The following is a 72,089-nucleotide window of genomic DNA, read 5'->3' as shown; positions in this document are numbered from 1 at the left end:
AGAACTATGAGGTCAAGATTATTAATGTAACACTGTTTTTGTGTGGAGACACTGGGCTGAACATGAACATGGCTCTTATTAAACCCACAGTGCACTAGGAATAAACAGCACCAGATTATGTAGTGGTATTTAATATTATGCATGATTTTATATCTAAATATTAATCACACAATTAGTTTAGACTCTAAATTCTGTTTATACATTCAAAGCTATTTTAACATGGCTTTCTCTCTGGAACACACATATACTTTTTTTCCCCCATGCAATTAAAATGAATGACAGCTGGGGATTTCAAGCTTGAATGAATAAGTTTGATTTTTTCATTGAATAATGGCTTAATTTTCAGTGTGTTCCTCAAACAAAAGCTTTTATTGCTTCAAGTCTTTATTTTTTTGACAGTCCCAGTATTCCTTCACTTTCAGTATACTGTAAATAGTAAAAATAGTGGCCAATATATTTTAAAAAAAAAATAATATGTAATATAATAATATTATATTACAATCAACTATGTAATACATTATATAATACATATACATACATTACATAAACTGTGACATATTATACCCAAAAATTCTTCATACGGTGGACTACCAGTAAAATTGATAAAAAAAAAAATTAAACCAAACATTATTATTACACTTTGACCTGACCATGTTTTGCTTAAGTGTTATCTGACATAATTAAGATTATTTTTTTCTGACACAGTTTACCTCTGAGATCTTGTCATATTTTACTACCATTTTTTTAAACTATAGTGAATAAACTGAATTAATGAATGAATTGTTCAAGATGTCTTAATACATTTTGGTTTACTGTGTATATATGTGTGTGTGTGTGTGTGTGTGTGTGTGTGTGTGTGTGTATATATATATATATATATATATATATATATATATACATACATATATACACAGACTCTCTCTCTCTCTCTCTCTCTCTCTCTCTCTCTATATATATATATATATATATAATCCTAAAAACACACTTTACCTTTGGTGAAATCCCTTAGCTCACTGCTAGACATCTTACTAATTATAAGACTTCATCTCATATCATATCATCTTTTAAAGATGATGAGGTGACCATCATTTTGTTGACAGGGATGTTTTTCACATTTCATTAATATGTTTCAGCCAAGGACATTGATAATACCTCGAGAGAGCTATCCGTTAGTCTATTCATTCAAAGAAAGTCTCAAACCCTTCACTAGTGACTATCCTGAGCTGTGACATCAAAGGCAGCAGATAGGGGAAAAAATATAAGCCCCATTTCATGCTTTTAAGAGCCCTTCAAGAATATCAGCACAGGAAAAAACTAAATATAATATAAATATAAGTAACTCTTTACATAGTATATGTTGCATGCAAAATTAAATCTATTAAAATACACAGCTACATATACAAAACAAACATTAGAGAGAGCAAACGGAATGTAATTCTAAAGCTCTGTGGTGACCCCTGTGACTAAAATGTCCACGTCAAACATATTTAACCTGACCCGGTCCCACCCTCCAATACCATCCCACGATTTCCAATGCTCAAATGCATGACTTCATTCTGCTCAGTTCGCAAGGGACCATCTGGTCACATATGACCCTTAAAACCCCGGGCTATGCCTCTAACACACCACAGGCTTATCTCCATTAAAACCCTGATCCCAGGATCAAGGAGAGTCCCTGAAGCAGTGGCCGGCCCTCCACTGAGAAACTTTCTTCATCAGAAAGCTCCATACCAGCATGCTCCTATGTGTTGCTTTGGAGATATTGTGTCTGTAAACAAAATCTGACATTGGATTTGCATTTTTGTCGTTATGTTTGCAGACAGAATCCGTGGGAGGGGAATTGGTCCTAAATCATTGGAAAAATGGAGAGTTTAACCTAGGGACATATTTGTGCTATGAGTCTATTTTCTCTCTCCTTGCCAAAGGCAAGTATGGGGAAGGCAACCAAAGGTGATGCAGAAAGGTGGAATTCATTTCTGACACAGGCAGAGTTATTTGTGATCGGTAATTCCTGTTTTTTATTACACATTATGTTATCTGCTTTTTTTGACTATGCATCAAATAGCTTTAATAAAAGGAGGGAACACTTTTAGTGTGCCAGAGGAGGTATTCTCAGGAGAAGAACAATTAATTTTCTTAAAGGCTTTGTGCATGGAAGTCATGAATAAAGCTCAATTTACAACAAAGGATCTGTATAACCATTCAAACGCACACCGTTTTAATAAACTGTATACCAATGCATTATATTTCCTCTAAGATATGAACTTCTCACCTTTTAAGCTTTTAAGAGGAGCAACAACACATGCTTAACAATATCCAGGGTGTGACTGGGGCTCAATATATAAAACTCTACAGAAACATCAATGCAAAATCTGTTAGAGTCCATGAGACCGTGTACAATCCATGGCAGGAATTTTAAAGCTGAAGAAAGGGTGAATAAAACATGAAGCCAAAAGTGCGGCAGCAAAAAAAACTAGGCCAAAAAACACTGTACCATAAGAAGCCACAGGCCATATGGCATTATAAACAACATATGTAGATCACTATTAAAACTATGAAATAGTCAACTTGTGATATAGAACAACTCTATTTACTTTCTCAGGGCACATTCCTAGTCTCGGTATGCACAAAGCATCAGTACATGTTATTTGAAATAAAAAAAAATGTTTGTCTTTGTAATCTTTAATCAAAAAGTAATATCCTGTTCTGCCTCTGCAACTATATTCCTTTTCACCTGTTATCATGAATCTGTCTTACTTTTGAAACCTCCCCCTTCCTACTGCTCAGCTCCATATATTTTTTACAAGCCAAACAATTCCCAAGGGATGAAATCAAGTCTCAATCTACATTTCTTCTCATATAAATGATATGAGAATAAAATGGGTTGCGGATGACATTCAAAGCATAAAAATGTGCAAAGTAATTGTGAAAGGCACTAAAAGATTTTGAGAAAATTTGACAAACAATGACCTCCTAAGACTTGTTCTCGACTTTAAAGTGATAGTTTAACCAAAAATTTAAATTTTGTCATTACTTACTCACCCTCAGCTTGTTCCAAACCTGTATGAGTTTCTTTCTTCCATTGAACACAATAGAAGATATTTTAAAGAATGTTGGTAACCAGACAGTTAACGGCACCAATTGACTTTCATAGTAAGAAAAAAATACTCTGGAAGTCAATAGGTTGTTTGCACATGAAGTCACAGCAGCAGCGCAAATGAGTCTGGAGGGCAGGGAGTGATTTTTCTATATATGAATCCTATCAAAAACTCGAAATTCATATGTTTTGTGTCATTTATGGTTGCTCAAATCAATAATATCGAGAACCCAGAAGGTGTTTATATCGTTTACATAACTTTTACCGTTTTTTTATCTTTAAAAGTTGTCGCCTTTAATAGCGTTTTGCGTCTGCTGATACTGAAAGGAATATGGATACCTGCTTACCTTATTTGTTTTTGACTTGGTTAAATATCCACATTCTTCATGGTATTGTTTGAGAGAAGCTATTTTATCCCATTGAATGATAATTTGGTGTTTTCGCTTAAGTTTTGTAGATTCCGTTCACAATGTTGATCTGGTTACCATGAGAACAGTGTCACGTGCTGCTGCTTCAGCCATCATATGGTAGAAAATGTCCAAATAACTAAATGTTTAACAAGCTGACAGAAGTCGATTCAACAACAAAGACAACACTTTCAAAAACACTCAGCTATGTGATTATTTTATTGAGTGAGTGGGTTAAATCAGTGACATTATTAGATTTGATATACGGCGTCTTCCCGTCACCTCCTCAATCTGCTTCCCTTAGTGTGTTTTTACGCGTATAAAAGGCAACAAATGTATTACACCGTCCAGTTTTTTTCTTTGAACGATGATGTGAGCTCCTGTTGCAATTCTCGATTCAGCATAAATGACCTACAATGGCGACATTTTTCACAATCACTACAGAAAATCAAAAATATTGCCCTAACTTCACAGTAGAAAGGCAGCGCGATGTAAACAAACCCAGACTAGAACTGAACGCGGCGTGACGGCAGCTTCACATTCTCTATATCTACCTCCTTGATGACAATCAAGTCTTTCAATTCAGTGGAAAAGTAGCTCATCTTCATAACATAAAGATCACGTCCAACATATGTTGTGATTTTCTGTTTATACCTTTCTAAACCAGCACATAAAGGACTTTTCTCCATCTCTGCCATTCAAATTTTCACGGCTTGCCCTCTACCGGTATTTCGCGCGTCCCCAGAACCACCTGATTGCAAACAACCTATAGGAGCTTTTTCACCAAATATTTCTAGGATCTCAGTTATAGGAACTAATTTCTCCCCCGGGCCATGTTCCTGGTTGCATTCACACCGGGAATAGGAACTCTGAATCGGCCGACAGCAGCGTCTTTAAACGCGGCATTTACAAACGCTAAAAACCGGTGGACGGAAGACGCTGTGATCGGAGCTGTGTTTGTTGTGTATCGTGGGTTTCGTGATAATGTAAACACATAATTTACACAACTAAAAGAGCAAAAAGTGGGGTTAAGAGATGAAATCTGCTATACCAACTTTAAGTATTACATATCATTGAGTCAGAGAAAAGAACACAACCCTGCAGACAACAGGTAAATGCCGTTATAGCTGTTTTCCATGTTCGTTTTCCAAGTAAATATGTTTACACAGCTTTTTAAAAATGCCGGTTGCCGGTGTTTGACATGCGTTTGACCAAACAACGTACACTCACGTCACTGATAGTTCCTGTAGTGCTGGTTTAGACCCTACTCTGAAGTAGGAGCTGATTTAGTTCCCCCAAAAAGGAGTTCCTAGAACTAAAATCGTTCCTAGTTCCTGTGGTTCTATAGGAACTATGGAAAGGTTCCTCCAGTGCAAAAACCCCTAATAAACTGTTTGGTTACCAACATTCTTCTTTTGTGTTCAACGGAAGAAAGAAATTCATACAGGTTTGGGACAACTTGAGGGTGAGTAAGTAATGACAAAATTGTAATTTGTGGGAGAACTATTCCTTTAAGGCCAGCCTGCAATGACAACACAACATGACATGCAGAAGGAGCAAAAACAGTCATAAAAGCAGGTTGCACATACGTTTAAAGGATGCAACCCATGTTTTGCCCCGTGACAAGCATGAGAGGCACAGCAGATATGATACGGTTACAAAGAACAAACCGTGAAATGTCCTATGTTATCAAAGACCACATCCTTTTTTTGAAAAGAAGAAAAAAAGATGAAAGTCTGCCCTTAGAAAATGTTGCTATTCTGGGAAAATGCCAAAGATTGCACACAGACAAGTGACGCGACCCAAAAGCACGCTACAAAACCTGCTGAAAGATTCTACCATAAAAATTTTTTTTTTTAAATTAAAGTATGGAATGATTATTCTAAAACTTCACGATTATATAATTGTCATATTTGTGTCAAAGCGTTGGCTGTGTAGTGCAGCAGCGTTCGGGAGGTTCAAAGCAATCATCTTTACCAGAGGGGATTACAGCTTTAAAACCAAAGTGAGTGTCCCATTCAGGAAGGGATAAAGCCCAGTGTACTAATCTGATGGAGCGGAGGTAGCTTGTATGAAGCCATCCATTAAAGCCACCAGCCACAGTCATTTATGTGGACTGCTAACTATCTCTTTGACCCTACAGAGGAGTCTGAACATGTTAGCATTGCACGCCTAAAGCAGAACATGAGCCTGTCATGTGCACAGCCCGTATGCACAGCATGGATGGCATTAGTCATCATGAAAGTCATCAAGGGAAGAGAACATTACAGCAAACAGACAATTTGTATGCTGACTGTTTGACATACGGCGCCTTCCACACTGCCAGTAAAGTCATATGCAGCCTAAGGAACGTGTTATATCATAATCTCTGACTGATGTGATGTATCCGTACAAGTCGCAATGTAACATCAGTGCTCAACCACACAATATAAAGTGACTTAGAGAAATTTCATCTTGAAACATTAGGTAAACTGCAGTTAATTTTGCCTTTCAAGGTTGTATATAACGCTCCAAATCATTTCTAGAGAAATACATCACATCTTTTGAAACACCTTGTGTTAGGAAAGCAGTGCTAGACTTCATGCTGTGTTGTCCCTTGGAAGAGAATGCATACAGGTAGAGTGTGCCATCAAAATTTCACTTGCACCTGCTTCAGTTATTTTCTAAAACTGCATCATACTGTCACTAAACTAAAAATAAAGCAAAAATCTGACACATTTCTTCAAACATCCACACATGAACCCTAAAACAAAGTGTCTTTCTGTTCAATGTCACCAGCCTCTCTGAGGGAACAATTCGGTGCCAACATCCTGTTGGAAGATATAAAGCTGTAAACAGACCTGATGACGAAGAAAACACACCCTGGCCTAGATAAACAGTTATGCAATCCGTACTGGCTACTTCCCCCCCAAAACAGAAGAACAGTGCCAACATTACAAGTCCCAAGGCTCTGCTTGAACAATTGATGTCTGTTGGCTCACTGCACAAGGAGAGGTGTGATAAACTTTTGGCAGTGTTGATTGATATAGAGAACAGCTAAACCTGTAAATCCCCCCCAAAAAGGTGTATTTGGTTACATGTTTATATTTTATTGCATGATTTGCGACTTCAATCATGTTTATCATCTATCAGCAAACTTATAAAATCTTATATTATACCAATAATTGTAGTATTGCTTTATGAAGATACAGCCTCGAAAATAACAGCATGGAGGGTAAGCTTATTTAAAAATGTATATATATAAAAAATTATCTTGAGTGACTGCAACGATGTTACAGGCATTATGGTATGGCAATTTTCTGACTATTTGTCATTAAATCATGTAATGCTGATATATATGAGCCACTAAAATCAGTTTTAACTGTAAAATGCAACTTAATGACTTAAAAGTTAATCAAAACTGGCCTCTCCATCAATTGTGGACAATTATAACAGAGCACAATGTTAACAACACAAAAAATAAGCACCTTCATTAAAATCACAGAATAATGCTATAAATAATAAATGCATAAAACAAATGCAATACAAAACAATACAATTCACATAAACTGAAAAACAAATAAAGTATAAAAAAGAGATTAAATTAAAATTTTAAATAAAATTCATAAAATGTGATGCTTCACACAGGAAATTACCCTTTGCCATAAATTAAATGGTGATTTGTACGTTTTTCTCATTTATTTATTTTTTTGTTTGTTAAACTATATTTAATCAATTAAGAGGTTTTTACTATAGCATGACTTCTGAATTACATTTACTAACATCTTCAAGGCACACTCTAGCATTATTTGGAAAAATCTTTTCTTTTTCCCCCCTTCAGTTGCAAATACAGTTCAGAATAGCCCTACTTGTTGTTTGAGTAAACATTCATTTCATAACGCAAACGGACATTCTCATGATTTCAATCTGCTCAAAAACTAGGACACATCTATGATTAATTCAAAGGAAGACAGTTTCTTTGTACTATGGAGGCTTGACTTCCACAAAGAATTTATTCGGTGTTAAAATAACTAGTTTCGTGCCTGTTCAGCCTATTTTACTGTTTTGGCGCGCGTCTCTTAACGCGCGCTCTCCATGGTTCTGAAATTCTGAAAAACAGGCATGAGCACGACCCGACGCTTTCAACCGCTCAATCACAGCTCTGATATATATAATATCCCCGAAACTTCTTGGAACATAAAAACGAAAATTACACTATAACGAAAATTAACAAAGTAAACCTGTGGGAGTTAAGCGTCTACAGCAAAAGCTCGTGCAAAAAAAAAAAAAAAAAAAAAAAGGAAAACACCTACCTTGCACTCGATGAACCACGTTGGGGATGTTACTATCGCCTTGCCTCCTTCAGCACTGATTTGGGTCACCTAATGCGTGTGCACACAGCTCTGGAGTGAGTGAAAAAACCTCATCCCTCATCAAAGATGGCGTGCCCCCCCGACGTCATAATGACCCTCAACACTAGGGCGTGCCCATACAGCCCCGGAGTAAGTGTAAATAACCCCGCCCTCATCCAGGATGACGAGCCTCTCTATCGTCATAATAACCCTTAGCACTAGGGCGAGGCTGCTAGGGATTTAGCACTCATTGATCCCTGCTGTATGTTCAATTGGAGTGCTTGGGCTTGATTCTTTAGCTCCATATAATTTATTGAGATTGTGAAATTAAGCATTTTCCTTTTCATTTAACATGACCTTGGGGATCACCTAATAGATTGTTGTCCTCAGTGCAGTGGTTATCAACACTTCTGACTCCAAAGTCACCCACTGTTCAAGACAATATTCAAAGGAAACCTGAAACATAAGAGCATCGATAGATTCAAATAAATAATTGTGAGTTATTTCGTCATTCCAGATATTTCAGTAATTGTTTGTTCTTTAATAAAAATGACAATTGTTGAGAAGGCGGATTACAAATGTGTCCATTTTGTTTGAATTTGACAAGTTTGTCAGTTCCCATGGCTTCGCTAACAACTGCATTTTGCATACTATAAGTATGCATACAATCTGAAAAACACAGGCTCCAAAAGGGGTTTTTCATAGCGATGCAACAGAAGAACCATTTTGGGTTCCGTTCAAAGAACATTTCTGTGAATAGTTCTTAAAAGAACCATTTTTTTTCTTAGTATGAAGAACATTTTAACAATTTAAATATCCTTTTACATTATATAGAACCATAATGGGAATGTTGGATTCTCTTGCTAAACATGGCTGAAGTTTCAAAAAACGAGTTGGATGAATGATGGAGTATTTCTGTGCCAAATATACTCCTTCAGATTTCCTACAAGTTTCAGAGAGTTTTTTTCGAGCATGACCCTGTATGACGTCATAAAGGGCGAAATTCCTTGTATGGGCACTTCTCCGAGAAGAACGCACACACACATCAACCAGAGCGAGAGAGCAAGAGCACGCCCATCAACGTGCTTCGTTCGGGTTACGGAAGTCATCGGCATTGCTGCACAGGACTTGATCGAGAAAGATTTGTCATTTTGTTTTTAGACTACGAAATCAACAATGTTACCAAAGTAGTGTGTTTTTGGTTGTGAGGGAAAGATAACCTTGCTTCCCAAAGGACCCAGCATTAAGTGGAGCTGAGAGATGTGTGCTCACGCACTACACTGGTCATTAAAATAACCATAGAAACTGCCTTAAACTAACTTAAAAATAAGGATAAAGTAGTGTCTGAAAGTTGCAATCAATTTTTTATTGGTTAAAATGAATGGAGAATATCTCATTTTCCGTGGCTGCTCAAGCCCTCATGATCGGTGCTTATGGTTTCATAAACAAGGCCCAGGATTTACAGATCATTTGAAACTGAAAGATGGAGCGGTCGCAGCTGTAATGATCCTGGGACCACAGTCGGAACCACAGGTGGTGAGTAAAACTGCTTCAAATGTCTGTTTTGTTGGCAATAGGCGTATATTATGCAAACAACACGAACGTAGTGAATTCATTATTCATCATTATTGTGATTAAAAAGTTATCCAGGGATAATTCGATACATTTGTTTAGCTGACCATCGATAGCTTGCAGACAAAAGCTGCGCATCCTCGTCACTCTTTAGCTCCGCTCACACGGCACGCCTCCACGCGCTTGGCTGTTTTCGGAAAGACTCGTTACAGCGTATCTGTGTCTTTTATAAATATGATAAAACTAAAGACTGTTCGGAGATATGAAGGATGCTTTACTTTTCTAAGGGTACTCAAGATTAACATGAGATTGGCAGAAACTGTGTGTGTTATGTACCCTTTAAAGGATCTCCATGGAACCACTGCAATAACATATGTAGTGGAACAGTACTTTGCCGAAGTCCCTGTATCTTCATGTTACTGTTTGTAAAGGCGAATTACATTTTCAAACAGTGACATCAGTGGGTTTTGAAATTAATGCCTTGTTTGTATTTCCAATATCTTTAAAAGAGAGAGAAAAAAATCGCTTGTTTGTTTCTTGCCCCAAGCATCAAGCCTCCCTGATCTCCTAATAGGAGCAAGATCAGATAAAAGCGCTTTAGCCATATAGAGACTTGGAGATTCAGATAAGGGACAAGGATCAATAGCACTTATTTGATTATTTAATGGCTTTTGACTCATAAAGGATTGTTGCTAACTGTTCTTTCTGTATAGAGGAGAATGTGTTTGACAAGGTTACTGTGTTTGACTTTGGCGAAGGAGGACCTGAAAGACTACACTAGTAGTAGAAAACAATCTGGCAAAGTGCTTCAATACATTAAGAAACATCAAGACATAAAATCTGGATACTTAATTCAGCAGGACAGATGAAGGTCAGGATTCTTCAGAGATAAAATACTGTCCAAACAGCAGTTCAACTAACTTGCTTAAACATGCACTGTACAACAAATCACACACACCCTGTAAGACAGCAGAGGAGAAAAGAACTGCTAGAGGGTGCCGATATTGACTCAGCACATACAAATGAGACAGTAATTCTAGTTAGTGCAACAACCAACAAACAAGAAACCCTGCTAAATGTATTGATTTCCACTTACAAGATTATTATGGCTAAAAAAAATCCATGTCTTTAGCACCCAAGTCTCGTTTATACCATCTGAAGATGCTGCTGTCATCCATAATGAAGTTATTTGCTCATTTTGTTTGGGATAGTGATGTCTTGATGACATTTAAATTCAGATTAGCTTGTGAATTTAATTTTTATTATGAGATGTGAATTACATAGCATTGCAGCTCTTTCTGTTCGCACCAGCAGTGCAAGTGCTGATTAATCCTGCATTTTTTAATACAAGCGCACATTTACAGGACCCACACTGTTACCAATTAAAGCTCATTTATTTGAGCCAGATTCCCTTCAGTCTTTCTCGTCAATTAGCACTGCCAGAACCCACCCCCACAGCACGTCAAAAAGAGCCCTTATCCTATGTGGCTCATGGTAAAAAAGGTGGGAAATCTGTCATTAACCTCATCATTTGCTTACCATCGATGATTGCATGGTGAACTGTGAATAAGCAGCGGAAACAATATCTCCATCTTTGTGTAGGCTTAATCACACTGCTGCAGATGTAGATAATTATATAGGAGAAAATCCATATGAAATAATAAAAAGAGGCACATTTGCAAAGAGCCACCTCCCTAAATATCATGTGTGAATCTTAATAATTCATGTAGATATGACATCCAGCACATTACTGCAGCTTGGAATATCAGAGCTTTTAAAGGATTTAAAGACTCACTATCAAGTCAGGTCAAGTCAAGTCACCTTTAATTATAGTGCTTTTTACAATACAGATTGTTTTAAAGCAGGAAAGTACCTGAAGATGTCAAATAGGATCAGCTCATTTTAATATGCAAATTAAGGTAACAATGGTAAAGCATTGGTTAAGCATTATTTATTTTGTATTTTTGACCAAAATATGGCTAACCAAAAAGGTACAAGAGTAAAAATAAAAGAAGTTGTAAAATACAATAAAAGAAAATCAAATCGTGAGATAGAAAGTTAAACTTTTTGTAAACTGTGAGAAATAGAGTGCAATTATTTTTTGATTTTATTTTTTACTCAGAAATCGGCATCTACTATGGCGTCCAATTGCTATTTTTACTGCTACTAAGTGATTTGATATGCATTATTTCATGATAAATTTGTAACACTTTATTTCGATAGTCACCTTTAGACATTCTGTAGAACTCAATAAGTTCAGAATACGTATTACCTCAAAACATTTAAGTAACTCAATTGTTTTAAGTTTGTAGAACTTAAAATTTTTGGGACAAGTGGGGCGGAGCAAGGCCAGAGTGGTGCACAAGTGTCTCTCATTAACAATCACAAAACCAGCATCCCTTTGCTCCCACAGTTCTCAGCCTCACCCAACTCATCATAATGTTAATTACATACAGTTCATTTACATAAATATCACATTCAGATCAGATCTTGATGTTAGATAGCAAATAACACATGCTATGTAATTATCAAAGAGACTTTCATCATATACATCATATGCATGTATATAATCAAACAGTATACATTATACTGTATATGGTCTTAAACATTTTGCAGCACATCCTCAACCTAACCACAGGCTCTACTCTTCACTACAATGGTAACCCTCAAAACTAACATAACAGAACCCCCTGTAAATCCCAACATAACACAATAATAAACACTAACTTGTCTCCCTATGTTAATCTTGTGCATAAACACACAAAATTTCAGCATTTATTTTCCTTAAACAGTCTGTCAGAAAGCAAGATAGGAATTAGAAATCTGTTGCAACTCAATCATATTAAGTTCAGCTTACTACAATCAAATTTTAGTTCATGCAACTTTTTTCTATTAAGTACAATGAACTTTCATTATTATTTGAGTGAAACAAACTCATTGAGCTTTACAGCATCTGCATGTCAAATACGAGTCATTAGAGTGTTAGTCAGAGGTGTAAAGAGTACCTGAAAACCATACTTGAGTAAAAGTACAGATACCTTACAGTGAAAATTACTCCATTACAAGTCTTAGAGTATCTGATTTTAACAGTACTTAAGTATTTTACTCGTATTGAATGCAGGCTTAAAGATGCACTAGTCCTCAACAGCTAAAGGACATGCTGGTGAAAATAAGAAACAGTTGATTTATAAGATGAGAAATCACATTTATTTTCTGAATTTAATGATACTTGTTTCACCTTCTTTTCTTGATTAACCTTCATCTGCTTCTCTACATATTCATCCCTCATTTGTGGTACACCTTTCTCCAAATCCCCTCCTCTTCTTTTTTCCTTTGGAGCTAAAGATTAGGAGATGAGGTCAGTGTGTTTGTGACTGCCACATCATCAAGGCAATTACCTCTTGTACTGGAGCCGATTATCATTTCCTCATCCTTTTAAGGCATTGTTTTCATCAAGCAGTCCCAGTGTGTGACTGAGTCTATTTCATATGGAAATCAACCTGTTTATTGATTGTCGTGCTTCTGTCTGTAGCTCAGAAGAAGTGATATTTTCAATGTCTTGTCCTTTCTCCAACAGCCACTTGAATTATCATCACATCCGGTTGCATGGTATGGAATGACAGATAGAGTTCCAGCTGACTCCGCTGTGTCTCCTTTCACGTGAATGTGCCGAGTCAGAGCCTGGGAATAACAATGAGCAGGTGTTCTGAAATTCTATTGAGGTTTGCAGAACTTACACTCATGTGAGATGAAGAAACTTTAAAAGTATTTCTTATGCAAAGCATATGACCAACTTGCTATGCAGTTGTCGGTGTGTTTTTTTAAAGAAGTCATGACATTAGAAATCAAAATTGGCCTTGATCTTTTGACATATACGAGGTCTTTGTACCATGAAAACATGCAAGTTTCATAGCTTAAAACATCCTCCTCATTATAAACAAAGCATTTATTTAATCAAGCGCTAAAAATAGCTTGTTTTGATATTGGGTGACCTGTGCTGTCACACGGGCAAAAACATTTGAATATGACTGCATCCAGAACAAGACATCAACAAATAGTTATACATGATCGTCACTACACCATGGATACAGTATACAGATGCACGTTCAGCTTCTGACAATACACACACTTGAGTCTGCTTACAGCAGGACAAATGAAAGAATGAAAGAATGATTTGCTTTGACGTGTCCAGTTTAAACAGCTGGTTTGCATCTCTGTACAAACTTCAGAGGGATCCTATTTTTTACACACACACACATATATAATATTATTTATATATATATATATATACACACACAAAGTTCTGGCATGAAACTCTAATGGGCAGGCTAATAGGTCCTTTAACACAACCTGCTAATTATCACATCATTATCTATAGGTCACAGATGATTGGTTCCTGCTGTATTAGTAGCCAATGAGTTTGCATGCTTAATCTTTAAATAAATGAGTTAGCATTGCTTGGCAGTGCAGCGTGCTTCAGAAACCCTCCACCTTCCCCAGCTCCACCTGTATAGATCTGCTACGGTTATTCATGTACGCTATATTGTACAGCAGCAGCATGTCTTACTTGCTCACAGCAGCATGTCGTGTATGTATTGGCAGTAGCAAGTCCCGTACTTGCTCAGCAGCAGCAGCAATAAAGCAGCAGCAGCGTAGCAGATCTGTTCCGCCAAATATCTACATTGTCATATCCATTACCATGCCAAACACTCTGAGAGTTGTCATGACAGAAATATATACAACCCGAATTCCGGAAATGTTGGGACAATTTTTAAATTTGAATAAATGAAAGTACTAAAAACTAAAAGACTTTCAAATCACATGAGCCAGTATTTTATTCACAATAGAACATAGATAACATAACAAATGTTTAAACTGAGATATTTTACACTTGTATCCACTAAATGAGCTCATTTTAAATTTCATACCTGCTACAGGTCTCAAAAAAGTTGACACAGGGGCAAGATATTTTGAAAAGATTCAGCTGGGAGAACATTTAGCAACTAATTAAGTTAATTGATATCAGGTCTGTAACATGATTAGCTATAAAAAGGATGTCTTAGAGAGGCAGAGTCTCTCAGAAGTAAAGATGGCCAGAGTCTCTCCAATCTGTCAAAAGATTATGGAAAACTTTAAAAACAATGTTCCTCAATGTCAAATTGCAAAGGCTTTGCAAATCTCATCATCTACAGTGCATAACATCATCAAAAGATTCAGAGAAACTGGAGAAATCTCTGTGCGTAAGGGACAAGGCCCAAGACCTTTATTGGATGCCCGTGGTCTTCGGGCCCTCAGACGATACTGCATCACTCATCGGCATGATTGTGTCAATGACATTACTAAATGGGCCCAGGAATACTTCCAGAAACCACTGTCGGTAAACACAATCCGTCGTGCCATCTGCAGATGCCAACTAAAGCTTTATCATGCAAAAAGGAAGCCATATGCGAACATGGTCTAGAAGCGCCGTTGTGTCCTGTGGGACAAGGGTCATTTAAAATGGAGTGTTTCAAAGTGGAAAAGTGTTTAATGGTCAGACGAGTCCAAATTTGACATTCTTTTTGGAAATCACGGATGCCATGTCCTCCGGGCTGGAGAGGAGGGACACCTTCCAGCGTGTCATCAGCGTTCAGTTCAGTGCATAAGTGCATACGGTATGGGCAGCTTACATGTTTTGGAATGCACTATAAATGCTGACACAGGGAAGGCCTTGTGTATTTCAGCAGGACAATGCAAAACCACAAACTGCAGCTATTTCAACAGCATGGCTTTGTCGTAGAAGAGTCCGGGTGCTGAATTGGCCTGCCTGCAGTCCAGATCTTTCAACTATAGAGAAAAATACATCAAAGATGACCACAAACTCTTCAGCAGCTAGAAACCTATATCAGGCAAGAATGGGACCAAATTCCTACACCAAAACTCCAGAAACTCATAACCTCGATGCCCAGACGTCTTCAAACTGATGCTACACCATGGTAAACATGCCCCCGTCCCAACTATTTTGAGACCTGCAGCAGACATCAAATTTTAAATTAGCTAATTTTGTGCATAAAATTGTAAAATTTCTCAGTTTAAACATTTCTTGTTATCTATATTCTATTATGAATAATGTGATTTGAAAGTCTTTTAGTTTTCATTTTATTCAAATTTAAAAAACATTCCAACATTTCTGGAATTTGGGTTGTGTGTATATATATATATATATATATATATATATATATATATATATATATATATATATATATATATACAGAGAGAGAGAGAGAAAGAGAGAGTGTGTCCTGTTTGTTTTCTAGGGTCTTTTGGCAATAGCAAGCAATTCAAGCACAACTAACAGGATCACATCCTCATTACACTAGGCCCAGACAGTCATTTAATTTCTCCATTTACATTTTAGCATGCTTGGCTAAATTCCCACTGAGCACAAAACAAACAATAAATTAATAAATACAAAAAATAAAATAAAATGGATTCTTCCAGTAGTTTGCAGTTTTTTAAAAAAAAATAGTTTTCACAAGCAAGTGGTACATTTTCAGAACTAATCTCAAAACAGATCATCAAAAATTCACTTTTTTCAAACATTTCAACAAGGTTTTAATTCTGTTAGTGCAATACACAAAATCACAAAGTATCCTTATCACAACACAATGTTTTTCATCTATATAAACTTTTCATTCACATAACTGCCTTTCATATCAATATCAAACTTTTGATTTGAAAGAATGACTAGCTGTGTGTGATCAGTTTTTTGTACTAAGAGCTTTGAAAATATACACCTTACTTGTGAAAATAGAACGAAAATGTGTTTTAGTGAGTGATTTTTGTTTTTCGACAAATAGGTTTAGGCCTTTTGTTTCAGAGAATAAGGTTTAGTGTCTTAGCAATTGTGAAAAACGGTATTATATAATTATATTATTGTGTCTGACCACCCCCTACTGGCCAGTTTGATATTTAAAACATGCATGCGTGTATTAAAATTACACAATCACCTACACCGATTAATGTGTTACCTTAAAATGTATGACTGTCATCTCCTTTTCCTGTGTTCAGTGGGGGTTGGTGATTAAAGCCAAAGTCACAGGAGAAGCGTAAAGGAAAATGGCTTATAGAGCAGGTGGTGCTCTCAGTCAGGGGTTTGTATAGCAATAATCCAAATGGCAGCACAGTAAGGTGACCACTGTGCATCTCAATGACTGACTATAAAAGGTTATTTTTATCCAGTGTCAAAAAAAAGGGGGATTTATAGGGTTTTTCTGTGGTCCTTCTGTAGCTATCTTTCATTTTTGCTCAACTGACAAAAGTCAAACAAGTCTGGGAAAGACTAATTTGTCAGAAACAAAAGACAGACAATAGCTCTGAATGGAAATCAGCTATTGCGCTGAGACATTTAGTTTATTCCCTTCTCTTTCGACTGCCCCATCCCTTTCAGGCCTGGGATGCTCTTGTTAAAGTGTAGCTATGAAGTCCTTGAGAGTCATCATTTCCTCAAAGTGTTCCCTTCTCTGTCTCATTGTGCTGTGGACTGTTGGTGATCTGTTTTCCCCAAAGCTATAATGCAGGAAACATCAGAAATGAAAAACCCACATAGAAACTATCTATCTATCTATCTATCTATCTATCTATCTATCTATCTATCTATCTATCTATCTATCTATCTATCTATCTATCTATCTATCTATCTATCTATCTATCTATCTATCTATCTATCTATCTATCTATCTATCTATCTATCTATCTATCTATCTATCTATCTATCTAAGAGTTTTATTGTCTTACAGTTTTGGGGACAAAGCTGATGTCAGTCTTGTTGGTGCCACTTTGTATGGTGAACTTTGGATTCTTAACTATGATATTGTCTCTCAGCTCTATTTTCACAGCTGCTGAAACTGATCGAACATCCTTCTACATAAGACAAAGACAACTCATTAAACATTTCAACTATACCTAAATATAGAAAGAAATGCATTTTTTTTCTTTCACCTTTTCTTGTACTGAAGAAGCTGGTTTTGAAGCTGGTTGTGGTTTCTTTTCATTTCCTTTCCCACTGTCTTTATTTTTTGGAAGAATGTTGGATTTGGCAAGGACCAACGCAATGATTCTAGCATCACCATAATTTATAGCAACGTCCAAGCAATTTTGCCCTGTGAGCACAAAAATAATGCATTGCTCTTCATATAAATGGAAATTTTGTACAAAAAAGTAAATGTACATATACAGTACTGTTCAAAAGTTTGGGGTAAATAACATTTTATTTAAAAAAATTATAATAATATTTTTATTCAGAAAGGATGTATTAAGGTAAGAACAAAGATGTTGATCCTGAAGCGAAGTGATGCATTTGTTGAAAAAAAAATCCATATTTAACAAGTTATGAAGTAAAATATCTAGCTTAACAGTCACGTCAGTTAAACTTTTTCGGTAAGTTGAACAGGGAAAGCGTAGGACGTAGCGTAAGCTTTTTGAAGAAGCATCAGTTACACTTTCTTCTTAAGTTAAATATGGAAGACGTTCTGGTGGAAGCTAGATATTTTACTTCATGACTTGTTAAATATGGATTTTTTTTACACAAACACATCGCTTCGCTTCAGAAGCACTTCATTAACCCCCCGGAGCTGTGTGAAGAATGTTTATGATTGATGGATCTGGATGGAGGCACTTTCTTCAGCTCATACTCGTTGATATTGCTCACTGCCTTTATAAAGCTCGGATACATCAGAATATTTATTAATATATCTCTGATTGTATTCATCAGAAAGAAGCACGTCATATACACATAGGATGGCTTGAGGGTGAGTAAAGCTTGGGGTATTTTTCATTTGAAAGTGACAAAACATTCTTTAAAAAAAATGACCCTAAACTTTTCACTAAACTGTGGTGTAGAGACAGACATATTTTAGTATCAGAACCAGTACCTCTCTTGTTTTCTGCCATGACTTTGGCTCCAGCTTTGATGAGATACTCTACACAGCTGAACCGACAGCTTTCAATAGCTCTCATGAGTGGAGTTGCTCCATTCATTGCCACTGCATCCACCATGGCTCCAGATTGCACCAGCATCTTGATAATGTCTACATGACCTGCATGGCAAGCATGGTGGAGGGGCGTCCAGTTAAACTGGTCAACTGCATTGACATCAGCCCTATAGAGTCACAGAAACAAAATGTTCCTACAATGACAGTCTATCATCTAGTTACATTAAATGTGTAAACAAAAGAAGATATTTCTTTATTTTTTCTTAGTAGCGTTACCTCAGTGAAATGAGGAATTTAGCTACTTGGTAGTTGCCACAGCTGCATGCTGTCATGAGTGGCGTCTTAAAGAACTGATCTTTGATATCAACAGGCACTTGTTGGGTAAATGCCAGGCTAAGAGAATCTATATCTCCAGTTTTCACACAGTAATTGATGTTGGTATAGATCTTTTCAGGATCATCAATATACCAAGCAGAGTCATTCTCAATGGGGTGAACTGGTGGCCGGTCTCGGTTGAAACGTTTGGTGTCAACGAACGGCTGGTAGCTCTCAATCATGTAGTAAGGCAGTCCACTGTCCTCTCTTCTGCAAATCAGCTCAGGTGGCATTGTGCATATGGGCAATGGTGTGGCAGATTTGCCACTCTTTTTTCCCTTGCCACCCTTTTCCTTCTTAGCTGGCTTAGGAGCGTAGGATGAGATGACAAATGCCTTCTGGAGGTACTTGAGGCCTTTGAAAAACTCATTTACATTGATGACACTTTCATGGTTTTTGTCATGTTCCTTGATGATCCTTTGCAGGTTCTCTTTACTAACAGGAGCTCGATGCACCTGCAGTAAAGACACAAATGTCTCCAGAGAAACTTTTTCAACCGGTTTATCTTGTCCTTCAGCGATTTCAAAGGCTCTGCGCAAGGTTGCCTCATGTTCACAGGACCAGTCGTGAAGGGTGACGGCCCAGAGTTCATTGGGGTTTACGGCATCAGGCGCAGAAAGCTTCACATGCATTTTCTCTGCTTTCTTGAGCTCCTTCAGTGCAGCTTTGTGGCCATTGTTTTTGGCGACCTGGCTTGGAAGAAGACCTTCCAGATTCTTCAGTTTGGGATTGCATCCTATTGCAGATAAGAGAGTACTTATATGAATAAGTCAGCAAAAGTATTTTTAGTATTTTGAATAAAGGAGCAGTTTAATTTGAACTGATGTTTAATTTAATATATAATGCAAACTTAATAGTTTTATTAAGTTATTTAATATTTGCCAGTGCTGTAGATTTCAACAACAGATATATAGCAAACTGACAGCACGTTGAGAATAATTAAGAAAAGTGTCCAGTGTGAAATGACACAAACAAACAAAAACATTGTTTAATCACTCAATTCTTTTCTTTTGAAGGCTATGTTAACATGCGATTTCAAATCCTGGCGCTTCAGAAGTTTGGAAAACAAATATTTATATTTTAAACTGGGGAGTTAAATTTCATGACCCCTTTAATGAAGGCAGTACTTGTTCTTGTGAATAATAGAATAGACAATAGACCCAGCTTACCTCTTTGGGCCAGGAATCTACAGCACTCATTGAAGCCGCCAGCAGCAGCAAAGTGCAATGGTGTGTTACCCTTTGTTGTGCTGATACACATGTCAGCAGAGTATGCAGACAGCACCTGTAAAACCTGTATAGAGCCGAGATAGTAAAACCAAGATACAAGATAGCTAAACAATGGCAAATTTTGTGCTATTCAGAATGCCATGGCATCACCTCAAGGAAACCTCCTTCGGCAGCAAAGTGGGCAGCACACCGTCCTTCTTTATCAAGCAAGTTAGGATTCCCTCCTTTTTGTAAAATGGCTCTGACAAGCTTCAGAGCACCAGCCTTAGAGGCCTCCATGAGCGCAGAGCATTGTGTCACCTTTGGGAAGCCAAAACATGACAAATTATACTGATTCCACTCCATCAAAATCCACATTTTCTTGCTGACCTGTTTATCCTATAAAGCATACTGGATACACAAATTTCAAAGGCCTCTAAATGATCAATATGATCAAAAAAGCATTTAAACATCATCTTACTAAGACATTATTGGGAGATATCGAGAGACAACTGATATGCCTTTTATGTAAGTAGTCTGCTATACTGTTATTAAGATCTCATTGATTTACATTAATAGCTTCAGGATGTCATTTTACTTTTGGGCCATATAAATATCAGCAACTGCTCCAAATTGCACATTTTGCTCAGTTTGGGCCTTTGAATATACTGTATCATACACTATATGAGGCATAAATGTCTGATGTATTAATTATTTTGCCTAAAGTTTCAATAAACTGTTCCATTTTAAAAGTGTACGGTGGCCGAGAGAGCTCAACACACTACTATAAAATTTGTAAAAGTGTATAATTTGTAAAAGAGATCTTTGAATCATCTATGTGCATTGCATAAATTAGTAGACAGTATTTTTGGGGGGAGGGGAGTATTCATTTGAACTGTGATCTGAGGACAGATCTGAGACCTGATCTGCTGCATTTGGATCAGCTCCTTTCTCCAATATGTTTATGCATAAGTCTTCACAGTCCTTTGCATTTTCACATGCGAACACAAGCAGTGGCTTCCCTGAGTTAGAAACATTGTTGACATTTGCATTGCTGCTGAGCACCATCTGCAGGCAGAGAGCATGTTCTTTAGATGGAGAGATACAGTAGAACAGCACCCCTACAAATGAAACAACAGAAGTCACTGGAGTTTCTATTAAACATGTTTCTAACTGAATGTAATATTTTAAATATATTGTTTAAATGTAGATTAAACGTATTATGATTATTTTAAATGTATTAGTTGAAGCACATCTTTATGTGCAATTTCAGAATTACTTCTACTGTTTAAAATTGACTTTAATTATACTGAAGTCATGCATTTAAATACATTTGCAATTACGTTTTTGTCATTTTGAATGTGCAATTTAGTACATTTAAAATATTTTACCTGTTTTAATTGTAATGTAAAATAACACACTATAGTTAGTTACTTTTGTTAGTCTTTTTGTTAGTCAGCACATCAAATAAAGTGTACTTTAAAGCATGACAAAAGCTCATTATTAAAACATGATTTAATATGTACTCTAAAGTAAAATGTTTAATTTGGCATGACAAAGTGCACTTTTTACATGTGTTATACATCATTTACATGTAGACTTAAGTGGCCATATTTCATTAATATTATTTTATTTGCAAGTTTAAACATACTTTTAAGATTTGAAGCAAGTGCACATTTAATACAATTAAGTGCATTTCTTTTTACAAGTGATATTTTGGCACTTCAATGGTGCATAAAGATAAAATTAAGTGTAAGATCTGTTAAAATTGTAAAGTAGGCTATATACATTTCTAAAACAATGTTCTTACCTTTTCCCTCTTCATCTGTGAGAGTCACATCTGCATGATGTTTGATCAGAAGGTACAGAATCTTGTAGTAGCCCAGCTGTGCAGCCAGCATCACTGGTGTGCAGCCCTTCTTGTCCTGTATGTCAGGATGGGCTTTCAGGGACAGAAGGAACTGTACGAGGTCTTCATCATGGTCCACAGTCGCCTGATACAAGGCACCCAGTCCCTGTTTGGGCTCAGTCATATTTATCAGGTTGGACACACCCATTTGGACCATCTTTTTTATCTGTGGTTTGTTCTTCTCCAGCACATATTGCAGGAGTTTATAGATCTGGAGGACCTCCACGTTGCCTTTCGCCACCACACTTTTTGAAGTTATCTCCATTCTCTCATCTGTGTCTTAGGAACTTATAAATAACATTAAAAACATGCAATAAGACAACTGAAAGATCATGTGTACATTCAAATATTAAGAAATGTCATGACACTTTCATTCATATTTGAATATAGCCTTATGAGCACTATAATTGTAATAGTCTATAAATGTAATAGTGTTAATAGCCTTTATAATAAAAGAGAGGTATTTTTGGAGTACAATATTGCGCATACAAACACGCGTAGACTATGGGTAACGTTAATAGGCCAAAGAATCAAATTCTCTTTCAAAGAAAAGTATTAAGTATCATGACCATATATATGTATTAAAATAAATATTCATACATTACACAAATAGCTGCACTGAAATATAACTGGAAGAAAGTCAACAGGTAACGTTAGTAAATAAACGAACCTTTCTTGTCACTTAGCAACCGCTCTGAGGTAATGGCCTACTGAGATTATGAGCAGTTTTATCTTACTTTAGGAACAATTAGCTACTAAAATGCACTTATATTCGTATATTTATAAAGATTGAAATGATTATTAACCAAAGAAAATGTCATTTCTGTGTTTTTTTTAAACAGCAAAATGCATTTTAGAACAAAAACATAACGGAAAGCGTTCGGCTGCTCTCGATAAAAGTCGGGAATCGCTCGCTCACATTCGGCCACACTCGGCAAAAGCCGTAAGACTTCGTGTTCATGTTTACCATGTCCCATTCAATTTGAAAGATAAACGCTCTCCCGCTCCTCTTCGGAATATTGTGACGTTATGACCTTTCATCCAAAGTCCATAGTCCAGGATTTCTTTCTGCAGGAACAATATGGGAGACAAAAAGATACTCAGCATTGGTTTGGTGTGTCTGGATATCATAAATGTTGTGGATAAATACCCGGAAGAAGATACTGATACCAGGTAGGAAATTCTGATAACATTCTACAAATTACAACTGTATTGATGCACACGATGCACTTTTGTGTTAGCATTTCAAAAGCATAACCAGCCTGAACATATAGAGTATCCTGCTGCTATACCCTGCAGTTAATGTTACATCACAGGTCATAAAATAAGTCATAAAATAAATGGTTCGTAGGTGTTTGTCTCAGAGATGGCAGAGGGGAGGAAACGCATCAAACACGTGCACTGTTTTGTCTCTACTTGGGGCCCCTTGTGCATTTATGGGATCTTTGGCTCCTGGACCAGTAGCTGAGTAAGTGCTTTCTACCTACTACCTACAATGCAACAACATTTTTAGTTATCTGATACAAATTAGTATATATAAAGAATGACAGTGTGTGTGTAATACATTTATATCAGATATAACATGCCAAGATACACTGATATTTGTACACTGGATGCATTTTCATCTTTTCTTACTCCTGCAAGTTTTTATATAAGCAGACATACACTACCCTATCCCTTACACATCTTCCCAAAGTCACATCTTGTCTTAGTTTACCATAGCGGCACACTTAAGTTCTATATATGCATACTTTTCCTTGCTAATTTGTTTTTCTAGCTTCATCTTGAATGATTTTCAAATGTACAAGATTGACATCTCTCTTCTTCTCGAGCATGCTGAATGCTCTTTTCCAGCCTCTGTAGTAATCAGCAGTGTGACGACAGGAAGCCGTACAATTCTGCATATGAACAGGTTTGTGTGTGAGAGTATATGTGTAAGTATTAAGAAGCTCTTTCCTCACAGGACTGCTGACATATTCCTGACGCAAAACAACAAGTGAAAATACACTACTGCTTTTTCTGTTTTAAGGGGTGTGAGGCTGGCAAGCATTGTGAGCCGGCTAAATGTTTCCTGCTCAAAATAGTCTGTAGTACATATGGGTCACTGCAATACCTCTCTGTTTGCTGTACTAGTTTCATCGTGGGGGATTTTGCACGGCGTGGGGTGGACATATCTGGTGTGGCTTGGCAGCAGTGGGGTGAGACCCCGTGTGCTTGTTGTGTGGTGTGTCCTACCAATGGCTCTCGCACTGTCGTGCTCTCGGACACGTAAGAGTAGCATCCAAAGTCACAGTAATCATAACATAGTCAAAGTTCTTCCTTTTCTCAAACATAATCTGATAAAAGTCTTTCTGCGGTGGCACTGCCGTAATTAACAGTAATTTAGGGGGCGTTTACACAACAGCGCTTTCAACTAAAAACTGAAAACTTTTTATGCGTATTGGCCATTAATTTACCCGATAATGGCATTTTGGGGGCCTGAAAATGCAATTTTTTGAAAACGACACCGATATTGTCTCCATAAAAGCTACAAAAATTGTGAAAACGGTGACGCCATGCGCATGCATAAATTTTTCTTGACAAAGTGACATCGCCAACTATAGGCCTGGCATGAATAATACAGCGTTTTTTGTCTGTTTTGCAGAACTGTGTGAATGGCTATCGAATTGACAATGTTGTCGTTTGCACCTGAAAAACCCAATGGAAAAACTTTTCCGTTTTTAGTACATTGTTGTTGTGTAAACATACCCTTAGTCTTAAAGTAGATTCTATTAACAAATCATGACAATTCGACATTGCATGCATTCATTTGAGTGATTATTTTTTTGGAGATTTGTTATTGTCCTATTAGATGTCTGTTTTGTCCAAGATTATTTTCATCAGTTGTTTTAAACAACACACAACAGCACACAATGTCAAAGCTTACTAGGTAACTAGCTAACTTATTCCACGGCTCTCTGAAATACTTGATTCTGATTGATCAGTTTCCACATTGTATGGCCAAATATTTGTGTATAATGACCTCTAAATGATCTGGCTGATTGACTGATTTTACTACATAGCATAGCATAACATACTATATACTACACAAAATAAAAATAATTTCAGCTCAAATCAATATGTATTTGTATCTATTTATGTATTTTGTACATATCTATTCATGTATTTATGTATTTTGCCAAGTAGCCGTGTAATAAGTAAGATAATGTTCAATCATCTATTCATTATCACAAAATAAACCCCTGCAGAATGATACAAAACCTCTCCACTTCAAGGTCCTGATTGGCCTGCAGAGGTTTATATTTGTGGTTAAGACTGGTTGACTGTACATTATCATTTACTTGTATTTGCTTTGTTTGTAGCAAACTAATATATAAAACAACATTTATTTTCATCTTGGCCTTGAATAATATTTCTTGTCTCTAAAACCTGTTTTGAGAACTTTCAAAACCTTTTCCTTCTATGCTGAGAAACAGACTTTGGTTTATAATCGTAATAATCTTATAATAACAGCCCAAAGCTGACTATTTCTCTGTGCTGATGACTGTTATCAAATGTTTTACTGTATGCAAACTGACAGCCATCTGGTCTAAGGGAATAATTTAGGGTTTTTCCATTATAAAGACCTTCACTGATTAAGTTTGTGACTGTAAACAGTTTTGTATTATATGATTACAGCAGATCATGTCACAATAATTGATAGTAATAGTGACTTGTATCATGTACACAAAGTACAGTCATTACTTATTATTTACTGATCTTTCTTTGAACACTGATTGTTGTAGTCCAGCATACAAGAGAACTTTCTTCAGCAATTTTCTTTTTTTAATCAGAAACTTGCCAGATGTTTCTGTAGAAGACTTTTCAAAGGTGGACCTGAGCCAGTACAAGTGGGTCCACTGGGAGGTGAGAGTGTCTGCCAAAATATCTTTGACTTTCTTCATAGTAACAGTCCAAGTTCAGACCAGACACCCTATTTAGTTCTTTCTGATCTGTGTTATTCCACAAGTAGAGAGCTGATTGTTTTATGAATGCATTGTCAGGGCCGTAATGCTGACGAACAAGTGAAGATGATCGAGAGGGTGAGAGAGTATAACAGCAAACAGGAAGAGAAGAACAGAATAACCATCTCTGTGGAAATCGAGAAGACCAGGGAACCACTCTACCAGCTTTTCCCTCTTGGTGATTTGGTATGATTTCACTACATGTTTTAGACTTCAAACTGGACTAAATAAAATGCATTATTTGAACTTGGATAAACTACAGTCAAGTGCTCATTGTAGAATTGTTTTCAGATAACATAAAATATATATATAAGAACAGAATAACCATCGCTGTATATAATATTTGTACATATACTACCATTTAAATGTTTGGAGTCAGTACAATTATTTTTCAGCAAGGATGCATTAAATTGATCAAAAGTGATCATAAAGACATAATTTTACAAAAAAATTGCTGTTAACGGCAAATAAAAATGCTGTTCTTGTGAACTTTCTATTCAACAAAGTATCCAGAAAATAATGTATCACAGGCTCCAAAAAAATAATAATCAGCACAACTGTTTTCTATATTGTTAATAATCATAAATGTATCTTGAGCATCAAATCAGCATATAAGAATTTCTGAAGGATCATGTGACACTGAAGACTGAAGTATTGATGCTGAAAATTCAGCTTCACTGTCACAGGAATAAATTAAATTATAAAATATATTAAAATAGAAAACTGTTCTTTTAAATTGTAATAACATTTCACAGTATTACTGTTTTTAATGTATTTTTAATCAAATAAAATCTTACCAACACCAATTTTTGAACGTTAGAGTTTATAATGACATTTTAAATTATATATAGGATAAACTATTTAGTGTATTTTAAAATGTAAAAATATATGTCTGAATTTTTTTTTCTCTTGTACAAATAGGTTACTACATATTTTAGGCAGTGATTGTGAAAAATCTTCAGTTAAACAGTATAGTATATATATATATATATATATTAGACAAAATATTTATTTAATGAACATGCAAGGAGCATAAGAGTTAAAGAAGCAGTGCATTTGTGTATCGACTAATTGTAAGCTTTGAGACATGTTTGAATACTACACAACCTGTTTATTTGTGACCGCTTTCCCTCAGGTCTTTGTAAGTAAGGATGTGGCACAGCACTTTGGGTTTGACTCAGCCTCTGCTGCATTAAAGGGTTTCAGCAGTCGTCTGAGGAAGGGGTGAGTAAAACAACCACTAGATGTCACTAGTCCTCCAAAAACTGCTGACTGACCATATATATTCATAACAACTGCCTAAGGGTATGTTCTTTTCAAATATTAGCCATTTCATGTGTTTAGGTGAGTTTGGTTGTGTGTCTAGAGCTACCCTAATTTGTGCATGGGCGGAAAAGGGAGCAGATGCCATGGGTCCCGACGGCGTAGTCATCCATTCAGATGCATTCCCACCTGAGAAGCTTGTGGACACACTTGGAGCAGGGGACACGTTCAATGCTTCTGTGATCTATTCTCTTTCGAACGGTAAGGATGATTTCTAATTGTGAAACAAAAGCTTAATGGGTTATTGTAAGTTGTGTAAATCAGTTCAAGTCGGTTTAATTTTCTTTTCTGCAGGGGGCAGCCTACAGGATGCTCTCACATTTGGCTGCCAGATTGCAGGCAAAAAATGCGGTGTCCATGGATATGATGGAATTTTACACTGAACATGGCGGAAAGGTGCACAGCTGGAATGTAGTACAGACATGAAGCCTGCTCTGCTGAAACTTACCTAGTGTTGTAAGCCACTAGTCCTTGTCAAGGCATGATGATAGTACTGAGTGTTGCTTCACATAGAAAAGATGTAATGTAATGTAAATGCAAAGGATAAGACTAAATAATGTTGCTATATTGTACTGATTCCTCTGTATTAGCATGATTAAATTAATTGAAGGAGTTTTAAACTTGTTGTTTCAACTTTTCACTGATGCTTTCAAACAAACAAACAGAAAATAATAATGTGATATCAGAAAGAAAATAATAATTATGATTTAAAAAAAAAATATATATATTTTTTTTGAAAGGAGTCTCTTATGCTCACCAAGACCAAGATAAAATACAGTAAAAACAGTAATATTGTGAAATATTATTACAATTTAAAATAACTGTTCTATTTTAATATATTTTAAATAGCAATTTATTCCTGTGATGTCAAAGCTGAATTTTCAGCATCATTACTCCGGTCTTCAGTGTCACATGATCTTTCTAGTATGCAAATTTGCTGCTCAAGAAACATTTTGTATTATTATCAAATTTCAAAACAGTGTTTTTTGCTTAATATTTCTGTTGAAACTTTGATATGCTAGCATTCATAAGTTTAGGGTAAGTTAAGAAGTATATTTAATACTTACATTTTATGCATATTTTCTGAATATATCAAAAGTAATGGCAAATATTTATAATGTTACAAAATATTTCAAATGAATGCTGTTGTTTTAACTTTCTATTAATTAAAGAATTCTGAAAAAATTTATTTGATAATTATGTAACGTTTAAATAAGTAACACTGATAATAAAAACCATTATTAATAATTGAGCACCAATAATAATTGATAATGGAGTACTAAATCAATATCAAAGCCAAATCAATAATATTTACTGTTTTACAATATTTATTACAGTTTTTACTTTATTTTTGATCAAATAAAGGCAGCCTTAAGAGACCACTATATTATTATTATTATTATTATTATTATTATTTAATTATTCCAAACTTTTGACTGGTATAATTTGAACCAGTTGAACTTCTTTTCAAATACTTTGAGCCAAATAAGCAATTTATGCAGGCAATTTAGAACGATCAAATCACTACAAATGTTCTGTATTGAAGAGTGAGTATACTATCCAGCAATGCTTTGATAATTCTTAAGTTATGATGAATTCAGGGATATTGTTCCCCTGATTGATATTGAAGAGTTGCAAGCATCTCTGCAGGGAGCACAGGCCTGTGTGTTTGCACTGTATGCAGAGAACAAGAGGAGGAGGAAGACAGCTGAATATAAGTGCACAAAGATGAAAGACTAACAGGATACGTGACATTTTCCCACCCAATCCCATTTAGACACAGCTGGCCAGCACTCCACAGATTCTTTTACCACACCCAGTATGCAATAATGACACACTGTCTGTCAGACACTATCTGTCTGAAAGTTATAGGAACAAATTACACAAACAAAACTTTTTTTCATTCCTGCATAAAAATACTTATAGCAATTCTTTGCATATAAAATGTATTTCATGTATTTATAACATTTTAAAGGTGCCCTAGAATCAAAAATTGAATTTACCTCAGCATAGTTGAATATCAAGAGTTCAGTACATGGAAAAGACATACATCAAGTTTCAAACTCCATTGCTTCCTCCTTCTTATACAGTATAAATCTCATTTGTTTAAAAGACCTTCAGAAAACAGGCGAATCTCAACATAACGCCGACTGTTACGTAACAGTCGGGATCATTAATATGTATGACCCCAATATTTTCATATGCCAGCCCATGTTCAAGGCATTAGACAAGGGCAGCCAGTATTAATGTCTGGATCTGTGCACAGCTGAATCATCAGACTAGGTAAGCAAGCAAGGACAATAGCAAAAAATGGCAGATGGAGCAATAATAACTGACATGATTCATGATAACATGATATTTTTAGTGATATTTGTAAATTGTCTTTCTAAATGTTTCGTTAGCATGTTGCTAATGTACTGTTAAATGTGGATAAAGCTACCATCGTTTCTTACTGTATTCACGGAGACAAGAGCCGTCGCTATTTTCATTATTAAACACTTGCAGTCTGTATAATTCATAAACACAACTTCATTCTTTATAAATCTCTCCAACAGTGTAGCATTAGCCGTTAGCCACAGAGCACAGCCTCAGACTCATTCAGAATTAAATGTAAACATCCAAATAAATACTATACTCACAGGAATTGATGCATGCATGCAGCATGAATGACAAACATCTTGTAAAGATCCATTTCAGGGTTATATTAGCTGTGTGAACTTTGTTTATGCACTGTATAACTGCACTTATAGTCGAGAGCTCGGGAGGGGAGGGAGCGAGAGATTTAAAGGGGCCGCGCAGCCTGAATCTGTGATGCCCCAAAATACGCAGTTAAAAAATATTATTAAAAAACATCTATGGGGTATTTTGAGCTGAAACTTCACAGACACATTCAGGGGACACCTTAGACTTATATTAAATCTTTTGAAAAGACGTTCTACGGCACCTTTAAAAGTTTCTTGGGGGAACACAAAAGTTTTGTGGGAGAATGCAAAAGCTTTTAAAAAATATATTTTTTCCTCCTATCCCTTTCTTTCCACCACCATGTCCCTTTAGGGACTCTGTAATAATGCACCCTTTTCTCAAATTTGTGGAAATATTTACTCTATCATATGCCTAGAAATCTAGCAATCACTGACATAGTCATGTGTAAATAATTTGATTGTTGTATAATAGTTCTTACTTATCCAGCCTCAACATTGACCCCATTAGCAAAGATTCATCAGTGCACATGCACAGTATTCCAAAGAAAAAAATGTCTTTATAATATTTCATCAGAATGTAATAACTTACTCTGCCTTTGAACCAACTTTCCGTTTTGATTTCGCCGCAAACATAAATATGAGCTGAGTAGACAAAAATAACCAATAGCTAAATAGCAAAAGGCTATATAGTTGTTGAAAGTTATGCATCTTTTTATGTTGACAATTGTTAGTGCAGTAAAATACTATAGATTAAAAAAAACATTACCATTTGGATATGTCAAGATGCTCTCAATGGTGAAGTTAAGCTTTAGTCTCCACACTGTAAAAAAATATTTTCATGATTTATCAAATTTTTTCTTTTGTCAGATCAACTTAGATAATAGTTCAGATAACATAATATTATGAGTTTCTGTTGATTAAATCAATCACCTTCATTGTATTAACTCAATTATTTAATTTCAATGAACTCAATGCAACCAGGTAACTTACTTTAAGTTAAACCAACTATTCTTTTTTACAGTGCATGCCCTGGTCAAAAAGCTTCTATTAATGTTTCATCCACATTCACAATTCACATTAAGCTTTATCTCCATTCTGTACTTTGGATGATGCAGTTCCTCATGTTTCACCCTACATTTGAATATTCTGTTTCATTCGGAAATATGTTACATTACAGAAGTAATATGGGTTGTGAATGCCGTTTTATGTTGACTTTACAGAGAAAGGGAAAAAAAGACATGTTTGGCCTTCAGTACAGCCTGGATTTAGAGTTGTTAAAGTATTAAAAACAATAGAGAAATACAATATTATGAAGAAATGGAAAAACATGGAAACTCCCCATAGTGGCACATATCAGAGAGAGGGCATGAGGTTCACTTACCAGCACTTTGTCTAGACACCAGTGACTTGACAAACGCAAGGTATTATTCATCGTAAACTACATCCCAGTATGTCTACGGATGGACACCTACAAATGTTTTTCTTTCCATTAAATCACAGTCCAAACGACTTCTCTGGCTTGCAACGTGGAAAATTAAATGCATTGTGCACTCCTTTCCTTATTCACACTGTTTCTTTGCACATGCCTCTAAAAATAATTTTTAGAAACAGAAACAGTGGGTCTTTTTCTATTTGAGAACATGTTTTCAATCACATTTTGCTTTGACAAATGAGCCAAATATAGGTATTTTCCATGTTGAACAGAAAAAGTCACAGACAGTGACAAAACCTGCACCATCAATCACCGACTGGAATTCTATTCAACAGAATCACAGTTCTTGAGTACCAGAATGCTCTCCATTGTGTTTGAGACAATGAACAGTAGTTTGCTTAGAGCTTGACACTATGCTGGTGCTAAATTAAATGGAATGTCTTCTAGTAATTCAATATACCTGACATACCCTTGTAATACTAAGCTCAGCAGAGATTAAAATGTGTAAAATTAAATATCTTTATTTGAAACACACGTGTTGCCAATGTACACATTCAAGGTAACAGGTTAAACCATGAGAGGGAACTATAAAATCTTAGATCTGGTCTCTTTTATATGTAAATAGATGTATTAATGCTTACGTTGCTGCCGTAACGTCCATTTTATGAGCTGGGGATTCTTTTTAGAACTAAAAATAATAAATGAAACATAGCACAAAAGATAGCAGCCTTAATTTTCGACATTCTTGACCATATGAAGTCTGAAAATTCATAGTGTTACACAGAGATCTTTCCTCCCAATGATCTGTGAAATTGCACAAGCATGTGTCAAACAAGAAAAAGCAAAAGCCGCGTAGTTCAAAATTCTTTGGGCTGTTGTACAGTAAACAAGCGAGACCACACAGACAGAATCGGCTGATGAATCCTCAGCGTTGTTATTCTTCAAAGGCACTTTGTTGAACCACATTAAGGACAGACTCTTTTTGATAATAATCTCCATTGAAAGCTCAGGCTGTGAGATGGAAATATGAATATGGAGCGGAATGCAACGGTCCACCATTTCCATTAGAAGTAAACGCTTCAACAGGATCACAAAATGCGTAACAATGCATGTTCAAAAAGCCTGTTTCTTGTTGATTAGAAACCACTGAAGAAACCGTGTGCCTGAGGTTCGAAGATTTCATTGCATTCATCTCTTCTGCAGTTTTCCAGAGGCACTTGGAGAGTTTGCATGGAAAGCAATGATATACATCACTGATTGTCAGGTTGGATAACATTGCATGATTCCTGAAATCATTAACTACAAACCACATATTTAATTAATTAAAAGCATCTTTGGTAAGAGCAGGATGTTATTCCTGGAAAACTTGGCACTTGCAATATAGCAAAACAGAAAGAATTGAAATTGAGTCACGTTCTGAAGATTTAAAAATCATCCCTTGACTCTAAGCAGAAAAAAGGAGCACAGGATTTAAACATTCACAGCAAAAATATGAATTCCTTTCATCAAATCTCCCAAATTCCACACCCATCAGCCTAACCTTTAACCCTGACTGTGAGTCAAGCTCTTTGGCAGAAGAGTACTTACTGTGCACTTGCATACATGGGAAGTCGAACAGACCTCACGGTCATCTTCGGTGCATGAGAAATTATTCATAACTCATGTCTGTGATTCATATAAAATGGAAATATCTCAATAAGAACATTGTCAACAACGGTCGCACAAACCTGCAGTAGTATTTGTTACAACACTTCGGGTTAAGATTACATATCAAGGGCAACAGTTCCTCCATTTAAAACTATATTCTCTGTTCAAGGAGTTCATAAGAGGTCTAACAATATTGGAAACAATACCGAAGGAAAATCAATGCACGGCGGGTGCATCGCCATCCCAGGCGGATAAAGTCATTTAGAGTGTCTTTTTCTAGCCCCGTCGTTTTGCTGGTTCTTTGAGTCTGATTAATCTCAGTGCTAAAAGACCTCTACACATCTTCATATAGAAGCATACCACTGAAGATAGTTAGAGGCTCCACTGAATGGGCCAGTTTGCCCATGACCAGGTCTATGCAGACTGTGTCGCCCACCTGAAGGGGCAGGATTATGTTAAAGACAGCCAGAGAACCTGGTGTTGGTTTGGCTTCAGCCATTGGTTTGTTTTCCAACCCTTCTGGTTGGTAACCCGCCGAGTCTACCCGAGCCATGCCATAGTTAGACTTGGACAGCACAGCTTCGATCTTCTCATTTTTGTGGCCCGTCAGGATAGCACTAAAGAAGTAGCGTCCATCCAGTGGTGCAGTAAATATACCTGTATTTAAGAGAAGACAGAGATATATTATACATTATTTTTGATGCATGCAAAATTGTAAATGCAAATAGACTGTTTACAGGCAGTGCCAAGATTACCTGTTCGAGGACTATAAAAGTCTCCTTCATTTACAAAGATCTTATCAAAAATGATCGTTCCAGATGTAACCATGGGATTTGTGAGAGCTGCTGAGAAAGAAAGACGTTGTATGTTGGCATCAGCACCGGCCATACCTGAAATGAAGATAACAACAGTATATTTTTAAAAGGAAGCCCTAAACTGCATTTTCAAATTGTTGACATCAATGATTTCTAACCCTAAATGTATGCCTATATTCTTAGTCTAATATAGACATGCTTTACACAACCAGTTTTAGTGATCAGCTGCTGACCTTTGGCTCAACTACTGACCCAGTACTGACAATAACAACTGAACACATGCTGCAACACTCAAGACAGGGAAAAAAAATCAATGACTCTCATAGGAACAGACACTTTACACATCTCTCAGTAAATTCTTGCCTTCATTCCAGACATGCATCAAAATAACCTGTTTGACTAAGATACGGCTACTACAAAAATGAAAAGCAAATTGAATACATACCCCGCTCTCCTCTGAGACCTAAAATAAGGAGAAAGTAAAATGTGAGTCACATGCAATTGTCATATAATATAAAATGGCATTTTGAAATGTACACATCCTCATGCCATTCCAATCTTATAAACAAAAGAGACTATGCATAAAATCTGAGGTTCTGCTTTCCATATAAGAAAAATACAGTATACAACTGACCTCCAAATAAGTAAATAAATTATGATAATTTTTTTGTGTGTGATATTACCCACATTACACAAATGAATGGACAAAAGAATAAAGATTTCTCACCAGGTGGTCCTTTTGGCCCTGGTAATCCTTGAATACCTGGTGGTCCATCATTACCTGGAGGCCCCTGTGGACCAGGGAGCCCTCTTTCTCCCTGGGGACCTGGTGGTCCAGGTAAACCTATAATCAGAAGTAATTTACAGATTTATTCCTCTTTCCATATCAATCAGGGCTGTGCAGAATTCAATAATGGCTATTTACTAACTGTAAATAGCAATGAGATTCTATTTACACTAAATGAAAATAGCTGTAGATGCAAATGAAAATAGCAATATATTCTATTTACAATTAGTGACAATAGCAGCATTTTCTTAACGATATGCTATTTACACTATGTAAAAGTATAGTTCTTTGCAATAAGAGTAAATAGTACTTAGATGCTATCTATACTTTATATTAACAGATACTATTTGCACCTCAGTATTTTTGTACATTAACAGGATGCAATAATATTGTGTAAATGATTATATTTATTAAAATTATAAAAATGGATGCTGCCTTATTAGGAGAATAAAAACCCTCCCTACACCTTTCCCTAACCCTACCCAATAAACACTTTTAATATTATTAAACACGCGTTAGCAGTTTATTTCCACGTTTAGAAAATTATTTTCATTCTTATTGAAAATAAATGCAAGCTCGGTAAAAGGCAGATTCAAACCCACATCGGTCGAGTTAAAAGCGGGGTCTGCGAGCCGTACTCGCTACTGCTGCATCTTTTTTAAAACTTGAGTGGCCCAACCAGACAATGTTGGCGAAGCTAGTGTAAATAGCGTTTGCCAACAAGGGATGCTATTTTAACTTAGTTTAATAATTGCCCCACTTTCAATTAATGAGTTTGAATTTGAATTGAATTGGCCATGCACACCCCATTGGCAGTTGAATTGGAATTTAAATTGGAACATTAGGAAGAGACATTTACTGAATTGCAATTCAAAGACATTCAACACAATGTAATGCATTCTGCGTAAAATGAACTGGAATCCATTCTCGGAATAATGCCCAACCCTGATATCCATTAAAATACAGGAGCTATTTCAGTTACTGGTGCTGGAAATTTAGAATATGTTCTTAGATGCTGTCAAATTGACTTTTAAGATGTTAGCAAATAAAAATAAAATAAAAGCACTTAAAGTCAGACCTGTTAAGTCATTCTCAGTTAAGCTCTGGAACTCCTTGAGGACATGGACCATTGAGGAATTGAGTCTCTTGATCTTGCTGTGGATATCATCCAGATGTGTGTTCTGGAAGATCTCAATGAACTCGCTATGTGAAATCACTGTGTTGTTTAGCCCACTGACACAGTTCCACAGGCTAGACACGTGTTTGTTCAGGCCTTCTTTGATCTTCTGGATATTGTCTGAGACAGAGTCAAACCGGCTACAAACCACTTCGAGTTTAGAGAGCCTCTTATCCAGACCATCACCAGTCCTCTTGCAGTCACCCATCTCAACCACAAAGTTGTTCCCAAAGCGGCGTACATCCTGATCAATGTTATCAAAGCGCACCCTACTATCTTCTATATGTTCGGTCATTTCCTGCTGGATCTTGTCTATTTCAGAGATGATTTTGTCTTTGGTGTTTCCAAGGTCGGTGATAACGCTGTCATGTTTCTGGACCACGTGCTCCAGACCTTTTAGTGTGTCATTGATGGAGCTGAAGGTTAAGATGACCTCAGACAGCTCTCCTTGGATTGACCTGAGGTCACCGGTATTACTGCTGATGACACTGTGTCCATCCAGTGGTTTTTGTGGGTCATCTAGAGGACCCGTTCCTGATTCTGTTCCTGTAGGAGTATTCAGGGTGATCTTGCATTGACCACTGCATTTCTGTACCTCCTCTCTCAACTGATCCATCTCGTCCTGTAAACCGGAACACACATCCACACAACCCGTCTGACCAGAGTCAAATTTCCCTTTAATGTAGTTCATTTCCTTCTGCCATCTGTCCATGGCATGGCTTGTGATATTCTTGAGTTTCTTCAGATCATCTTCCACTGTGCTGCACACATCACAGTTCTCAATCTCCATAACAATCCTGTTGAAGTGTTCCCCATTGTCTCCAGTTAGAGCTTTGATCTTGCGAACATCATGGCTGAGGTTGATGACCTTATCCTCAAGAGAGTCACCAGACACAGAGAGATCCTTGAGTCGTGTGTCGAACCTCTTGATCTCATCTTCATTTGCAACGACTCTCCACTCCAAAGACTTCACCGTGTCACCAGGGCTCGAACTACCACTGCCTGGACTTGAACCAGAACTTGAGCCTGAGCACCCAGAGCATTCGCTTAACCTCCTGTCTATAAACAATGTTGTATTCTCGAGTCGAGACAGACGCTTATCAAGATCAAATACAGTTTCTTTAACAATTCCAATATCAAGGTCCATGTCATTAATTCTGTAGTCCTGGTCAAGAATACGATTATTGAATTCATTGCGAAGATTTCTGAGTTCCTGCTGGAACGAGTCCTGTATGTTAGTCTCCATATAAGCACAGTTTTCTTCTGCCCTCTGGACAGTGTTGTTGAGCCTTCTCTCCAGGTCTTTTAGATTATCAGTGAAAACATCTTCTGGCATCACAGGAACTTGTCCCTGTCCACCTGTTCCTCCTCCAGTTCCACCACCTCCAGTTCCTCCTAGTTTCCTGTTCAGAAGCTTGTCATAGGCTTCCGATGTGGAGCTTATCTTCCTGTCCATGTCATTAAGTCGTCCTCTGAGGTCGGTTACAGTGTCACAGCAGCCTTGAGACCGGCTGAGGTCTCGACGCAAACCATCAAGAGTCTGGCGGTGACGCTGGTCCATGGCATTAATTTGCTTTTCCAGAGCCAAGATCCTCTCCCGATCTTGTTGCTGTTGCCGTGTCAGGTCTTCCACTCCAGACTGACAGGCAGAACAAGAAAGCGTCACTCGACGTTCAAGCTCTCTGAGAATTTCCTCCTTCATGGTGTTGAACTGGTTTCCTCCTACTCCCCCAATGTCTAGATCATTGCTTCCTCCTTTCCCGTTCACAAGGTGGTTATTGATGCTGACTAGAGTCTTGTCATGAGCTTGAGTACGGTTGTCCAACTGATCAAGCTTGGCCTGAATATTATAGATGGTCTCCTTCATTTCAGGTGGGGCTGCATCAGCTGGTGTTTTGCCGCCATTAAAACCGGGTTTGCGCATTTCCTCCTGGAATTTCTCATTCATTCCACGCAGAGTTGACTGCAGGTCATTTAGGTCTTTGGTCAACCTCTGGATTTTGTCTTCGAGTTGTTTCATCTTGTCACTGTCACCTCTCCCTAGGCAAAGATCAAACAGAATTATTTTCTAAGTAGTTAATCAGATAGTACAAATAGTTTTTCAGACCTAGAATTCACAGTTCTGTCAACTCCGACAATGAAAACATTGCTTTAATAAAGTTTTCCTCAGCTCTAGTGGCCAGTTTTAATGTGTCAGATGATTTCTATAAAGCCTCAGTTATATTTGAATATTATCGAGTGTTTGAAAGATGCAGAAGATGCAGATACAAAAGTAATGAGAATATCAAAGAGTAAACATTGACTTACCATTCCCTCCACTTTGTCCATGACCAGTACCAGTTCCAGTTTGTCCTGGCTGTGAAGGTCTAGGCCAAGGTCTGCTTGTTGAGATCTGAGTATCAGATCCTCCGTTTGGTCCATCATTACAGTCTTCTCCACTGTATCCATGGCAACACTTCCACTCCATTTCTGTTACCATTTTGTAAGCCACCTTGTATCTGGGCCTCATGTATGTCCTGTACCTGTAAGACACATAAAAACCATATAAATAAAACCTTGACATTTTCTAGTTTGGAAACGGTTTTAAAACAATTTAGCCATGTCTCAGTATTTCAACTTTCAATGTTTAGTTTGAATTGTGAAATACATGGGATTGAGAAAGAAACAAACAAGACAAATTATATGCTAATATGAACTACAAAGAAAGAATACAATCAATACAATCTAAAACAACAAAAACTATCCAGGCCTAGTACACACACTTACCAGTCACCATTCTGTATATTGTTTAATATATTCCACATAAACAGACCTCTCACTTTAAACAAACCGATCCCTTCTGGGATGTTATATTGCAACACTTTCTACTCAACAAATTAGTTTCTGCCCATTGCTGTTAGAGCGAGACCCACACATAGAAACACTTGAAAAATTGCATATTGCATTGCAATATTCAAAAATCGAATTGCATACAATTTTTGGCCTAAGAATGGAGGAAGACATACCATATATGTTTCAAAATTACATCTCCGCACATTCATATGACTTCAGCTAGTTTATGCACAGACATATGCTGGCCAGCTGTATAAACGTCTTGTTCAATGAAGGGCTGGGTGAGTAGCAATGGGAGAACCAGTGTTCATCTTTAGATATGGCATGGACCACTCCTTTAATCTATGTGATCTTTTTGTATGTTTTATCATCCAGAAAACATAAATCTACTTGTGGATGTGTAATACTTATGGTTAGGGTTTTTTAAAAACATTTCTAATAGAGAATTGTGGTATAAGACAATTCATCATAGCCATTTTATTTACATCATGATTCTGACCAGTTGTCTAGGTCTGAAGTTCACTGTGTCATTCAAATAAACTAAAATATTGAGGAAAACATTATGGTTAGCCTTGAACACGTACATCAGCACCATAAAAAGGTGAAATAGGAAACAGTTTCAGCATTTCTTTTTTTCCCAGGACTTTTGGTTATAGTTCTTAAGCCACTGAATTCTTGTCTCCACGCTCTGTTTTGTTCCATGACCCCCATGAGAAGAAAAAGAGGAGAAAAAGGGGTCACCCTACTCTACAGTGTGAGTGCAAAAATAAGTGGTGGTATTCTAGTAGGTTTTAAGCCTAATTCCTGTGGTGCACTGGTTGTAGAGTTTGGAATGACATGCCACCTCATTCCATACATAGTGTGTGTGTGTGTGTGTGTGTGTGTGTGTGTGTGTGTGTGTGTGTGTGTGTGTGTGTGTGTGTGTGTGTGTGTGTGTGTGTGTGTGTGTGTGTGTGTGTGTGTGTGTGTGTGTGTGTGTGTGTGTGTGTGTGTGTGTGTGTGTGTGTGTGTGTGTGTGTGTGTGTGTGTGTGTGTGTGTTGAATCTAAAGGGGTAGGATTAAGCTTTTCCAGCTGGAGTTCAGTATGTTGCCAACAACTGGAAACCACCTCGCAACTGCACAAACTTTCTAATACTGGCGTCCTCAAACCACATTCTGTTTATCTCTCCATTTGTTTACATTAGCTTTACTATGTAAACACAATGTTTTTAGTGTTTCTTATGTTTTAATGACTCAGATTTCCAGTAAAATGTGATGTGGTATATGCTGGTGTCTATGAATGTTATGATGATGTGATAACTTTCAACATCTGTTTCCTGTCTGAAGTTAGCTGATGTAGTATATAATGGTTCCACTTACTTAAAGTGTACTAAATAAAGGCCAGAAAAACAGGCTTGCTTTCACTTTAAATGCTCTGACTGATTTGAAGTCCAATAGATGCATGTTTATATAATCAAACTGATTCATAACACGGATGTGCTATAGTGACATGGTAAAGTAATATACGACTAGCATTAAGCTAAATGACATTCAAAAAACAGTAGACAACTTGAGCAAATAACACATGCTATTATAACTATCAGAGAGACTGTCATTACATACTTGCATATATGTAATCAAACAACATATGTGGTCTTAAATGTTTTGCAGCTGATCCTCAACCTAACCACAGGCTCTACTCTTCACCACAGTGGTAACCCTACAAAACTAACATAACAGAACCCCCCTGAATCCCAACATAACACAACATTAAACATTAACTTATATCTCCATATGTTAATCTTGTGCAAAAACACACAAAATAACACTTAATTTCAACAGTTATTTATATGGTCTGACGCAAAGCATGCTGGGAATTAGAAATCTGCTGCAGCTCAGCTCAGTCATATTAAGTTCAGCTTACTATTTTGAGTTCATGCAACTTTTTTCTATTAAGTACAATGACCTTTCATTATTATTTGAGTGAAACAAACTCATTTAATTTAATTAATTTCACTGTTCAGTTTTACAGTGTAACTACTAGCTAGTTTGTAACTAATGCTGTATTTAATTTGATTGCACCATTTGTTCTTAAGGCAGAATGAAGCTAACAAAGATATAGTTGCATAAAATTATGTTTACTTTCAATGATCCAATAGCAGCCTTCAAATTCGTGGTGAAAAGTTGTGTTGAAATGCAGTACATTTAAATTTATTCTGTTAAAGGGGACCTATAATGCCTCTTTTACAAGATGTAATTTAAGTCTCTGGTGTCCCCAGAATGTGTCTGTGAAGTTTCAGCTCAAAATAACCCAAAGATCATTTATGATAGCTTGTTAAATTTGTCCCATTTTGGGTGTGAGGAAAAACACACAGTTTTTGTGTGTGTCCCTTTAGAGGCAAATGAGCTGCTGTTCCCGGCCCGCTTTCCAAAAGAGAGGGGAGCTTTAACAGCTCGTGCCTCAGATACTCAACAACAACAACATTGGAGAATCTCACACAGCCAACATGATGATTTATCAGTAACAGTGTTCAGCCTTACATTGTTCAAACCGGACACTGATGGAGAAACTCAGGAAGAAGTTTCAACTTTTAGAATGCAACTGGATGTTTCTGAATGGTTAGTGGATAAATTTATGTAGTTGATGTGGAGTTGAATCAACTAATCGACTAGCGTGTGCAGTTATGTTAATCTTTTGTGCAAATCCAGCTTTAAATTGACCCTCAAAATGACGGCATGGTAACAACACTCTTCTACAACAACTCTTCCTCTTTAAAGCAGCTCAACATGTCCTCACCCCCTTTGTTGCGTGTTCTTGGGGGCAGGGTTTATGTACATTTTAGGGTTAGTGATGTCACCAACCCGGGAAGAAGCGCATTGTAGTCCCTACCAGCCATTTGTTGTAGTCCTTAAACAGACAATTTCACTGAACTTTGAGCGTCGTAACTTTGCAGATGTTGTTTATGCTCAAACAACAACATTACACACTAACTAAAGTTTAAAAAGTGAAATCATAATCAATCAATCAATCAATCAATTTAAGGTTGATTCTAACTTATTTTGCCTCACATAACTAAAAAATAAGTTTCCACTGAAATACGATACTTAACCTTGAAATAACATAATACAAAAGTATTTTTATAGATGAATAACATTCTGAAACTGTATTTGAAATTAATAAGAAGCAATACATAAATACTGATACAAAAAAAAAAAAAAAAAAACATAAGGAATGACATTTATTCATTATGATTGATTTTATTTATTACATGCTTATGGAGGTGCATTATTAACTGCCTATTTTAGGGCATCATTAACTATGCGCCGATTCATGCTGCTGCCCCTTTAATTCCTCACGCTCCCCTCCCCCGGAGCTCGCGCTTGCCTTAAACAGCATAAACACAGTTCACACAGCTAATGTAACCCTCAAAATGGATCTTTACAAAGTGTTCGTCATGCAACATGTCTAATCACGTAAGTATGGTATTTATTTGGATGTTTACATTTGATTCTGAATGAGTTTGAGGCTATATGCACTGTGGCTAACAGCTAATGCTACACTGTTGGAGAGATTTATAAAGAATGAAGTTGTGTTTATGAATTATACAGACTGCAAGTGTTTAAAAAAATGGAAATAACGACAGTCTTAATAACGACAGACCGTAAATACAGTAAGAAACGATGGTAACTTTAACCACATTTAACAGTACATTAGCAACATGCTAACGAAACATTTAGAAAGACAATTTACAAATTTGTTCTTGCTTGCTTACCTAGTCTGATGATTCAGCTGAAGCACAGATCCAGACGTTAATACTGGCTTGAATGCCTTGACCATGAGCTGGCATATGCAAATATTGGGGGCGTACATATTAATGACCCAGACTGTTACGTAACAGTCGTTGTTATGTTGAGATTCGCCTGTTTTTCGGAGGTCTTTTAAACAAATGAGATTTAAATAAGGAGGAATCAATGGAGTTTGAGACTCACCGTATGTCATTCCCATGTACTGAACTCTTGTTATTTAACTATGCCAAGGTAAATTCAATTTTTGATTCTAGTGCACCTTTAAAAATTAAACAAAGAATTTTGGAGAGACGAAATAGGTCCAATACAAATAAAACAGTGTTTTTTAATCCAACAACAGAAAACGCAGGACTTCACAGGAGAAATCATTTAAAACAACTACTTAACATCGACGAGATCAGACAATGGAACACAGGGAACTGAGGGCTTAAATACACTCAGAGACACGTTTAGCCATATATGTAACATTTCTGTATCATATCAGCGTTTGTTCCAGATGGATCTGGCTTTTTGGGAGCCTGAAACCGTTATTTTTTTAAACCAAGTGAAGCAGAGTGGATGAATCTGAAAATGACACCCTTGCGTTTTTGTGTATTTTATGATACATCATCACCTTACATCTCGACCCTAGTCAGACACCACTACGTCATATAACAGCAACAACAACAATCGCGGACTACATTTTTGTGTTCATGCTGCAGAAGGTACTATTAGCTTTACTGAAGTAAAGATGTATTACTAAGCTTTTTAAAGTTTGTATATAGCGCACAAGGTTTATGCGCAAAGTGTTCAAGTGTTCAAGTGTTCTTCTCAGTTTTAGGGTATCTCTGTGGAAGAAATACAGCGCCACATACTGGTCTGGCATGTATACTACATCGTTTTGAGTCAGTTTCAGTGGTTTCATGTGTACACGGATATTTCTTGAGACGACACTGTGTTTACAGAATTTTTTTATTTAGAGCGAGGGGGAAAAAAAACGGTTAGGGAAAGCTCTGGCTTCGTGTGGATGTTAACTAACTCCCAAATCAGGCAGACAAACAGAAACAGAACACAGACAAAATGAAACCAAAACAAGCTATACTTGACAACAGGACATGTACTTACGCTACAACACGGGCGCACTGAATGCCCCATGAACATGGCTGATAGTCAGGCTTCACATAAGTCTCCACTCCATCTTCCACCACACAGCTCACTGTCTTGGTCACCACATATGCACACCAGTTTCTGTAAGAAAAAAAATATATAGTTAGCATTATTTTAGGAACGGATCTTTAAAAATGAAATATGAAAAATTCCACAATTGTGTCTCACAGCAATACTCCATTTAAAACATAAACTAATGGAGATCTCCAAAGTAGCGAATTTAAAGCGCATCTACCCTTATGTGGGCTCAAGCTAGCGCCTGTGTTAGATTTACAGTGATTCCCCCCAGTCTGAGAGACGTCATAAATTAGTAGAAATCTGCAAATAAATAGTCTCTCGCTACTCTTAGTGGACACTGTCCCTCACACCAATGTTAACAAGCTCAGGAATCAAGCTGATACAATCTCTCTGCTCCATGCAATGGGAATTTAAACATCTGTTGGGCTCCACGCTGACTGCAGTAAAAGCATGTTGGTTGCATCACTTATCTTTGGTTTCATCCCTGTTTTGTTTTAGTCTACTAGTAAGGGCAACAAACTACGTGATTGTCTGCTATGTGTAATGCAGAAGCAGTTTGTCTTTTGTGGTTATTCGCTAAGCCCTCATGAATTAAGTTTAAGTTACACCTCAGACTGTTGCAATAAATATTACTATCAGTGCACATCAGACTCATGCTGTGTCTCTTCAGAAAAAAAGAAAAAAAAAAAAGAAAAGATTTTCTTTTCAAAGGCCAGCTAAACATGATTTCTAATGCATCATCACAATCATGTTAAACCAGACAACCATGAGTGCAGCTGCAAAAATGTCAATGAATATCATTTCTCCTCATTAGGATTAAACTCTGCATGGATTCCCACAAATGGCCCCATGCAAAGGTTTCATTTCATTTTCATAATGTTCATTAATGCTGTGATATTGTGTCCATCGCTTGGTTTCTATTTCAAAGGAGTTACCCAAATCTCAATAGTTCACAAATATATTCTTTTAATAAGATTAATTTTAAAAAAAATAGATGGAAATTAATAAAAAGAAAGAAAAACTTTCAAAAAATATAAATTAATTAGTCCTTAAATAATATCAATATAATAATTCATTGAAAATAAACATCAAAAATACATGCATCAAATATCAACTATGGCTGTTTCACGTCACACGGAAGTTTTGTGTTTTATGTGGACAAACAACTACAGATACAAATGTGAGGACACTGCATCTATATATTTATATATATATATATATATATATATATATATATATATATATATATATATATACATATATAGATATATAGATGCAGTGTCCTGCATATATATATATATATATATATATATACACAGTGGTGTGAAAAAGTGTTTGCCCCCATAAAAAATCTCTCACACAGGGCCATGTGGGTTTAGATTTTGTTTTCCCTTCATAATAAAAACCTTCATTTAAAAACTGCATGCTGTGTTTACTTGTTTTGTCTTTGATTAATATTTAAATTTGTTTGATGATCTGAAACATTAAAGTGTGACAAACATGCAAAAAAATAAAAAATCAGCAAGGGGCTAACACTTATTCACACCACTGTATATATTGCTTTTATAAAATGGTTACCACATAATACAAATAATAAAGCCAAAAATATGTATCAATGCAACTTTCATGAAGTAAACTGTCACTAAAAGCCTTCCTTCCACCAGAAGAAATAGTCCCTGACCGTGAACAGCAACAGAAGTTACATTATTACACCATTAGATGGCGGCAAAGACTGTCTTTATGAGTGTGTCAGTCAGTAGTGAAAACTTTTATATTGAAAAGACTGAATTGTTGTGAAAACAGAACAAGACGCAACTGATAAATGCTTTGATTAGTGCTGTCAGTCACAGGAAAACCCCTTAACTGTTAAAAGGACAAGATAATACATCAGACATTTAAACAGATTTTTTATTATGAACATAGGACTGACCTGAAGGAAAATGCTAAATCTGAATGCAGGTAATAAACTCGCTCACTTGATCTTTTTCTCACAATACTCTTCTACATAATACAGTAAGATACATAATACACTTCAATGAACAATATCAATTGAGAACACACAGTTTACGTTGCTAAGAGTGGTTGCTAAGGGTGTTGTGTAGTGATACACAGAACCATTGGGTGAAGCGGTGAATCATGAATAAAACACAGCTATTGACCAATCAGAATCAAGGACAGGAACAAACCGTTTTATATATATATATATATATATATATATATATATATATATATATATATATATATATATCCTAGTCTTTAGCAGTTTGTCACTTGTTCCTAACAGGTCTTTTCAAAGCAGTAATCAACAGATGACCCATTCTGTTTGCAAATGCATTTCATAATAATAAAAGGAAGTTACCCAATAAATGGCTTGTCATGGAAAAAACACTTAATTTTCCCAAGACATGTGGTCGCATTTGACCATTACCACCTGACTCCTGCTTTGATTGCGCATGGTTCATCGGTGACCTATGGTGGATTTCCTGCCTCCACAGCTGCTCGGGACACTCGCACATATTGCCAGCACAATTTCATGTTCTGACCTTCGATATTAAACACAGATGGTGCTAGATCAGAGTAATGACATCACAATATAATCCATGCTGGCTAAATGAAAGGAGGTTTATAATGAATTATAAGAGAAGATGCAGTGGTTTGACAAATCAGAATCACATTTTAAAGAACAAAATGAGAGTTTTGTGGCCTTTAATCCATATCTGTTAGCTTTTAGGTCATCTATATATGATAGTGTGCTCCGAAAGTTGACAAAATAAACTTTTAATAGATATACACAAGGAAAACTGATCAAAAATATTCATGACTCATGATGAACTACACAGATTTTTGTCCAATCAAATGCTCTCTAGAATAAGAAAGCTCCTCCCCTAATAGCATGTGCAAATAACTAGGAAGTAACATACTAAAAGCCTATTGGCTTTTTTTAAAAGGAAAGATCCCTTTAATATGTCCCAGCCACACTTAAAGGGTTAGTTCACCCGAAAATGACAATTCTGTCATTAATTACTCACCCTCATATCGTTCTACACCCGTAAGACCTTCGTTCATCTTCAGAACACAAATTAAAATATTTTTGATGAAATCCGATGGCTCGGCCTCTATTGACAGCAATGTCATTGAACCTCTCAAGATCCAGAAAGGTACTAAAAACATATTAAAAACAGTTCAAGAGATTCATGTGAGTACAGTGATTCTACCTTAATATTATAAAGCGATGAGAATATTTTTGTGCGCCAAACCCCCCCCCCCAAAATAACAACTTTTCAACAATATCTAGTGATGTATTGCTTCGAAACACTGCTTCGAAGCTTTACGAATCTTTTGTTTCAAATCAGTGATTCGGATCGCGTATCAAACTGATTTGATGAACTGATTCGAAACAAAAGGTTTGTAAAGCTTCGAAGCAGTGTTTTGAAAACGCCTATCACTAGATATTGTTGAAAAGTCATTATTTTGGGGTTTTTGTTGGTTGGCACGTTTTATTTCAGTGAACCATTTCAGTTGTTTATCAGGATCCTTAGGAATACGATAAAATGATTTAGTATTTTTGCCAAAATGGCGGAGTTTAGATTGTGTGACGTCAACCTCCAAAGCTCTATAGAGGTCTCACTGAGCCATCGGATTTAATCAAAAATATCTTAATTTGTGTTCCGAAGATGAACGAAGGTCTTACGGGTGTAAAACAACATGAGGGTGAGTAATTAATGACAGAATTTCCATTTTTGGGTGAACTATCCCTTTAATGTTTCAACAGGGAGTTTCAACAGAAATGCTAGCTTTTATATCTCCATTACTGTTCCACAACTATTTAAAAAAAAATCTATCCTTAATTGTAACATGACAAGGTTCACTGACCCGTATCTAATTCATGGTGTTAAGTTGGGCAATCCATTACTTAATATGGAGCATAATAATACCACATGTAATGCTAGCTGTTTTTGCGAGGATTTTTGCGAGAACTTTCTAGGTTTAAAGATTTTGCAAAGTTGTCAGGCTGCTTCAGCCCACTAGTATTTGTTTTTCAACTGTTGATTGGAGTGAACCCGACCACAGTGTTTCCAGTCCTCTACAGCCGGCCGTGAATGATCCACATTCTTAGCAGATTTGTCATGCAGAATTTTCATTTCAGGCTCGCTTTCATCGAACACTCATGCAGCTCATGACTTTACAGAGACTCTCAACATGTTTCAGCTCCAAAAAGAATGGAAAATATGAGAGAATTCAGAAAAAAGCGGACAAAGTAAAGTGCATTTGGCAGCTTTACATGTATCCCAGTGTGTGTAGCCTCCCTTTGAACCAACGAGAGATTATTCCAGTACCCGAAAAGTGATATTATGAGGATGTTTTCATATTTTTCCATTACATCATTTTTGGTTTCCAAAATCAATGACTTTACAGTTTACAGTCATAAGTGACGCAAATGAATGGGTTTAGTAAGAGTAAAATAAAAATGCAGTCATGTAGAAACGTCATGACTTAAAAACTGTCAGTGTAATCGCTTGAGATCAAAAGCGTGACAAAATAAATGAAATATGCTAAAACAGAAGCACATTTCAGAGTAAGAAAGTAATGTTATCCTGATGTTATGATTATGTCACCTACTTGGATCTAAAAACTCATTGCAGCACAGTGAAAGACTCAAAAGTCAAATATAAGACTGTGAAGAAATCTTAAAGAAGATAATGGACCCATTCTGCAACACATTGTTGCACATGATGTTAGCATTGATTGTGTTGTTTAATTCACATTGGTTACTGTCTCTCTGTGTGATGTTTGGTTAAAAAGCATTAAACAATAAGGACCATGTAAGGTCATGATAACAAATGGCAAAATGACTCCCTTAAAGAATCTGTAATCCCACAGTTTTCTGTTAAGCAATGCCCTGGTCATGACTTTGATTCCCATGGTTTACAGAAACGGATGAAATGTGTATACTTTAAATGCAATGTAAGTCACTTTGTGTCTGCTAAATGCATTAAAGTAAACGTAAAATCTTATGAATATCACTCTGTTCTTGCAGAGCCCTTCAATGGTATAAACACCATTTGGAACTTACTATCTCTCTGTGCCTGTCTCTCTGACACACACACACACACCATTCTCTTGATTATCTGTCATAAAAGTGACATAATCCAATGTAGGGTGTCTGGCATAAAGATACAGTCATCTCTTTGTTCCTCAGCACTGCTGAAAACAGTCCTCTCCGTCCATTCCCTCAATAAAGGCCGTAATTGCTTCTCCCAGGACAGAAATTACATCAGACTAATGTAACGTTTTGAAGGAACGTTCAACCAAATTTGGCACGTTTAACCATGGCCACATCATCTATGTGTTAAAAATGTGTCTTAAATAAATGAGTACATGAATATACATGTGCAACAGGCTCCATAATCCAATGATATCATTTCCTGGACCTTCTCCAGTAAACCTACAACAATGGAGCAGAATGGATTGCAGAAATTTTCCATTATCTAGGGAGCAATTTAACCAGGAAGAAACTAATTTAAATAATTTAAAATGTATTTAACTGTTCCAAAACCAAGCAGTACTTTCATACATGTATGACCATATAGATCTTGCATTGTACACTGATGGATATCATTTCCATGTCTTTGTCAATAACGTTTGTTCATAAAATCTGTTAAACCGACACTTTATGCTGACTGTGACAAAGCTAAATGATTACACTATATTGTTCAAATGTTTGGGGTCTATAAGATTTTTTTTTATATGTTTTTGAAAGAAGTCTCTTTACTTTATTAATAGTAATATTGTGAAATATTATTACAATTTAAAATAACTTTTTCTACGGAAGAGGGTTAGGGCCAAGCAATAATAAAAAAATAAAACCATCTTGAGATTAAAGTTGTTAAATTTCGAGAAAAAAAAGTCGAGATAAAATGTTGAGAATAAACTCATTAAATTACGAGAAAAAACTCGTAAAATTTTAAGAAAAAAAGTCGAGATAAAATGTTGACAATAAACTCGTTAAATTATGAGAAAAAACTCGTTAAATTTTCGAGAAAAAAGTTGAGATAAAATGTTGAGAATAAAGTCATTAAATTATGAGAAAAAAGTTGTTAAATTACGAGAAAAAAAGTCGAGATAAAATGTTGAGAATAAAGTCATGAAATTATGAGAAAAAACTCGTTAAATTATGAGAACAAATTCGTTAAATTATGAGAAAAATGTTGTTAAATTTCGAGAAAAAAAAGTCGAGATAAAATGTTGAGAATAAAGTCATTAAATTATGAGAAAAAACTCGTTAAATTACGAGAACAAATTCGTTAAATTATGAGAAAAATGTCATTACATTTCGAGAAAAAAAGATGAGAAAAAATGTTGACAAACTCGTTAAATTTTGAGAAAAAAACTTGTTAAATTTCGAGAAAAAAGTGGAGATAAAATGTTGAGAATAAAGTCATTAAATTATGAGAAAAAAGTCGTTAAATTACTAGAACATTCGTTAAATTATGAGAAAATGTCGTTAAATTTCGAGAAAAAAGTCAAGATAAAATGTTGAGAATAAACTCATTAAATTATGAGAATAAATTAATTAAATTACATGAAAAAAAGTCATTAAATGATGAGAACAAATTCGTAATTTAACGAATTTGTTCTCGTAATTTAAAGACTTTTTTCTCGTAATTTAACGAGTTTATTCTCAACATTTTATCTCGACTTTTTTTTATTATTGCTTGGCCCTAATCCTCTTCCGTACTTTTGAATATATTTGAATATATGTTAAAACATAATTTATTCCTGTAACAGTAAAGTTGAATTTTCAGCATCATTACTCCAGTCTTCAGTGTCACATGATCCTTCAGAAATAATTCTAATATGCTAATTTGGTGATCAAGAAACATTTTTTATTATTAAAACAGTTCTCCCTAATATTTTTCTAGAAACTGAGATACATTTTTTCAGGATTCTTTGATGAATAGAAAGTTCAAAAGTTCAGCATTTATTTTAAATAGGTTTATTCTCACTTGTGATCAATTTAACTCATCCTTGTAGAATAAATAATTTATTTAAAAAATCTTACTGATCCCAAACTTTTGAACAGTAGTGTATACTAGTATGCAATCACTTTTCAAACTCTCTATGAGTGGTTCTCTATATGATCACCTTCAGCTTTGGCCTGTTTCTTGGAAAGTCTTATATATTCATGTCACCTTAGATATTCCTCAATTCGGGATCTTAACGGTTCTTATATGAACTGTAATCCTGGATCCAGCGCCAAGACGATGTCCCCCACTCATTTAGAAACCATGAGGCCGCCTCTCCCACCCGGCCTACTGATTGATACTGATATGTTTACACAGAGTCATAGAGCAAAGTGCCAATGATTAACACGTGTAGAGGCTAGTGGCTACTAACAGAGGCTGGACGGTTCTTATTCCCATGGTGTTTGAGATGCAGTAGGTGACATCATGCGAAATTAGCTGCCTCATGTTTTTAGGAATGACTTCAGCTTCTGATTGTCCTCACATGCTTGGAATATGTCCACCAAACCCCCTTTTGGCTTCATGGAAAAGTCACAACAACAACAACAACAACAACAATGGCCTATAGTAACAGTCTTTTCATGAGACTCCAAGTTTAAAGATGTAGTTTACCCCAAAATTAAAATATTGTAATTTACTCACTCTCATGTTGTTCCAAACCTGTTTGATTTCTAGTCTGAGGAAAACACGAGGTGAAAAATGCTGAAGAATCTTAAAATAGCTCTTTTTAATACACAAACAGTTTAGTGACCGCTTATGTTAAGGTCAAAAAAAAAAAAAAAAAAACCCTAAAAGCATCTTAAGCAGCCCATACAGCTTAAGTGCAATATTTAATGTCTTCTTATGCTGCATGCTAGCTTTGTGTGAGGACCAGACCTCACAGAAGCAGTTTTTCCAACATAGGCTCACTGGAAAAATGTGTCTCTACCTATATTTTTTGCAAAACTCCAAAAAATCTTAATTCACTGCGGTTTATACAGTCAACCCAAAATTTATTCACATACCTTTAACATTTCATTCATTAATTCAGTTTATTCAATATAGTTTCAAAAAATGGTAATAAAATGACAAGATATCAGAGTTAAACTGTCAGAAACAATTCATCTAATTATGTCAGATAACACTTAAGCAAAACATGGTCAGGTGAAAGTGTCTGAATAATTTTTGGTTACAAATTTTGATCAATTTTACTGGTAGTCCACTGTATGAAGAATTTTTGGGTATAATATGTCACAGTTTACTTTATTTTGCTATAGTGTCCTGCACCCACAAGTAAAAAAATATATCAAAAATGTCTGAATAATTTTTGGTTTGACTGTAGCTGAAATGAATACTAGTGGCAGTAAAACACCAACAACTTTTATTCCTTTCACACAAATGATTAATACGAGGACAGATTATTGAATAATAAAGACTTATTTTCATGAGGTTCCTTTGCACAATACTATATTATGATCTCAAAAACTTTTACAAGTGCATGATTTGTAAACTAATACATTTTGACGTTTGATTATATAATCAGCTTCATATGTGTGGCTTTCCTGATGCAGTAAACTTGCTCAGTAACTCAGCTAGTACAGCATTACATTTTTGATGTGGTGTCTCTTGAAATATGAGTCACAATAAAAGAGCTCAAAGCAAGCTAAAATGGCATGTTCGTGGTTAACACAATCGTTTAGTGTAGGTGGTACATTATTTTCATACGCGTACAAGAAGCAATGCAATTTTGCAAAAATGTTGCCAAAGGCACATTTTTTTCAGTGAACCGGGATTGGGTTTTGAAATCTATGGAAGCTTGTTTTCACCACTGAATAAAAAACAAAAACGGTAATTGCTTTTTATGTCACAATTCTGCCTTTTTTTCCTCAGAATTTGCAAATGCGAGTTATATAGTCAAAATTGCATGGACTAAACTCACAATTTTGAGTTATAAAGTCAGAATTGTGAGTTATAATGTTAGAATTGCGTGATATAAACTAAATAGATCGCAATTATGACTTTTTTCTTGCAGTTGTGAGTTTATGTCTTGCAATTCAGACTTTTTTCTCAATTCTGACTTTTTTCTTGCAATTCAGATTTTTCTCGAAATTGCAAGTTTTATCTATAATTATAAAGTCAGAATTGCGTGATATAAAGTCGAAATTGTGAGATATAAACTCACAACTCTGAGAAAAAAAGTTAGAACTGACTCGTAATTCTGACTTTAAAGGGGTGGTTCATTGCGTTCATTCACTTTTTTAACTTTTGTTAGTGTGTAATGCTGCTGCTTGAGCACAAACAGTATCTGAAAAGTTACAGCGCTGAAAGTTCAATGCAAACGGAGATATTGTTCCCGCTTAAGAAGCAGAAGCTGCTGTTTATGGGCCCTTAACTGTAAGCACGTTTTATTGTTTGTACATGTCTTTTAAATATATTATGTTGCTATTTTTTGGTTGCATCAAGGAAGTAAACAAAGAACAACGCGTTTTTGCTTTACTAACCATTTAGCTAAATTCTATTGCATACTTCAACAAACAGCAACAAACACCAACAAACTTCTATGTTCATAGACAGACAGTTGTTCATGCTATAAATTAAATGATACCTTTACAAAAATGCTACTACTCAGTCATGTATTAAGCTACAGTAAAGTTTTAATCAGGATAAAACCGTATACTGAATGCAAACAAAAATCAGTAACATTTACAAGTGACGGCATATCTAAACACTTTGACACACAATTACAAAAGGAAATACTTACTATTCAGAAACGTCCTTTAAAAACCATGCTTGCACAGGTTCTGCTTGACCCTCTTCATCATTACTGCTATCTGGGTCTGATTCGGGTTCAATTTGAATGTAGAATAAAGGTAAAATATATGAAAAATACAGCGTTTTTTCAAAAACCAAGCATTAAGACATGTTAAACTGCGTCCCATAAACACAATCAAGCCTAGAAAAAAACAGCGAACCACCCCTTTAAAACACGCAACTGCAAGTTTATATCATGAGCAAAAAAAAGTTGTGACGTAAACTCGCAATTGCGAGAAAAAAAGTCGGAATTGTGAGATAAAGAGTCGCAATTACCTTTTTTATTTTTTATGCAGTGGTGGAAACAAGCTTCCATAGAAATCATTTGTGTCTGTATTCAGAATAAAAAGCAGATGGGAGATTTTCAGTAAAAAACAACTTAAATTTCCATCTGTTTTTCAAACAAAGCTATGATATGACTTCAGAAGATGATACAGTATATAGCACACAAGTCATATAAACTATGTTTATAGTGTATTTTTGGAGCTCACCAGACACTATGAACTGCCATATGAGTTAAAATGACATGAGGGTGAGTAAATGATTACAGAATTTATATCTGTGGGTGAACTACTCCTTTAAGAAATGATAATTGTGGTTTTGGAGATTATACAATGCAATTACACATCCATCAGTAACCTGTCTCTGCATGCTTAAGATTGAATGCATAATGAAACAGACTATCAAGTTACACAAATAAAGAAAGAGACAGTGTATGTGCGACAGAGTGAACACAGATCAACGAGAAAATACGATTCTCAGTGAAGAAATTCTTTTGATATTGAACTCCATAAAAACACACAATGACATAAAACTCCCTCTTGTTTTACTTAATAGCCTGGCCATTTTCACTTCCTGTGCTTCAGGGCTTCACACAAAGGCTCAATCATCACACGCTTTGCTTTTCTTCAGTTCTTCTTTCTTTTCTGTCTCTACCCACACATCTTCCCCTCCGAGCGACCCTGCATGCTGCCCGGGCAGTGCACCGCACACCGTGACCTTTGACCTATGCAACAGGAAGCGGTCAAAGCAGCTGTGGCTGCACGGGCAGCTTGTTTTTACAGCCTTGCTTATTTGTATCTCCCTAGGAGGGGACACATGCTTGTCTGACTGTCCAAGAGGGCACCGGGCTGAAACGCATGTCCACTCCCAGTTCCACCCCAACTGTGTCCACACTAAAACCCTGATACAGAGATACAATATCAAAACTGACCCGCAAGCACAATACTGATATTGTTAGGCATAGCATGAATTTGCACCATGTAGTTGTTGCCAGTGGTTTCCATCTCCGTTTACAAACATTACCAAAATGCAATCATGCCGTATCATGTGGAAACAGCCCTCATTATGGCTGTTTTTGCAAATGGTGAGGCATTTCTTTCCAACACAGCCATTTAAGATTAGACTGCTGCCTGCACGCAAACACTCCTCTGTTAGCAAACACTACACTTATGCAACATTAAAAACTAAAAAAATATGTTTCTTATACTATAATATACTTTCTTGGAAGTATATATATATATATATATATATATATATATATATATATATACAGTGCATACAATTAGACTATATAAACATGCACTACTGTTCAAATATTATTACAATTTATTACAATTAACTGTTTTCAATTTGAATATATTTTAAGCTGAAGCATCATTACTCCAGTCTTTAGTGTCACATGATCCTTCAGAAATCATTCTAATATGCTGATTTGCTGCTCACGAAACATTTTAAACTTTTACCAATGTTTAAACTGGTTGTGCTGCTTAATATTGTACATTATACAATATTGTAATATTGGTTAAAAATGGGGTTAAAAATGGACAAACCCAGCAACTGGATTAAAAATGGACAAACCCAGCAACTGGATTAAATGTTTAGCCAACATACTGAGCAGATTTAATTTAATCCAACTATTGTTTAAAAATGACTATATGACTAGTTTACAATGAACCCAAAATAGGTTGGAAATTAAAAATCAGACACATAATTTACTACACTCTAAAAAAGTTGGGTTGAAAATGGACAAACCCAGCAATTGGTTTGTTTTAACCCAGCGGTTGGGTTAAATGTTTGCCCAATCTGCTGGGTAGATTTATTTAACTCAACTATTGTTTAAAAATTACTGTATTGCTTAATTAAAATTAACCCAAAGTATGTTGGAAATGAACATTTATTAATGTTCAATGAATAATTATTAAACAATAAACATTTATTAAATTGCTTATTAATAAATTTATATTAATAAACTATTAAATTTATATTAATAAAATATTAAAGCTTATTAATAAACATTCACCTTTTGTCTATTATTGTTGCCTCTAATTGCATCTGGTTTTTTCCCAACTATTTTGGGTTCATTTTAAGCTAGCCATATAGCAATTTTTAAATAATAGTTGGTTTAAAAAAAACTACCCAGCAGATTGGGCAAACATTTAACCCAACCGCTGGGTTAAAACAACCCAATCGCTGGGTTTGTCCATTTTCAACCCAACTTGGGTTGTTTTTAACCCAGCATTTTTTAGAGTGTAGAGGCAACAATAATAATCAAAAGGTGAGCATTTATTAATAAGCAATTTAATAAATGTTTATGCTTTAATTATTATTCATTAAACATATTAGTAAATGTTCATTTATTAAACATATTAATAAATGTTAATTTCCAACTTATTTTGGGTTCATTTTAAGCAAGCAATACAGTAATTTTTAAACAATAGTTGAGTTAAATAAAAATTCCCAGCAGGTTGGGCAAACATTTAAACCATCTGCTGGGTTAAAATAACCAATTTGTTGCTTGGGTTGTTTTCAACACAGCATTTTTAGAGTGTATACATTTTTTTTTTTTTTTTTCAAAAATATTTTTATTAAGATATTCTTCATTTGTTAATACAGAGTGTATACATTTTTCTATAAATTTTTGCTTTACTCTAACTTTTAATGTCCATGCTGAACAAAAGTATTCATTTCTTTAAAAAAAAAAAATCTTACTGACCCCTTATGAATAATAGTGTACACATCAAAATAATAATGTAAAATCTAATAAAAGCTAAGTCCCAAGATAAGATTTAAATATACTGTCCTATAACCATCTTCGTTAATAGCGCATAACACTGAGGCGGCTTGTACGGTAGGTCACATGACAAAGGAAATCAACCTTGAAAGAGCTTAATTGTCTCTACATTTTAAACTGGGATAAAAGAAAGCATGAGAAGCAACAAAAAGCACTTTATCTTTATGAAACAGCTATAATAGCCATAATCGTGTGCTATAGGAAGGAAAGCAAAAGTCAGGCTTTATTTGATCCGGAGTACACAAAGAAGAATGATGACTACAAGACCCCTTTGCGACTCAAATCTTCCAGAATATATTAAATATCTGGAGCTAAACGCTTTTTTCATGACCTCCTTAAATAAAGCAGAGGTAGGAAAAATCACACACTGCGCCAGAATAAGCAACGAGACTTCAGCCTCCACAACATCCAACACCACCACTAACAGATGTCCTATTAACCCCACTCTTATCTGCTCAGGACAATATTTAGATATTCGTGGTGTTCACATCCAATTTTATTTCTCATTCTGATTTCCAGATAAGCCGCACTGTTATGATTACCCTTATAAGTAATGCACTAGTAAATGTCAGGGCACTCTTTTACCGAACGAGCCACATATTTGATGCTGGAAGGGCAAGCTCGTGGGAAAAATGTTTCCTTGTGGTTATACTGTAACTTGCTCCTGTTACAGGAAAGCGGTTTCTGCAGGGGTTTGACCGCAGCGGCACATCTGTGGCGTCTCAGCTTGGAACTCCACTAAAGCAAAAGGAGAAGGAACATGCCTTATGAGCAGACGTACCACAGATGTGGCTTACACAAGCCAGGAGAGAAGTCTTCTCTAAAGACATTTAGACATTCATGCCATTCTTGGATTGAATCTATCCTCTGGACACTCATCCCTATGAGATACATTCACATTTCAGGGCTAGCTAAACTAACTCCATCATTATTGTCACACTTCACATTTAAGAGCTTATTGTATTCAATGTTTTCAAACAGCAAGTTTGACCTTTCATTCTTCTTTGTCATAATAGCTTTTCAGTCAGAATGCTCCACTGAGGATATGAATGGATTTAACATCAATCTTCACATCATCACCATAAAAACACTTATTTGTGTGATTTCTTGGGAATTACATGATATCAGATTAACCAAATCTGCTAAAAATCAGCATGGAATTTACTCCTATTTTAGTTACATTTTACCTCTATACTGCAGAAACTTCTTGAGACTTTTTGAGGTTTTAATTCGTATTTTTTTACTTGTTTTTGACTAGTCCTTCAAACAAAATGTAAATTTGCTCAAGAAGCAGAACTGCAGAAAATGTTAAAGGGGTGGTTCAGTGCGATTTCACTTTTTTAACTTTAGTTAGTGTGTAATGTTGCTGCTTGAGCATAAACAGTATCTGCAAAGTTACAGCGCTGAAAGTTCAATGCAAATGGAGATATTGTCTTTTAAAGTTATGGCAGTTTATTGCCTACAAAAACGACCGGTTTGGACTACAACGAGCCTCTTCCTAGGTTGGTGACATCATAAACCCATAAATTTAATGCTACTTTTACAAAAATGCTACTACTCAGTCATGTATTCGGCTACAGTAAAGCTTTAATCAAGATAAAACTGTATATTGAAAGATAACAAACAGCAGTGACAGCATATCTAAACACTTTGACACAAATACGAAATGAAATACCATTCATAAACGTCCTTTAAAAGCCGCGATTGCTGTTCATCTGGGTCTGATTCGGGCACAATTTGATACAGCAATATAATCAAACTGAGCATTCAATAAAACCAAAGCCCACGTAACCGGTAACAAATGGTAAGGGGTGTGGCGTTTCCGGACGCTTCAGCGAATCACGATACACTGGGCCCGCTACCAACCTGCTAACCAATCTAAGCATATTGCGTATTTCGGAGGGAGTGGCTTCATAGAAGCAGGAAGTCAAACAAGCCGTTCATATGACAGTGAAAACAGAGGTGTTGTAACCTTGTTACATTGGTGCCGAAACCCGGGAGGAAGGAGGGACATGCTGTCGGAGAGCCCTCGCTGCTGAGGGGGATCGCGGTGCTGCGGAGTTCGGGCAGCGCGGGAGTGAAGACCGCGAGAGGCTGCCCGAAGCGGTGGTACTGGAGCCTAGTGAAAGGTGGGACGGAGAGCTCGAGGCCGTGCCCCTGGGACGAGGTGGGGTGGCTGCCGTCCAAGAGGGAGCGGAGGAGTCGCCGCCGTTCGCCGTGGGCCGGAGCCTGCTGCCGTCCGCCATAAAGGGGAGGAGCAGGGAACGGGGGACTTGCTGCCGGCTGCCCTCAGTCGGAGGAGCCATCGCCGGCCGCCAGGAGGCGGTCGAGGATCGGGCCGTCCACCGAGCGGCCACCGCATGGCACCGCGAAGAAGAGCCTCTCGGCAGGCTGAGGACCAAGCGGCAGTGTGTCGGGGAACCGGACCAAGAATTTTTTTTTTCTTTTTCCTCTCTCCCCTCTCTCGTCCTGTCGCTCCCCTTGCTTCCGTCTCCTTTCTCTCGTCTCGTCTGTCCTTACCCCCAGGTGCTGCGGCCGCCGAGACAGGCCCCGGGGGGGAGTAGAGCGCAGTCTCGGGAGTACCCCCCGGCCTGCGAGGGGCGATGGGGGTATGTGGCGACCAGGGCGGGCGAGAGCCGTGAGGGAACGGCGCGAGGCCGGTGGCGCGAGTGATAATGAGCGTCACCTGGGAGGCGCACCGGCCTTGAGTCCCTCACGGAGGAGCTCCGGGAGCATAAAAGCAGGAGCGACTACCGTGGAGGACGAGAGAGGACCAGGCCTGGACTTTATTTTATGTTTTATTATGTTTGTGTGGCCGGCAGACGTCCGCGAGGGTCTGCCGGCATTACTTTCGTTTTGTTCTTTGTTTATTTTACATTAAAGTTTCGTTGAATGTTCGCCGGTTCCCGCCTCCTTCTTCCCATATCTACTAACCTTGTTACAGTGTAGAATTAAGATAAAATATATGAAAAAGATTATAAGATTTTTAAAATGTTTTTGTTGGAATTCTCTTCTGCTCACCAAGGCTGCATTTATTTATTATATTACACTAAAAACAGTAATATTTTAAAATAATTTAAAATAATAATTTTCTATTTAACTATATTTTAAAATGTAATTTATTCCTGTGATGGCAAAGCCTCTTGGATTTCATCAAAAATATCTTAATTTGTGTTCTGAAGATGAACGAAGGTCTGTTCAATCAGACTAGGAATCGACCGTTCACAACTACCCGCCCCCTTTACTGTTGCTATGTCCGACAAGCCATGCTGATCTTTCGCCACACATCATTTTCTTACACAGTGAAAAATACATTGTGGAGCAAAGAGGACACTGACAAAGCGTCGACAGACAATACAGAGCAGGTTAATTTTGATATGAAACAAAGTCTCAAATTTCAATCTTTGTCATTTTTAAAGAAATGTAAACAATAAATACCGTATTGTGGCTCTTTAATGTGTTGTGACAGATCGCTGTAGCACCTCAGTTCAAGCGGCTCGTGAATAGTTCATTTATAGCATCAAATAAACATGAATGAACATCATAAGGAATGTTGTTTCAATCACGTAAAGTTGTCCGTACACACCATTTTTCATGTTCAAGTCCGCCTTCGTTAATCTGCTAACTCCTCTGACTGCTCTGTCGGACAAAATGGCAGATTCGGCGTTATGACTGGTTAGATCGCCTGTCAATCAAACTCCTGGCGAAGGGTCAATTATGCATTTCCATGTCAACAGTATCAACAACAAAATGAATCTGCAGCAGTACGGTACAAGCTCTCTAAGTCGTTTATGTTCGTTTTTATTGTAATGTTATGTGTTTTGAGATATGAGGTAGTTTGACGCCATCTCTTGTGATGCTTTGCCGAGAGCAGCTGTGAGTGTGTCTTCTTCGTGTGTTTTGGAGGAAGCGTGGCTTTAGATGCTGATTTGCAGAGAGGGTGGGATCATATGCTTTCAAATGCTAGCAGGCTAGCGTTAGCATTTTCCAGATCACCAACTGCACCTTTAACTAAAGCCTTCTCCTGGCTTAATCTAAGCCCTGTCTGTGAAACCAGGCCATAGACGTAGGTGGGCTCTTTTGACTTGGGTAAGTAAGCAACCACCAAGCAACATTCTAGCAACCACCAAGCATGTCCATGGCACAAACAGTGCAGTGTAACATGCTAATAACCAATCGAAACTGCACAGCAACGGCCTGGTAACCACCCATAACACCCATACAAAAGACTGTGTGTCTTATATTGCTTGTCTTAAGATGCTTGTGGCGACCAGGGCGGGCGAGAGCCGTGAGGGAACGGCGTGAGGCCGGTGACGCAAGTGATAACAAGCATCACCTGGGAGGCACACCGGCCTTGAGTCTCTCACGGAGGAGCTCCGGGAGCATAAAAGGAGGAGCGACGACCGTGGAAGACGAGAGAGGACCAGGCCTGGACTTTATGTTATGGTTTATTATGTTTGTGTGGCCGGCAGACGTCCGCGAGGGTCTGCCGGCATTACTTTCGTTTTGTTCTTTGTTTATTTTGGAATTAAACTTTGTTTGAACGTTCGCCGGTTCCCGCCTCCTTCTTCCCATATTTACGAACTGTGTTACAATGCTGTAAACACAATTCCAGCTATAATAAGCTATTAAATCATGTTTAGATAGGCTATGTATTTGTACAAGTACTTCTCCATCATTCCACCTAACAGCTGACTGTTCTCAGAATATTGGCTAACATTCTGAGAAGGTTCTCTCATAGTTCTGAATAAATGTTCCTACAGTAACAATAATAGAATGTTTGTTCTACGTTTTCTGGTAATAATGTTAAGCAAAACATTCTTAGAACATATTTTTGTTGACATATTAGTAAGAAGCAAGATGTTAATAAAGATAACTGAACTGGAATCACTGCTTTAAACCTAACCACTCACTGCAAGCAAAGCTAAAGGATATGATATGATACAATCCCATTCAAGCTTGTCTTCCAGAAACAATCATTCATGACAGACATTTTGGCATGTCTGAACATCCATTAATATTCATTAACTGCTTCCCTTGTCAAACACAAACTTGTTCACAGGAAGCACTTTGCATATGAGAGGTGTTTTTCAGAACGAGGCCAGAGTCCTGATCATCCACTACAGGAAGTTCCTCTTGGTGTGAAGGGGCCGCTGTATGACCGAGGGCTTCCTGTCAGTGTGTGACGGCGTGGGGTGGTCTGGATGAGGCCCGAGACTGACAGGCACCATCACAAGCAGCTCTTGGCTTCACAACCACTGCCACATCTTCAAAAAGCCCAGGTCAAGGGCCAAGAGCTTTCCTTTCACAGAGGGCTTTGCTTAAATCCTCTTGACAAACCAGGACAAAAGGCAAAAAGAAATGGCTAAAAAATACTAAGGATCAAATAAGACCTGACAGAATAAAAAGAGAAAAACGATGGGCACTTGAGCATGGATGCATGAGTGAGATTTACAGATGACAAAGACATTGGATGGGTCTGAATTTTGACTATGAACACATTCAAAGGCAATTGGGTTACAGGAGAAATGCTTCTGAAATGTAGATGGGTGGCAAAGTTAAATTAGAGCTTACAAATTAAGCCCAAATGTTAAAAACTCATAAAATGGCTAATGACCAGTATTTTATTTAAAGACCCCATTAGTCTGCTATATTGCAAAAATAGATCAAACAAAAACCTCTTTTCCATTATCCTGTTAAGAGGGCTCTTTACTTCTGTCTGTATCTAATCAGCCTTTGGGGCATATGAAACAAACAGAGCTTTGAACACTGTCTCTTTACAGAGGGCAAACTGATAACTGCAAACCTGGACCTGACTGACTGACCACAATACAATCTTTAGACTGGACGCCCACAGACTGTCTGATGTAGATTGCGTGGTAAAAAATATCAGCAGTGCTAATCGCTATATAATTGGCTGGATTCTTGCATCTTCCTGTAGATAGTGTGCACAGGCTTTTGGGTGAGAAATATGAGAAATGTCCAGGTTAAGAAATTACATTTGTATAAAGAAAACAAAACCTATTTTTAAAACTATTACATCTTTTTGCATTGACATTTTTATTATAGTTAATAAAGCACATTTCCTCCTCCAAATTCTCATTAAAGGTTTAGTTCACGCAAAAATTAAAATTCTGTACTCACCGTCATGTCGTTCCACACCAGTAGCCCTTCGTTCATCATCAGAACACAAATTAAGATATTTTTGATGAAATCTGAGAGGTATATGACTTATCCATAGACAGCAATATAATCAACACTTTCAAGGTCCAGAAAGCTACTAAAGACATCGTTAAAACATTGAACATGACTGCAGTGGTTCGACCTTAAAGGAATAGTCCACTTTCAAATAAAAATGTTCTGATCATTTACTTACCCCCATGTCATCCAAGATGTTCATGTCTTTCTTTCTTCAGTCGAAAATAAATTAAGATTTTTGATGAAAACATTCTAGGATTATTCTCCTTATAGTGGACTTCAATTGGCCCCAAATGGTTGAAACTTACAGTTTCAGTTCAGCTTCAAATGTCAAGTCAAGTCACCTTTATTTATATAGCGCTTTTTACAATGCAGATTGTGTCAAAGCAGCTTTACATTGATAACTGATACATAATTTCGGCTGCACAGCAGAATAATGTCAATGCAGGCAGATCAAAGAACTGTTGAATAAATGTCAAGAATGCTGTTGAATATCAAATGTCAAGTCAAATGTCAAGTGTCCCCAACCAAGCAAGCCAAAGGCCTTAGCTAATAAAATGATCGGTCATTTTCTTAAAAAAAATGAAAATGTATATGCTTTATAGGCACAAATGATAGCTTCACATGTGCTTCCACCAGACCGCGATTCCGTATTCTTCAAAAAGCTTATGCTAAATGTCCTATGCCTTCCCTATTCAACTTATGGAATGAACATGGCGCCAGTTTCATTGTTTCCGTAAGTTGAATAGGGAAGGTGTTTTTTTAAGAAAATGGCCGATCGTTTCTCTAGATAAGACCCTTATTCCTCGTCTGGTATCATTTAAAGCTTTTTGAAGCTGCACTGAAACTGTAATTTTGACCTTTAACCGTTTGGGGCCAACTGAAGTCCACTAAAAGGAGAAAAATCCTGGAATGTTTTCATCAAAAACCTTAATTTATTTTCGACTGAAGAAAGAAGGACATGGACATCTTGGATGACATGGGGGTGAGTAAATTATCAGGAAATTTTTATTTGAAAGTGAACTAATCCTTTAATTTTATGAAGTGATGAGAAAACTTTTTGAATAATGACTTTATTCAACAGTATCTTCTCTTCTGTGTCATTATCATACGTTTTTTACATCCAGTGCTTTCAGGTTGTAGTTCAGAACGGCGACTCACTATTGTTTTGCTTTTGCGAAGAAAAAGTATTCTCGTCGCTTCATAACATTAAGGTTGAACCACTGTTGACTGTTTTAACGATGTCTTTAGTATCTTTCTGGACCTTGGAAGTGTTGATTATATTGCTGTCTATGGATAAGTCATTTACCTCTAGGATTTCATCAAAAATATCTTAATTTGTGTTCCGAAGATGAATAAAGGTCTTACGGCTGTGGAACAACATGAGGGTGAGTAATTAATGATAGAATTTTCATTTTTGGGTAAACTAACACTTTAATGCAAAGCTATAAAATAAAATAAAATAAAATAAAATAAATAAAATAAAATAAAATAAAATAAAATAAAATAAAATAAAATAAAATAAAATAAAATAAAATAAAATAATCATGTATTTAATCTTCATTTTTCATAGCCCTTTTTTCCCTTTTTGATTTTGGGGTGACTATCTTAAGATTCACTCTTTTATAAGTCCAAAACTCTAAGTGAACCTGCCAAGGGTGTAGAAATTTATGAATGATGACTGGTCCAATTTTGCGAAAATTTGCAGACTTTTCTGCCAAGTTCTGTGGGCACAGATTGCGTGAGGGCCTTCTATTGAGGAATTACCATTCACTGGACCATACCCTCAGTAGAGTTAAACTATTCCTAATAAGTCACATATAATGGAGCCAATCCAAGACTGTGCCATGTTTTATTATTCAGACACCATGCAGTTTAATAGTCACCCTCTGAAGAGCTGCATGCCAGCACTGGCTGTTTGTCTGTCAGCATAAAAATGTTCAAGAAATAAATGAAAGATGGCAAACATGAACATGGGCGTACAGTCTTCAGGGCATTCATCAAAGCTTGTCCAGCATGATTTCCTGAATAGCAGTGGACACAACATTTAGGCTTGGACTTTTGACTTCTGGTTTGGCAGAAAAGGGCCCAATTTTATGGCTGTATATGTGCAAATCAGCATAGTTCATTTCTAAAACACTGTGACAACACAGCACAACCCAAACCATTTTATATCTCTACTACAGACACATTGCGTCTTCTTACACAAGAAATACTTGTATATATAATAAAAAGGTGTATAATTCAATAAGCTCACAGGTTAGTGGAAGAAGTTCAAAGTTCATGTCTCACAAAACCGTACACTATAGAGTACATTCAGCACTGCAAGGCGACATTCTCACACTTAAAAAAGAGACCTGGACGTAAAATGTGAGATTTGATGAAAGATAATACAAAGTATATGCCACTTAAATGTTAGTATGCAAAATATGAGTCGAAAATGAGATTACTTTCAAAGCTGATTAGCTTCTACCTTTCCCTTTTTACATGCAGTGCAAAGTTCAAGTCTGAACAAAGCTGAATTCTGTGAGTGAGTTAATTTCAAAATATGACGCGTTTCTGTGAAACTACAACTTCTGAAATAAGCAGAAAAGTTAACACATTATAAGATAATTGTAAGTATCCAGTGGCCGTTTTAGCTAAGCTAGCAAGCTAAATGGCTAATGGCATGCCCAAAAGAATGATGTACACATAAATCAGGGATGATAAAATCCACATGGGATAAAAATAACTATACAAGATCACCTGAAGACCATAGTTGGAGTCAAGACCGCACCCTCCAAGATCCAGACCAAGACTAGATCCCTCAAGGCCCAGATCCAGACCAAAACTTTACTGAAAAGGTGAGCTAATCCATAGTTCCAATTAAATTTGACACATTAAACTTAGTGGAGCATATCAGTACCCTATTTTCTGAATATGAACCAGAATTTCCTTTTCATATAACAATCACTAATTCAACATATTTTGCTAGATTTTCATGGACGCTGTATCCTCTTATATTAGGACATGTATTCCAACACGCAAAATCCTGGCAGCGTTCCTTACCAAATGCCTACAATTTAGAGTAAAGAGGTGATTTAGGTGTTCGCATATTTGGCAGCTGAATATCCAATTCTTGCAACGTTCATCTTTCAGAATCTTTTAGCATAAAATTGCTGCTAAATTTGAGGCACACATTCCTTAATAAATTTGATTAGGGGTTGTGGTTTTCCCTGGAAATGCACATTTGATGCAAGCAACACGAGTCAAAATCTATCAATCAGTTCATTTAGAAGACTTAAAGGAGAAAAAGCCACAAGAGAGAAGATGAGTTCTCCACATTGAGAGAAAAAGAACTACTTCTTCCCTTGATTTCAGTCACTTTTTCACTTTTCCATAAAATAAATACACAAAAGGAATACTTTTTACATCTGTTGTAACTAAAAGTTCAAACAGACTGCTAATCCCCAGTAACTCGCCTCAGATTTCTCAAGCAGGCAGTACATACTTCACTACATACTTCATACCGCTGGCACTGAGGGTTCTCACATCTAGACATCACCCTTCACTACCTCACTACACTGACCGTGAAGGGGAATGCATTATATTTGAGAGCTATTCATAAGTCCAGATGGGCTAAAATAGCTAATAATTTCTATGACTGATCTTTATTTACTACTTCATTACACAGATATAAGGCCACAATTCATGACTCTAGGCTCTGACCATCACCATCTGGCCTGCGTGTCCATCCACCCTTAAAAAAGCATTGCGTCAGATGAAGGGGGAAGCCCCGGTCTGCACGTCAGTGCTGGGACAACCTCTCCCGTTCACACCCCAACAATCACAGACAAAACAACAATGTCAGAGTGGGTGTGTGTGGCTGAGAGTGAGCATTGCATTGTAAAACCACCTGATTGACAGATAAAGGAAGGTGCTTTTAGCGTAATTATTAAGGTGGCGACAAGTATAACCATATTCTGAAAAGCTTTGGAAATCACAGGGGTCCCACAACAGTTCTTTTTAAGCAGAGCCTTGCATTAGGTAAGTGATAATTAGCTGTTTGGATGGACAGCAATGCACCTCCTGTCGTTTCATTGTAGGATAAAGGGAGGCTTTTCCTTTCATGTAGTCATCTGTGGCACACATTTAATAGCACATTTGCTTTTTAAAGTCCCCTCAGGTTATGTTTCCCTCAATAAATGGATTACAGAAAAATGCATAACATCTGTAACTGTCCTGACGGGACTTATAAAACTTTAGTCTTTTTGTCTGTCTGTCTATCAACTGTCATTACCTCAGAGTAATGCAAAGTTTGATTAGTCTGAAAATGTCATGTCTAATGTTACAAAAAAAAACTGATTTTGTTAGATTTGATCCATCTTTCTAAATGTTGATGATCTTAATGGTATGATAGAATCATCATAAGGTAATACTATGGCTATATACAGCATTTATATATATATATATATATATATATATATATATATATAATACAACACACACAGAGACACTTTTTCACTATTTGTTTCTTTCAATCCTTTCATTTCTTTCATCATCATAGTAGTGTATGAAATGAAAGTGTCATTACCTGTGTCTGCTTGCTGCCCTCGCCCCGTTTAAAGGCTGAGTCTGAGTCTGGGTCCCTGCGTACAGGTTATACCGCTGAGGATACGACGCGCTTCTAACATCTCCAGAAAAAAACAACACCAGCATCGATATCAAAAGAACTGCTCCATCCATCACAGCGCACGTCGGTCTGTAACAATGTCTAACACTATATAACTAACAAATTCTCTCAAATTAACTTTTATTCCACCAAAAATAGCGCTTTCGCGGTGTCTAGAGGAGCTTCTTTACACTCCCAGAAGTTCTTACTATCGATCCATTACGCGCGTCTTGAGCGCTGCTTCCAGAAGTGTCGGATAAATCTCTCAAATCGACGCGTAACGGCGCTTTCCCTCCTTTCGCGCTGATAAAACAACCTAAACTCCCTCTATCCTTCTTTTGAATGGTTTGTAATATTTGTCGGTACATCCAAACAAAGCAATCCGGAGGCTTCCTGAAATCTGGAGGAGTTTTCTTGGAAAGGAGATGCAGTGAGTTTGGATTGAGGGGAGCCAGTGCGCTCTGACGCACTCCAACGTCCCCAATACACTCTCCCTCTCTCTCTCTCTTCATCTCCCTCCCTTCTTGAAACCCTCCCTCCAGTGCACTGATGACAGAATCACAGCAAACTATGCTTAAAAAACCAACAGGACCACGTGTGTGAATACTGGATGATTATGAAATCTCACATACATTGGTGAACAGCAGTGATTGAAACCATATGGCCTCTTGATAGAATGGCTGATGTCCCACATCTGATCTTTATTGTGGTTACTTTAGGTGAAGAGAGCAGCTTTTGTGCTTTTGAGAGCCCACTTCAGAAAGTTTAACTTCTTTGTGTAGTTTGTTCTAGTAATAATTCTTAGTTTTATTGAAGTTTGGTAAGATTACATGAGTGAATCTCACAAAATCTGTCAGGATTATTACCATGTGATGTTTCACCCAAAAGTTAAAAGAAATAAAATTAAGTTCATTCAGTTATTTTGTGTATTTTATTTATGTATATAAAGGAAGCAATAGGGTACGAGAGTCCGCTTTGCGTCGTGCCCAACAACGCCCTTCAGCCGTGACTTATTCACGATACAGCACTAGCCTCGAGTACCTTATTGCTTTTATAAAACGGTTACCACACAATAAAAATATTAAAGCCAAAAATATGTATCAAAGCAACTTTCATGAAGTAAACTTTGACTAAAAGCCTTCCTTACGCCGGAAAAAATAGTCCCTGACCGTGAACAGCAACAGAAGTTACATTATTACACCATTAGATGGCGGCAAAGACTGTCTTTATGAGTGTGTCAGTCAATAGCGAAGACTTTTATATTGAAAAGTCTGAATTGTTGTGAAAACAGAACAAGACGCAACTGATAAATGCTTTGACTAGCGCTGTCAGTCACGGGAAAACCCCTTAAATGTTAAAAGGACAAGATAATACATCAGACATTTAAACCGATTTTTATTATGAACATAGGACTGAATTGAAGGAAAATAACCCTTTCTCATTACTGTAAAACATTTAAATGGTAAACTATTGAACTGTAATTTATGCTGATTAAAAATTAGTAAAATATTGAATTACACTAATGAGGAATGCTACTGAGAATCATGGGTATTACAAAAAACAACTTAACATTAAACAATGAGAATTTGTGGAAAAAAATAGTCATGAAAATATATATTACAATATTGCTACAAATAACATTATTTTCTTAAACTAAAATATTATGGGTTTTTTGTAGCGTGAAATTAGATTCTTCCATTCACTCTCTAAGTTTTAAGAAAGACTATGTGGAAAAGTGGCGTTTTTATTAATTTTTTTTAAACCTATTTTACCCCCTTTTTTGTCTTGTCTGTAATGTTAATGCAGATTAGAGGATTTGCATAGACAAATCAAAAATAGTTCTCATTTGCCGTAAATGTCAGCCAACCGTGTGCTATTTTAAAAAATGCTAATGGCCTCTATTTTAAAACAGATCTCAGATGAATGTTTAAAGAATGTTTCTCACTGGTTTATCTCTGAAAGATCTATCTTTTCCACTCCTTTGAAGCCCTACAGCTGTGGAAAACTATTTGTTACACTTTCCAAAAGTGGGATGGCTTTGGGGCGAAAAACGCCTGCTGTTCAATAGAGGAATGTAAACCAAACATCTGTGGTTTTGTAGACAATGGTAAACTGCATTAAAAAGGATGAAACTGAATATACCCACACAGAGGAGTGAACTATAACGTCTGTAAACGTATGTGTGAAAGAAAAAGACATACAGACAGAGGAGAGGAGCAGCGCAGCAGGCTGTAAGCAGAGCTTTTCTGCTGTCACTCAGAGATTGTGCAGACAGTATAAGGCGGAGATGTGAAGCATTTCAGTAATGCTCTCTGTTCCGCCACAACCACCTGTAACGGTGCCCTGGTTTGACCTCAGGCACCAAACAGACCCCCGACTCGTCTAATTTACCACCTCCCAGTTCAGTCATGCATGTTCATGCATGCAGTGCTAATAGATCTAGATCTTATTAGATAAATACATGAAGTTTAAAATGCATTTAGGAAACCCTGACTGTCTTTGTACCAGCGTTACATCCGCTTCAGCAAGAATCCACAGTCAGTCTTTTGTGCTAATCTGTCAGAATAATTCGACAGGCTTTTCACCAATAAAAAAAAAGAAAAGAAGAAGAAGAAGCCCTGCCTCAGGCCGGGTAGCGGCAGCGTGGCAGAGGGTCATTGAAGTGTCAGTAAGGAAAGGCTCAGCTGATGATACAGCCGGTTAAACTTAGTCAGGGAGCTCCGGTGAGCGAGAGATGCTGTGTGGTGGCAGCTCACAGTTAAACACTGTAATCATTAAACAGAAACACATGTTTCTTAAAGAGCAAAATTATACTTGCTGAGCTCTTTTATTTTCCTAATAAAAGTATACAATTGCGTGGCTTTTCAATTAAAAAATAAATACCTTGATCCAGTAGCACTACTGAAATTTATAATGACAATTAAAATACTCTTATGCAAATAAAATAAAATTGCATGTATAACATGTAGCATATAGCATGTAATAAATAAATATATAATAGTATATAACTATAAAATGCAAGTACAAATATACTCAATTTAAATTTAAATTAAATCTAAATAATATACATAATTATTAAATGTATATGCATGAATGTGCAATAATACTAATAATGCTACTAATAATAATGGTAAATATTATTATTTCCCACTATATAATATATATATATATATATATATATATATATATATATATATATATATATATATATATATTAGTATGTTAGTGGTGGGCCGTTATCGGCGTTAACGAACTGCGTTAACGTGAGACTCTTATCAGGCGATAAAAAAAATATCCCCGTTAATCTATTCTCAAAGTTGGGTTGGGAGCTGGGTCTATACACCTTGATATTTTAGCGCGGATGTATACCTAGCCGAACTGACCCTTCACAAGGACCCGCCCCCCTTAGTTACTGTTGCTTTGTCCGACAAGCAGTGGCGCTGTCACTCCACACACAGTGATAAATGCATCACGGAGCAAAGAGGACACTGACAACACTTCGACAGACAAGACAGAGCAGGTTACTTATGATATTTAACAAGCCTTTTTTTAAGAAATTCAAACAATAAAACCCGTTTTCTTTAATGTGTCGTGACCATGGTCGTGACAGATTGCTGTAATGCCTCAACTCAAGAGGCTCGTAAACCCATCATCTCTTACTACGAGTCCGTTTATAGCATCAAATAAATGAATGGACATGAGAATCAATGTTGTTTCAAACGCGGAAAGATGTCAATATACAAAATATAATATACAAAAGTTTAACTCCACAAAGGTTAATCTTCTAACTCCTATCTGCTTTGTCGGACAAAATGGCGGATTACTTTTAGTCATTTGCTGTGTCCCAATTCGCCTAAGTTACTTATACTACGCCCTAAAAGTATGTACTCCTTCTGTGAACAAAAAGTACTTACTTTTGAGTGTGTAGCAAAAGAGTAGACAAGCTTTGGGACATACTATCACGTCATACAATTGCGTCTTTGCTCTCTGTCGCATCCTGTCACCGTAAACTGCCCTGTCAATCATCTTACATCCTCCACATTTCATTTAATTAATTTCCTACCGTATCGGAGAGAAATGCAGCATGTTGATCTGCAGTCGCGAGTCTTTCATGTGGAGAACTCTCCTCATATTAATGCATAATGATGCATTTAAAAGTTAATGGCCAATCAGATCTTTATAAAAGTCCACATTGGTATTTGCAGATGAAAAATAACACATATAACATATCAGTTTGAACTGATTATTAGTCACTCAAACAACCTCTCAGCGTCGATCGTGCATATTCGCCATGTTTTGTAGTTTTTAACACTTTTTACTCGTGTTTGTAGTTCTGAACTGAATCCTTGTACAATGCGCAATGGGTTGTGGGCAATATTAGTCTTTATAGTGTGCACGGATCCACCGGAAATAGTAGACCATCCGGGGACTTTTGGTATACTCTTTTCAACATACTATGCTTTGGGACACACTTATTTTAATCTCACATACTATTTAGGATGGATAGTACAGACATTGGGATGCAGGGACAATTTGGGTATCTCACATATTCTGAATGTCTTCGGCAGAATTCAAATGAGCCATTTTAATCTAGATTAATCTAGACTAAAAAAATTAATCTATGCCCATCACTAATATATACACATACATACATACATACATACATAAATATATATATAGTTATGTGAAAAAGTTAGGACACCCTACTGAATTCCATGTTTTTTCATATCAGGACATCATAAAAAATCATCTGGTCCTTGGCAGGTCCTAAAATTTGGAAAATAAAACCTCAGATGAACAACAACACCGTAT

General features: G+C 36.6%; 3 protein-coding genes across 8 annotated transcripts; 1 reads left to right on the top strand and 2 right to left on the bottom strand.

Moving 5' to 3' along the window:
- Window positions 1-12,633: 12,633 nt before the first annotated feature.
- ankef1b (ankyrin repeat and EF-hand domain containing 1b) lies at window positions 12,634-22,043 on the bottom strand. Of its 2 annotated transcripts, none has more exons than XM_067368232.1 (8): window positions 21,773-22,043; window positions 20,884-21,083; window positions 20,134-20,283; window positions 19,924-20,047; window positions 18,656-19,490; window positions 18,320-18,546; window positions 17,388-17,548; window positions 12,634-13,088 (listed from the first exon to the last, which is right to left on the bottom strand). In XM_067368232.1, exons 1-8 carry the CDS (start codon window positions 22,026-22,028, stop codon window positions 12,912-12,914), a joined length of 2,130 nt encoding a protein of 709 aa, XP_067224333.1. In that variant the 5' UTR covers window positions 22,029-22,043; the 3' UTR covers window positions 12,634-12,911. The 2 variants fall into 2 exon arrangements, with proteins under 2 accessions (XP_067224333.1, XP_067224332.1); XM_067368231.1 differs by having other exon boundaries at window positions 20,884-21,030; window positions 21,773-21,876.
- Window positions 22,044-22,717: 674 nt separating this feature from the next.
- Window positions 22,718-27,805, top strand: khk (ketohexokinase). Of its 4 annotated transcripts, XM_067367590.1 has the most exons (9): window positions 22,736-23,044; window positions 23,223-23,339; window positions 23,649-23,783; window positions 24,005-24,139; window positions 25,705-25,777; window positions 25,915-26,061; window positions 27,011-27,099; window positions 27,242-27,399; window positions 27,493-27,805. In XM_067367590.1, exons 1-9 carry the CDS (start codon window positions 22,953-22,955, stop codon window positions 27,579-27,581), a joined length of 1,035 nt encoding a protein of 344 aa, XP_067223691.1. In that variant the 5' UTR covers window positions 22,736-22,952; the 3' UTR covers window positions 27,582-27,805. The 4 variants fall into 4 exon arrangements, with proteins under 4 accessions (XP_067223695.1, XP_067223691.1, XP_067223694.1 ...); XM_067367594.1 differs by lacking the exon at window positions 27,493-27,805 and having other exon boundaries at window positions 22,718-23,044; window positions 27,220-27,340; XM_067367593.1 differs by lacking the exon at window positions 24,005-24,139 and having other exon boundaries at window positions 22,738-23,044.
- A 1,176-nt stretch (window positions 27,806-28,981) lies between these two features.
- emilin1b (elastin microfibril interfacer 1b) lies at window positions 28,982-67,774 on the bottom strand. 2 transcript variants are annotated; one of them, XM_067367371.1, is made up of 8 exons: window positions 53,306-53,327; window positions 43,481-43,603; window positions 38,066-38,280; window positions 35,660-37,798; window positions 34,522-34,638; window positions 34,240-34,257; window positions 33,735-33,869; window positions 28,982-33,636 (listed from the first exon to the last, which is right to left on the bottom strand). In XM_067367371.1, exons 3-8 carry the CDS (start codon window positions 38,265-38,267, stop codon window positions 33,314-33,316), a joined length of 2,934 nt encoding a protein of 977 aa, XP_067223472.1. In that variant the 5' UTR covers window positions 38,268-38,280; window positions 43,481-43,603; window positions 53,306-53,327; the 3' UTR covers window positions 28,982-33,313. The 2 variants fall into 2 exon arrangements, with proteins under 2 accessions (XP_067223472.1, XP_067223471.1); XM_067367370.1 differs by lacking the exon at window positions 53,306-53,327 and adding an exon at window positions 67,200-67,774 and having other exon boundaries at window positions 28,983-33,636.
- Window positions 67,775-72,089: the final 4,315 nt, after the last annotated feature.

The sequence above is a fragment of the Chanodichthys erythropterus genome, chromosome 18 (assembly GCF_024489055.1).
Source record: "Chanodichthys erythropterus isolate Z2021 chromosome 18, ASM2448905v1, whole genome shotgun sequence".
Taxonomy (NCBI): domain Eukaryota; kingdom Metazoa; phylum Chordata; class Actinopteri; order Cypriniformes; family Xenocyprididae; genus Chanodichthys; species Chanodichthys erythropterus.
This window is presented reverse-complemented; position numbering and strand designations above follow the sequence as displayed.

Excerpts from the sequence above, each read along its gene's own strand:
- emilin1b (XM_067367370.1), bottom strand. The coding sequence starts at position 67,351 with ATGGATGGAGCAGTTCTTTTGATATCGATGCTGGTGTTGTTTTTTTCT. Across the intron at positions 43,604-67,199 it reads AGGGCAGCAAGCAGACACAG|AAACTGGTGTGCATATGTGG; the intron begins GTAATGACACTT and ends TTTTTCTTACAG. Across the intron at positions 33,637-33,734 it reads CTTTTATAGTCCTCGAACAG|GTATATTTACTGCACCACTG; the intron begins GTAATCTTGGCA and ends TCTTAAATACAG.
- khk (XM_067367590.1), top strand. The coding sequence starts at position 22,953 with ATGGGAGACAAAAAGATACTCAGCATTGGTTTGGTGTGTCTGGATATC. Across the intron at positions 23,045-23,222 it reads GAAGAAGATACTGATACCAG|GTGTTTGTCTCAGAGATGGC; the intron begins GTAGGAAATTCT and ends AATGGTTCGTAG. Across the intron at positions 27,100-27,241 it reads AGCAGTCGTCTGAGGAAGGG|AGCTACCCTAATTTGTGCAT; the intron begins GTGAGTAAAACA and ends TTGTGTGTCTAG.
- ankef1b (XM_067368232.1), bottom strand. The coding sequence starts at position 22,028 with ATGGTCCAAATGGGTGTGTCCAACCTGATAAATATGACTGAGCCCAAA. Across the intron at positions 18,547-18,655 it reads AAATTCCTCATTTCACTGAG|GGCTGATGTCAATGCAGTTG; the intron begins GTAACGCTACTA and ends GTGACTCTATAG. Across the intron at positions 13,089-17,387 it reads CTTCTTCAGTACAAGAAAAG|GCTCTGACTCGGCACATTCA; the intron begins GTGAAAGAAAAA and ends TGTTATTCCCAG.